Genomic DNA, 72,089 nt, shown 5'->3' on the forward strand with positions numbered 1-72,089 from the left:
GCTGCCCCCATAGTATAATGCCTTATAGTGCCTCCCACAGTATAATGTCTTCACAGTATAAAGATTCTGTAGCTGCCCCCACACATACAGTATGATGCCCACATAGCTGCCACCATACAGTATAATGCCCAATAGATGCACCATAGAGTAAAACGATTATAGCTGCCCCTACACACATACAGTATAATGCCCCCATAGTGCCTAATAAAATACTCCGTATAGAGAAGGGAGGAAACCTCCAGCTCACCGGTTCTGCGTCAACAGATATCTTGCTCGGATCCCTGCCGTGGCGTGTAGTACAAAGAAGAAGGAGAGATGATCCAGCGCTGAATGTAGTTTAAAAGGGAAAGATTGTTCCCACTTTTATTGGCAAAATGATTAAAATTGGAACAGAGACGCAGTCTCAAGGCAGAGAGTGGTGCGGGTGAATACCCGAGCCTACGCGTTTCGAACACTTGCAGTGTTCTTAATCATGGCAAAAGATCTCTAAAAGGCGTCTCTGTTCCAATTTTAATCATTTTGCCAATAAAAGTGGGAACAATCTTTCCTTTTTAAACTACATTCAGCGCTGCATCATCTCTCCTTCAAAATAAATACTCACCTAACGCCGTTCCTACGACTAGTGGAGGGGATCCCTCTGCTCCTCTGGGCTGTGCTATGAGTGGGTGAGTGCAGCGCTCACGGCTAGTTTTACACATTGAATGCTGGAGCAGGGTGCTAACAATTGCTCCAGCATTGGTTTCAAATGTATCTGCGTCCTGAGGACACAGATCCAGTTGAAACTGGGATAGCATCTGGGACTGTCCCGCTGGATCCGGGATGGCAGGGTGGTATGCTATTCAATTAGCCCGTGGATACATTACATGGGACTGATCTGTGAGCTATACCGTGCTACTGTGACAGGGGCCCCATGCATTAGAAATGTATGTGAGCAGAATTTCTAAAACGTATATGTTAGAAAACTGTTTAATCTCTTATTCTATAAATAAATAAAAAGAGGACTGCCCCTTTACATAGTGATAAACCCCTTATATAGCTGGAATGACTAGTTACTCCTAGACTTTCCCAGAACAGTAACGCTATGAAGCTGCAATGGTAACCACAGGCTATATTGTCTTGATACTATATGATAGATACACACAATGTATCAGATAGTGATGCACGATGCATCGAAACTTCGATATTGTTTAGATACTGTGCATCCCCAAACGGTTTGATACCGTTGTTTCATGTATTTCGATACTAAGCTGCGCCGCCGCACAGCTCAGTATAGTAACACATGAATGTATGAGAGAGGGGCTGAGGCTGTGTAATACAGTCATTGCCGCGCTCCTGAGTCCTGACAAGTGCGTGCCGTCAGGATGATGCGATGCGGCCGGCGCTGCACTAATGACTGCCGGCACTGAAGACAGAACATGGCGGGCGCGCTGCTAAACACCCCCATGTTCTGTCTTCAGTGCCTGAACCGCTGCTCATTAGTGCAGCGCCGGCCGCATCTCCACATGCTGACCGCGTGCGCACTTACTGTCAGGAGCGGGGCAATGGCTGTATTACACAGCCGCAGCCCCGCTCTATAACGGCGGAGATCAGAGAAACCTCTTATCTCCGCCGCTATTCTCCTGAATGCTGCGATAACAGCTGACTGCAACATTCAGGGGAAAATGAGAAGGGGGATGCCCCTGGATCGCGTCACAGGGAATTCCTGTGACGCGATCGAGGGCCATAACATATATGGGCAGACAGCCCAGGGTCTATTGAAGGACCCCAGGCCTGTCTTACCATATTTCCTGTTGTTAGGGCATACTTAGGTATGTCCTAACAACTGCCTGTGTACTATCCGTACACAGGCTAATGTACTGGCATATAAAAATATGGCAGTACATTATGTTTTTACTTTATTTTTAAACTTTAAAGTAATATTACATTTTTAAAAATACACATACGCCTTTTTTTATTCTTTTTTTTTTTTTTTACAATAAACATTAAAATAAGTCTCAATACATAAAACATATATAATCAGTATTGGCGCGGCCGTAATAACCTGCACAACTATTTGTTTGCTTCATTTATGATGTGTACGCTGTAAAAAAATAAAATAAAAACCTTTCACTTATTAATGTAAGGCACGAGGTGTGATGAATTTAACCTCTATGTGCCTCACATTAATAGTAATTAACCCCATCATGTACCTCACACATTAACCCATTATGACTGGGAAACATGATGGGGTTAATTACTATTAATGTGAGGCAAATGGAGGTTAAATTCAGAATCACAGCTCGCGCCTCACATCAGAATTTTTTTTTATTATTGCTGTTGGCAAAGTATCGAATTGGTATCGAAATCGCAATACTAACTGAAGTTTCGGTATCTAAGTACAAATTCTGGTATCGTGGCATCCCTGGTATCAGAGCAGTATTGTGTGTATTTTATATGACCAATATGTCATTTATCACAGCCTCACAGAGGTTGTTACCCAGCTTTCCCAGGCAGCAGAATGCCAGATCTGCCTAGTCATGCACTGATAAATCCCCAACTCTTATATCGTAGCATAACTAGTCAGAGTTGTTATTCAGGAGCCTGGAAAAGCTGGGTAAGAAACCATGTGGAGCTGCAATGAACACATCTGTCTACTAGTGCAGTGATACATTTTGCATACTGTAGCATAGCTAGCCAGATTGGCCTTTCAGGATCCCAGGAAAGCTGGGTAACAAACCATGCAAACCATTCAAGTACCGCAAAGAGGGACAACCAGCAAGTTTGTCCCTTTTAAGCCACACCTCTAATCCTGCCAAAATACCCGCTCATACACATCCGTTTCAGCCCACACAGTATCATGCTCCCACGGTGACTCCCACACAGTATAATTCCAAATAGCTGCACCATACAGGAAAATGCTCCATAGCTGCCCCATACAGTATAATTCCCCCATACCGTATAATGCCCAAACAAATTCCCCCATACAGCATAATGTCCCATAGCTATCCCCGCCCAGTATTCTGCTCCTATAGTGCCTCCCACACCGTACAATTCCAAATAGCTGCCCTATACAGTATAATGCCCCCATACAGTATAATGCCCGCACAGTATAAATAATGCCCACACAGATGCCCCCATACAGTGTAATGCCCCATAGCTGCCCCGTACAGCATAATCCCACACAGATGCCCCCTTGCAGTATAATGCCCAAACAAATTCCCCCATACAGCATAATGCCCTGTAGCTGCCCCCATACAGCATAATGCCCCATACATTATAATGCCCCATAGTTGCCCCATACAATATAATTGCCCCATACAGTATAATTACCCCATAGCTGCACCATACAGTTATGATGCCCCGATACAGTATAAGGCCCTTTAGCTGCCACCATACAGTATAATGCCCCCTCAGCTGCCCATACAGTATAATGCTCCTATAGCTGCCACCATACAGTATAATGCCCCCTTAGCTGCCCCCATACAGTATAATGCCCCCTTAGTTGCCCTAGTGCCAGTGCCCACATGGATAGTTACAATGGTGATAGTGCCACACCCCCTTAAAGATAGTGTCGGGGTTCCAGGAAAGCTTGCTAACAAACCATGTAGGGCTGTTATATAAATCTGCTCAATACTAAATATACCTAGATAAATACCACTCCTCAATCACAAATCATCTATCTACTAATGCAGTGATACATTTTGCATATTGAATCATAGATAGCCAGATTTGCCTTTCAGGATCCCAGGAAAGCTGGGTAACGAACCATGTGAAGCTGTAATAGGGACTGATGAACATTAACCCTACCTAAATAAGTCCCACTCTTTGCTAACAAATTGCGTCATAGTTAGGCAGATCTGCCTTTCAAGGTCTTGGGAAACCTGAGTAACAAACCATGTGAAGCTGCTATATAAATCTGCTGAATACTAAATATATCTAGATAAATCCCCCTCCTCACTCACCATAGCAAGGCAAATTTACCTTTCAGGGTTCAGGGAAAGCTGGGTAACAAACCAATGTGGAGCTGTAATAGAGATCTGCTAAATACTAAATCCCCTAAATAAATCCCACTCCTCACTATTAAATTGCTTTATATCCAGGCAGATTTATCTTTCAGGTAAGAGTATGTTCACACGCAAACGTAAAATACGTCTGAAATTACGGAGCTGTTTTCAGGCGAAAACAGCTCCTGAATTTCAGACGTTTTTGCAAGTGCACACGTTTTTCGCGGCGTCCATTACGGATGTAATTGGAGCTGTTTTTCAATGGAGTCAATGAAAAACGGCTCCAATTACGTCCCGAGAAGGGACATGCACTTCTTTGAGGCGGCTGCACAGAACACCGTAAGACCCATTGAATTGAATGGGCAGATGTTTGCCGACGGTTTTGAGCAGTTTTTTCGGCCGTAATTCCAGGCGAAAAACACCTGAATTACGTTCGTATAGAGGGCGTGTGAACATACCCTAACTTGCACACACGCCGTAAGTGCACGTTCAGACGTGGCAGACAATTTTGAAGCAAATTCTTGCAAAATTCACATACTAGACCTTCTCAATGAATTAGAATATCAAAAAGTTAATTTATTTCAGTAATTCAATTCAAAAAGTGAAACTCGTATATTATATAGATTCATTACACACAGAGTGATCTATTGCCAGCATTTTTTTTCTTTTAGCGTATGTGCACACACAAAATAAAAAACGTCTCAAAATACGGAGCTGTTTTCAAGGGAAAAAAGCTCCTTATTTTCAGCCACTTTCGATTTTCGAGGCATTTTTTACGGCCGTTTTTGGAGCTGTTTTTCTATAGAGTCTATGAAAAACGGCTCCAAAAACGGCTGATGAAGTGACATGGACTTCTTTTTCGCAGCCTTTTTTTACAAGGGAATTTTTCAAAGCGTCCGCGTAAAAAACGCCCCGTCGGAACAGAACGCCGTTCTCCCATTGAAATCGATGGCCAGATGTTTGCAGGCGTTCTGTGTGAACATACCCTAAATGTTGATGATTATGGCTAACAGTTGGGGTATGTTCACACGCAAACTCAAAAACGTCTCAAAATACGGAGCTATTTTCAAGGGAAAACAGCTCCTGATTTTCAGACGTTTTTTAAGCCACTCGCGATTTTCGCTGCATTTTTTTTACGGCCGTTTTTGGAGCTTTTTTCGATAGTCAATGAAAAACTGCTCCAAAAATGTCCCAAGAAGTGACCTGCACTTCTTTTTCGTGGCCGTTTTTTTACGCGTAATAAACGCATGCGAAAAACGCTCCGTCAGAACAGAACGCCGTTTTCCCATTGAAATCAATGGGCAGATGTTTGGAGGCGTTCTGATTCCGATTTTTTTTTGTCCGTTTACGCCCCGAAAAACGTCCGAAGATAGGCCGTGTGAACATACCCTGAGGGTATGTTCACACGGCCTATTTTGGGCCGTTTTTCGGCCCGTAAACGCCTGAAAACACGACCGAAAAATTAGAAGTAGAACGCCTCCAAACATCTGTCCATTGATTTCAATAGAAAAAACGGCATTCTGTTCCAACGGGCCGTTTTTTGCGCGGCCGTTTTGAAAAACGGCCGCATTAAAAAGAAGTGCAGGTTTTTGGAGCCGTTTTTCATTCTCTATAGAATACAGCTCCAAAAACGGACGTAAAAAATGCAGCGAAAAACGCGAGTGGCTTAAAAAACGTCTGAGAATCAGGAGCTGTTTTCCCTTGCAAACAGCTCCATATTTTCAGATGTTTTTGAGTTTGCGTGTGAACATACCCTTAAAGAAGACCCAAAATTTAGTGTCTGAGAAAATTAGAATATTCTATAAGCCCAATTTCAAAAATGATTCTTAAAGAGGCTCTGTCACCAGATTTTGCAGCCCCTATCTGCTATTGCAGAGGCTACACTTGATTCTGCAGCAGCATCAGCATTTGCAGGTAAGTAGCTACATCGACTTACCTGCAAACGCCGATGCTGCTGCAGAATCATCTGTAGCCTCTGGTGCCGACACGATGCAGGACCTGTGAGTGACGTCACAGTGCTGCACTGCCAGAAGCTGGGCGTTGTGAAGAGAAGTGGATGATACTTCTATACACAACGCCCAGCTAGTAAAAGTAGTAAACACGCCCCGATGTACGCACATAATACACGCCCAGTTGTACTTTTACTTTTCAACACGCCCAGTTGTACTTTTGCAAGCCTCATTTGCATAAATACGAAAATGGTCATAACTTGGCCAAAAATGCTCGTTTTTTAAAAATAAAAACGTTACTGTAATCTACATTGCAGCGCCTATCTGCTGCAATAGCAGATAGGGGTTGCAAAATCTGGTGACAGAGCCTCTTTAATACTGAAATGTAGGCCTACTGAAAAGTATGTACAATATAGGAACTCAATACTTGGTCGGGGCTCCTTTTGCATGAATTACTGCATCAATGCGGCATGCCATGGAGGCGATCAGCCTGTGGCACTGCTGAGGTGTTATGGAAGCCAAGGTTGCTTTGATAGCGGCCTTCAGCTCGTTTGCATTGTTGGGTCTGGTGTCTCATCTTCTTCTTGACAATACCCCATAGATTTTCTATGGGGTTTAGGTCAGGCGAGTTTGCTGGCCAATCAAGCACAGTGATACTGAGGTTATTAAAGCAGGCATTGGCACTTTTGGCAGCGTGGGCAGGTGCCAAGTCCTGCTGGAAAATTAAATCAGCATCTCCATAAAGTTTGTCAGCAGGGGGAAGCATGAAGTGCTCTAAAATTTCCTGACAGATGGCTGCGCTGACTCTGGACTTGATATACAGAGGTGTAGCTAGGTTCTCCAGTACCCGGGGCAAAGATTCAGTTTACATTAGGTGACTCACCTGTGACGTCTCAGATTCTAGTTATTTTTCTCCACCCGATCCAGACCTCTATGATGACTTCTCCCGGTCACAGCCCATTTCTGGAGTTTGCCGCTCACATGTCTTCAGCTTCTCACTTTTCCAACATTTCTGCACCTATAAATAAATATAAAGTTATCATTATACCACACACTACGGCATTAAATATAATAGCGCCTGTATATAGTGTCCCACAAATAACTCCCCCTATATTGCTCTACAGATAGCCCACCCCTGTATATAGCCCTCTGTAGATATAGCCCAGCCCTGTATATAGTGCTCCACGTATAGCCCAACCCTGTATATAGCCCTCTGTAGATATAGCCCACCCCTGTATATAGTGGTCTACAGATAGCCCACCCCTGTATATAGCCCCCCTTTAGATATAGCCTACCCCTGTATATAGTGCTCCACAGATAGCCCAACCCTTTATGTAGCCCCCCTGTAGATATAGCCCACCCCTGTGTATAGTGCTCCACATATAGTCCACCCCTGTATATAGTGTTTCACAGATAGCCCACCCCTGTATATAGCCCCCCTGTACATATAGTCCACCCCTGTATATAGTGCTCCACAGATAGCCCACCCCTGTATATACTATATACAGGGGTGGGCTATCTGTGGAGCACTATATACAGGGGTGGACTATATGTACAGGGGGGCTATATACAGGGGTGGGCTTTCTGTGGAGCACTATAGGGGGAGCTATTTGTGGGATACTATATACAGGGGTGGGCTATATCTACAGGGGGACTATATACAGGGGGGGGCTATATCTACAGGGGGACTATATACAGTGGTGGGCTATCTACTGGGGGACTGTATCTACTGGGGGACTGTATCTACTGGGGGACTATATCTACAGGGGGACTATATCTACAGGGGGCTATACCTACAGGGGGCTATACCTACAGGGGGACTATATACAGGGGTGGGCTATCTACTGGGGGACTATATCTACAGGGGACTATATCTACAGGGGGGACTAGATCTACAGGGTTGGGCTAGATCTACAGGGATGGGCTCTATCTACAGGGGGACTATACACAGGGGTGCTATATACAGGGGTGGGCTATATCTACAGGGGGCTATATACTATATAGCCCCCCATGTAGCTATAGCCCTACCCTGTATATGGTGCGCCATAGATAGCCCCCCCCTGTGTAGATAAAGTCCCCCCCGTAGATAAAGCCCCCCCCCCGTGTAGATAAAGTCGTCTCCCCCCCCCCCCCCCGTAGATACAGCCACACACTTTTATTGCAATTAAAAAAAAAATAATAATTTTTTAACTCACCTTAATCCCGCTCCCACGCCGTCCGGCAGCCATGGAGACCTGCTCTCTTCTGCGCAGGTCTCCTGGGGGTTGAACACAGCGTCTATGAAAGGCGCTGATTGGCTGGGCAGGATGACTTTCCCTGTCACTCAGCGTCTTTCAAAAAAGGTACCAGTTGCTTCACTCGTGGAAAGGCGTGCCCGGAACGTGCCCGGTCATTCATTGCTTCTAATTGTACCTGTGTCCTATAGACACAGGTATAATTATAGTGCAGGAGGATATGGCGCTGGCGCCCCCCTCTAAGCTGTGCCCGGGGCACATGCCCCGCCTGCCCCCCCCCCCTAGCTACGCCCCTATGATATAACACAGTGGACCAACACCAGCAGATGACATGGCTCCCCAAACCATCACGGACTGTGGAAACTTCACAATGTATGGCAGGCAACTTGGATTAAGTGCCTCTCCACTCTTCTTCCAGACTCTGGGACCTTGATTTCCAAATTAAATGCAAAATTTACTTCCATCTGAAAACAGGACTTTGGACCACTGAGCAACAGTGTTGTCCACTGTGTTATATTAAGGATACATGTGGATGGAAATTTTGAAATCCCCATCCACTTGTATTGTCATGTAAATTGCTGCGGATTTGCGATTTAGAACCTACACGGCAAAACCGCCACATTTGGATGGACCCTAAGGCCCCATTCACACGACCGTAAATGGTCAGTGGTTTTGCGGACCCATTCAGTACTATTGGCCGCAGACACCTTTCCGTAGTGCTACGGATGGGTGTCCGTGCCATAGAACCATGCCGGGAATTATGGAGCATGTCCTATTTTTCGTATTTTACGGGCCGTGCTCTCATACTTTGTATGGGAACACGGCCCAAAAATGTGGCCGGCTGTGGCTGTGATTACGGGCATGGCCGTGTGCATGGGGCCTAAGGCTGGGTTCCCACGTAGCGTAAACTCTGTGAAATTTCTGCAACGGAATTCTGTGTGGACATTCTGCAGCATTTAGGCCGGGTTACCACGGGCCGGATACGCTGCATAAAAACTGGAACCCACTATGCCTTCCGTCCGTTTTTTTTCCAAACTGAATTTCCGCTGCGGAAAAAAGCGCTGGGGAGGAAGAAAAAAATTATTACCCCCCTCCCTCTTCTCTGCGCGTAGTCCAGCCTTGCTGGATGACATTGCAGGCCATGTGATTCTGCAGCCTGTAATTGGATGCAGCGATCACATGGGATGTAACGTCATCCCAGGAGGCCGAACTGCAGGAAGAAGCAGGGAGTTCTGGGTTGAGTTGCGGTGGAATTGCTGCAAAAGTCACAACACATGGCTTTCTGTTGCGGGTTTTGAATCCCCATTGAATTAAATGCGAAAAACATGCAATGAAAAAGCTTTTTTCGAAATCCCATCCACTTTGCTGCTACTGTAAATGCTGCGAAATTTTGACACAGAATTCTATTGTGGAAATTCCGCAGCGTTTATGCTACGTGGGGACCCGGCTTTACCCAGCCAGATTTATGCTGTTGTGGTTTTTACATAGTTTACGCAGCGGTAACACAATAAAAACCGCTAGAAATCCAACGTCTGGCACTAAATCCGCAGGCAAATCCGCTGTGGAAAAAATGCAGCGTTTCCACAGCACTATGAGTTGGAAAAACAGTATTTGGTGCGGATTTCTGCGACCGATTTAGGCTTCGTTCACATCTGCGTCAGGGTTCTGTTCATGGCTTCCGTCAGACCGTTCTGTCAGGGGAACCCATAAACGGAAACCAAATGGAAGCCATTCCATTTGCATTACCATTGATTTCAATTTCAATGTTAACTCTTCCGTTGCTAATGGTTTCCGCTTGTCACCGTTCTGTAGGATTTCTGTTTATTTGGCGGAATCAATAGTGTAGTCGACTACGCTATTGATTCTGCCAAAAAGATGGAAATCTTGTTGGACAGAGACAAACGGAAACCATTAGCAACTGAAGCGTTAACATTGAAATCAATGGTAATGCAAATGTAACCATACAGTTTCCGTTTGGTTTCCGTTCATGGGTTCCCCTGACAGAAGGGTCTGACGGAACCCATGAATAGAACCCCGACGCAGATGTGAACGAAGCCTTGCAGGCGTTTTTCTAGAGATTCTGCTTCAGATTTTTCATACGTTTTAGCCAAAACCAAGAACGGCACTGAAACAGAAGAAATATATGAAGAAAGGCCTTATAGGTCTCCTGTCCTGGATCCAATTCAGATTTTGCCTAAAAAACGCATGCAAAATCTGCACTGTGGGAACCCAACCTTAGGGTGTTCATAAGTGGCTCCCTCTTCCCTGCTTGTTTCTGCAGCTTGCTGTAAGTCTTGCAGGTTTATCTATAGGGGACAATTTTATTTTTTATTTTTATTTTTTATAAGGTTTAGTGTCCCTTTTAACAGGAGACGTGTGGAAGTGATGATTGTTCATGGGAAAACTCCTGAAGGGCGGTATATTATAGCTACAGATCTGCTGAGCTATTATGTTAAAACTGCACAAAAAAATACTATAAACCTAATGCACATGTATTCCCATATATTGTAACTTCTAAGTGCTTATCAAAAGTGAAAGTCTTCTAGCGGGGACATGATGCCTAAAAAAAGCTACACCTTGTCCTGCAAAAAACAAAACAAGGCCTCAAATAGAAAAGTAGACATTAAAATGAAAAAAGTTATGGCTGAGAGGCAAACAATACATTAAAAAAATTGGCAAAAATACTGCAACCTTCATAGGTCCACAATTGTTCCAGTATAAGCCCTTTATAGGTATTGATTTTAACATGCCGGCAACAGTAGTGATTCTGAATCGTATCGCTAACGTGTAAGGCGGTATACAATGTTTTTTTTTTTTTTACTAACCTAACAGAGTTGCATCAAAATGTATTTTGGATTGTAAAACATAATGATCTGGTTTCAGTGCACTATAAATGATGAATTCTTCATGGATATTCATCTATAGCACTCACAGGCTCCTCCCTTCAGCTGATGACAACATTGTCTTCTCCCTTCAATCTATGACATCAGGACTTATGGAATACTAAGGCATAGTGATGTTCAGAGAAGCCCCTTCTGCAGCAGCTCATATGTATAGTCGTCTTCACCCCATCATGTTCCTATAGTTCTCAGACAAGACCATCATTTTCTCCATGATATAAGATCTTCATGTAATAGCCGCAGGCTCGGCAGGAAAGTTCATCGCAGGGAAGCAGGTAAGGACCATTCCAGTTTTGTATGCCTTTCTGTGGCACAGACTGTTACAAGTTACATGTTTCTTGTAGTGTAACTTTCCATTGCTCCAGTACAATGACAACTGTTCTGCAGATTTCTAGAGTTGCAGCAGTTTTCCAAACCATGTCCCTCTTTTTATATCTAATTCTTATATTGCCGCTCAAGCTGCAGGAACGTCCTTCCTCCTGAGCGCTGCAGCAGCTCTCCATATACAATAAGCTAATGTTAATTTCTCTCCATGAATGCTGCTATGTCAGAAACCTCTATTTCCTGGAGGTCATAAGAACTTACTTACCAGCCTGGTGCACCCCTTTGTAGTTCTATGGCTTCATGCATGACAAAAGGAAAAATTTACAATGAAGGAGAAAACCAAATGCAGCATTTTATGGGAAGAGAGCGCATGTATATAGAAAGTTACAATATACCATTGTAAATAACCCAAACAGATGGGAGAAATCATACTCAGAAATATAACCTATAGTTTATAATGTGCAGGAGGAACTATAAGCTTTAGCATAGCTGCCACCATACAGTATAATGCCCAATAGATGCACCATAGAGTAAAACGATTATAGCTGCCCCTACACACATACAGTATAATGCCCCCATAGTGCCTAATAAAATACTCCGTATAGAGAAGGGAGGAAACCTCCAGCTCACCGGTTCTGCGTCAACAGATATCTTGCTCGGATCCCTGCCGTGGCGTGTAGTACAAAGAAGAAGGAGAGATGATCCAGCGCTGAATGTAGTTTAAAAGGGAAAGATTGTTCCCACTTTTATTGGCAAAATGATTAAAATTGGAACAGAGACGCAGTCTCAAGGCAGAGAGTGGTGCGGGTGAATACCCGAGCCTACGCGTTTCGAACACTTGCAGTGTTCTTAATCATGGCAAAAGATCTCTAAAAGGCGTCTCTGTTCCAATTTTAATCATTTTGCCAATAAAAGTGGGAACAATCTTTCCTTTTTAAACTACATTCAGCGCTGCATCATCTCTCCTTCAAAATAAATACTCACCTAACGCCGTTCCTACGACTAGTGGAGGGGATCCCTCTGCTCCTCTGGGCTGTGCTATGAGTGGGTGAGTGCAGCGCTCACGGCTAGTTTTACACATTGAATGCTGGAGCAGGGTGCTAACAATTGCTCCAGCATTGGTTTCAAATGTATCTGCGTCCTGAGGACACAGATCCAGTTGAAACTGGGATAGCATCCGGGACTGTCCCGCTGGATCCGGGATGGCAGGGTGGTATGCTATTCAATTAGCCCGTGGATACATTACATGGGACTGATCTGTGAGCTATACCGTGCTACTGTGACAGGGGCCCCATGCATTAGAAATGTATGTGAGCAGAATTTCTAAAACGTATATGTTAGAAAACTGTTTAATCTCTTATTCTATAAATAAATAAAAAGAGGACTGCCCCTTTACATAGTGATAAACCCCTTATATAGCTGGAATGACTAGTTACTCCTAGACTTTCCCAGAACAGTAACGCTATGAAGCTGCAATGGTAACCACAGGCTATATTGCCTTGATACTATATGATAGATACACACAATGTATCAGATAGTGATGCACGATGCATCGAAACTTCGATATTGTTTAGATACTGTGCATCCCCAAACGGTTTGATACCGTTGTTTCATGTATTTCGATACTAAGCTGCGCCGCCGCACAGCTCAGTATAGTAACACATGAATGTATGAGAGAGGGGCTGAGGCTGTGTAATACAGTCATTGCCGCGCTCCTGAGTCCTGACAAGTGCGTGCCGTCAGGATGATGCGATGCGGCCGGCGCTGCACTAATGACTGCCGGCACTGAAGACAGAACATGGCGGGCGCGCTGCTAAACACCCCCATGTTCTGTCTTCAGTGCCTGAACCGCTGCTCATTAGTGCAGCGCCGGCCGCATCTCCACATGCTGACCGCGTGCGCACTTACTGTCAGGAGCGGGGCAATGGCTGTATTACACAGCCGCAGCCCCGCTCTATAACGGCGGAGATCAGAGAAACCTCTTATCTCCGCCGCTATTCTCCTGAATGCTGCGATAACAGCTGACTGCAACATTCAGGGGAAAATGAGAAGGGGGATGCCCCTGGATCGCGTCACGGGGAATTCCTGTGACGCGATCGAGGGCCATAACATATATGGGCAGACAGCCCAGGGTGGGTCTATTGAAGGACCCCAGGCCTGTCTTACCATATTTCCTGTTGTTAGGGCATACTTAGGTATGTCCTAACAACTGCCTGTGTACTATCCGTACACAGGCTAATGTACTGGCATATAAAAATATGGCAGTACATTAAAGTTTAAAAATAAAGTAAAAACATAAAGTAATATTACATTTTTAAAAATACACATGCCTTTTTTTTTTTTTTACAATAAACATTAAAATAAGTCTCAATACATAAAACATATATAATCAGTATTGGCGCGGCCGTAATAACCTGCACAACTATTTGTTTGCGTCATTTATGATGTGTACGCTGTAAAAAAATAAAATAAAAACCTTTCACTTATTAATGTAAGGCACGAGGTGTGATGAATTTAACCTCTATGTGCCTCACATTAATAGTAATTAACCCCATCATGTACCTCACACATTAACCCATTATGACTGGGAAACATGATGGGGTTAATTACTATTAATGTGAGGCAAATGGAGGTTAAATTCAGAATCACAGCTCGCGCCTCACATCAGAATTTTTTTTTATTATTACTGTTGGCAAAGTATCGAATTGGTATCGAAATCGCAATACTAACTGAAGTTTCGGTATCTAAGTACAAATTCTGGTATCGTGGCATCCCTGGTATCAGAGCAGTATTGTGTGTATTTTATATGACCAATATGTCATTTATCACAGCCTCACAGAGGTTGTTACCCAGCTTTCCCAGGCAGCAGAATGCCAGATCTGCCTAGTCATGCACTGATAAATCCCCAACTCTTATATCGTAGCATAACTAGTCAGAGTTGTTATTCAGGAGCCTGGAAAAGCTGGGTAAGAAACCATGTGGAGCTGCAATGAACACATCTGTCTACTAGTGCAGTGATACATTTTGCATACTGTAGCATAGCTAGCCAGATTGGCCTTTCAGGATCCCAGGAAAGCTGGGTAACAAACCATGCAAACCATTCAAGTACCGCAAAGAGGGACAACCAGCAAGTTTGTCCCTTTTAAGCCACACCTCTAATCCTGCCAAAATACCCGCTCATACACATCCGTTTCAGCCCACACAGTATCATGCTCCCACGGTGACTCCCACACAGTATAATTCCAAATAGCTGCACCATACAGGAAAATGCTCCATAGCTGCCCCATACAGTATAATTCCCCCATACCGTATAATGCCCAAACAAATTCCCCCATACAGCATAATGTCCCATAGCTATCCCCGCCCAGTATTCTGCTCCTATAGTGCCTCCCACACCGTACAATTCCAAATAGCTGCCCTATACAGTATAATGCCCCCATACAGTATAATGCCCGCACAGTATAATGCCCACATAGATGCCCCCATACAGTGTAATGCCCCATAGCTGCCCCGTACAGCATAATCCCACACAGATGCCCCCTTGCAGTATAATGCCCAAACAAATTCCCCCATACAGCATAATGCCCTGTAGCTGCCCCCATACAGCATAATGCCCCATACATTATAATGCCCCATAGTTGCCCCATACAATATAATTGCCCCATACAGTATAATTACCCCATAGCTGCACCATACAGTTATGATGCCCCGATACAGTATAAGGCCCTTTAGCTGCCACCATACAGTATAATGCCCCCTCAGCTGCCCATACAGTATAATGCTCCTATAGCTGCCACCATACAGTATAATGCCCCCTTAGCTGCCCCATACAGTATAATGCCCCCTTAGTTGCCCTAGTGCCAGTGCCCACATGGATAGTTACAATGGTGATAGTGCCACACCCCCTTAAAGATAGTGTCGGGGTTCCAGGAAAGCTTGCTAACAAACCATGTAGGGCTGTTATATAAATCTGCTCAATACTAAATATACCTAGATAAATACCACTCCTCAATCACAAATCATCTATCTACTAATGCAGTGATACATTTTGCATATTGAATCATAGATAGCCAGATTTGCCTTTCAGGATCCCAGGAAAGCTGGGTAACGAACCATGTGAAGCTGTAATAGGGACTGATGAACATTAACCCTACCTAAATAAGTCCCACTCTTTGCTAACAAATTGCGTCATAGTTAGGCAGATCTGCCTTTCAAGGTCTTGGGAAACCTGAGTAACAAACCATGTGAAGCTGCTATATAAATCTGCTGAATACTAAATATATCTAGATAAATCCCCCTCCTCACTCACCATAGCAAGGCAAATTTACCTTTCAGGGTTCAGGGAAAGCTGGGTAACAAACCAATGTGGAGCTGTAATAGAGATCTGCTAAATACTAAATCCCCTAAATAAATCCCACTCCTCACTATTAAATTGCTTTATATCCAGGCAGATTTATCTTTCAGGTAAGAGTATGTTCACACGCAAACGTAAAATACGTCTGAAATTACGGAGCTGTTTTCAGGCGAAAACAGCTCCTGAATTTCAGACGTTTTTGCAAGTGCACACGTTTTTCGCGGCGTCCATTACGGATGTAATTGGAGCTGTTTTTCAATGGAGTCAATGAAAAACGGCTCCAATTACGTCCCGAGAAGGGACATGCACTTCTTTGAGGCGGCTGCACAGAACACCGTAAGACCCATTGAATTGAATGGGCAGATGTTTGCCGACGGTTTTGAGCAGTTTTTTCGGCCGTAATTCCAGGCGAAAAACACCTGAATTACGTTCGTATAGAGGGCGTGTGAACATACCCTAACTTGCACACACGCCGTAAGTGCACGTTCAGACGTGGCAGACAATTTTGAAGCAAATTCTTGCAAAATTCACATACTAGACCTTCTCAATGAATTAGAATATCAAAAAGTTAATTTATTTCAGTAATTCAATTCAAAAAGTGAAACTCGTATATTATATAGATTCATTACACACAGAGTGATCTATTGCCAGCATTTTTTTTCTTTTAGCGTATGTGCACACACAAAATAAAAAACGTCTCAAAAGACGGAGCTGTTTTCAAGGGAAAAAAGCTCCTTATTTTCAGCCACTTTCGATTTTCGAGGCATTTTTTACGGCCGTTTTTGGAGCTGTTTTTCTATAGAGTCTATGAAAAACGGCTCCAAAAACGGCTGATGAAGTGACATGCACTTCTTTTTTGCAGCCTTTTTTTACAAGGGAATTTTTCAAAGCGTCCGCGTAAAAAACGCCCCGTCGGAACAGAACGCCGTTCTCCCATTGAAATCGATGGCCAGATGTTTGGAGGCGTTCTGTGTGAACATACCCTAAATGTTGATGATTATGGCTAACAGTTGGGGTATGTTCACACGCAAACTCAAAAACGTCTCAAAATACGGAGCTATTTTCAAGGGAAAAAAGCTCCTGATTTTCAGACGTTTTTTAAGCCACTCGCGATTTTCGCTGCATTTTTTTTTTACGGCCGTTTTTGGAGCTTTTTTCGATAGTCAATGAAAAACTGCTCCAAAAATGTCCCAAGAAGTGACCTGCACTTCTTTTTCGTGGCCGTTTTTTTACGCATGCGAAAAACGCTCCGTCAGAACAGAACGCCGTTTTCCCATTGAAATCAATGGGCAGATGTTTGGAGGCGTTCTGATTACGATTTTTTTTTTGTCCGTTTACGCCCCGAAAAACGTCCGAAGATAGGCCGTGTGAACATACCCTGAGGGTATGTTCACACGGCCTATTTTGGGCCGTTTTTCGGCCCGTAAACGCCTGAAAACACGGCCGAAAAATTAGAAGTAGAACGCCTCCAAACATCTGTCCATTGATTTCAATAGAAAAAACGGCATTCTGTTCCAACGGGCCGTTTTTTTGCGCGGCCGTTTTTCATTCTCTATAGAATACAGCTCCAAAAACGGACGTAAAAAATGCAGCGAAAAACGCGAGTGGCTTAAAAAACGTCTGAGAATCAGGAGCTGTTTTCCCTTGCAAACAGCTCCATATTTTCAGATGTTTTTGAGTTTGCGTGTGAACATACCCTTAAAGAAAACCCAAAATTTAGTGTCTGAGAAAATTAGAATATTCTATAAGCCCAATTTCAAAAATGATTCTTAATACTGAAATGTAGGCCTACTGAAAAGTATGTACAATATAGGAACTCAATACTTGGTCGGGGCTCCTTTTGCATGAATTACTGCATCAATGCGGCATGCCATGGAGGCGATCAGCCTGTGGCACTGCTGAGGTGTTATGGAAGCCCAGGTTGCTTTGATAGCGGCTTTCTGCTTGTCTGCATTGTTGGGTCTGGTGTCTCATCTTCCTCTTGACAATACCCCATAGATTTTCTATGGGGTTTAGGTCAGGCGAGTTTGCTGGCCAATCAAGCACAGTGATACTGAGGTTATTAAAGCAGGCATTGGCACTTTTGGCAGCGTGGGCAGGTGCCAAGTCCTGCTGGAAAATTAAATCAGCATCTCCATAAAGTTTGTCAGCAGGGGGAAGCATGAAGTGCTCTAAAATTTCCTGACAGATGGCTGCGCTGACTCTGGACTTGATATACAGAGGTGTAGCTAGGTTCTCCAGTACCCGCGGCAAAGATTCAGTTTACATTAGGTGACTCACCTGTGACGTCTCAGATTCTAGTTATTTTTCTTTATCCGATCCAGACCTCTATGATGACTTCTCCCGGTCACAGCCCATTTCTGCAGTTTGCCGCTCACATGTCTTCAGCTTCTCACTTTTCCAACATTTCTGCACCTATAAATAAATATAAAGTTATCATTATACCACACACTACGGCATTAAATATAATAGCGCCATACACTGGACCTCTAATTATAATAGCACCATACACCATGTCGCACGCACGCACGCACGCACGCACGCACGCACGCACGCACGCACGCACGCACGCACGCACGCACGCGCACGCACGCACACACACACACACACACACACACACACACACACACACACTGGCCCCTGTAGATAGTGCCTGCCATAGAGCCCCCTGTAGATAGTGCCCCCATGTAGCCCACCCCTGTATATAGTGTCCCACAAATAACTCCCCCTATATTGCTCTACAGATAGCCCACCCCTGTATATAGCCCTCTGTAGATATATCCCAGCCCTGTATATAGTGCTCCACGTATAGCCCAACCCTGTATATAGCCCTCTGTAGATATAGCCCACCCCTGTATATAGTGGTCTACAGATAGCCCACCCCTGTATATAGCCCCCCTTTAGATATAGCCTACCCCTGTATATAGTGCTCCACAGATAGCCCAACCCTTTATGTAGCCCCCCTGTAGATATAGCCCACACCTGTATATAGTGCTCCACATATAGTCCACCCCTGTATATAGTGTTTCACAGATAGCCCACCCCTGTATATAGCCCCCCTGTACATATAGTCCACCCCTGTATATAGTGCTCCACTAAATAGTCCACCCCTGTATATAGTGCTCCACAGATAGCCCACCCCTGTATATACTATATACAGGGGTGGGCTATCTGTGGAGCACTATATACAGGGGTGGACTATATGTACAGGGGGGCTATATACAGGGGTGGGCTTTCTGTGGAGCACTATAGGGGGAGCTATTTGTGGGATACTATATACAGGGGTGGGCTATATCTACAGGGGGACTATATACAGGGGGGGCTATATCTACAGGGGGACTATATCTACAGGGGGACTATATACAGTGGTGGGCTATCTACTGGGGGACTGTATCTACTGGGGGACTGTATCTACAGGGGGACTATATCTACAGGGGGACTATATCTACAGGGGGACTATATCTACAGGGGGACTATATCTACAGGGGGACTATATCTACAGGGGGGCTATACCTACAGGGGGACTATATACAGGGGTGGGCTATCTACTGGGGGACTATATCTACAGGGGGGACTAGATCTACAGGGGGGACTAGATCTATAGGGTTGGGCTAGATCTACAGGGGTGGGCTCTGTCTACAGGGGGACTATACACAGGGGTGCTATATAAAGGGGTGGGCTATATCTACAGGGGGCTATATACTATATAGCCCCCCCTGTAGCTATAGCCCTACCCTGTATATGGTGCGCCATAGATAGCCCCCCCCCGTGTAGATAAAGTCCCCCCGTAGATAAAGCCCCCCCCCCGTGTAGATAAAGTCCCCCCCCCCGTAGATACAGTCACACACTTTTATTGCAATTAAAAAAAATAAAAAATAATTTTAACTCACCTTAATCCCGCTCCCACGCCGTCCGGCAGCCATGGAGACCTGCTCTCTTCTGCGCAGGTCTCCTGGGGGTTGAACACAGCGTCTATGAAAGGCGCTGATTGGCTGGGCAGGATGACTTTCCCTGTCACTCAGCGTCTTTCATCGACGGAAGCTTCACTGGTACAAAAGGTACCAGTTGCTTCACTCGTGGAAAGGCGCTGAATGACTGGGCACGGAACGTGCCCGGTCATTCATTGCTTCTAATTGTACCTGTGTCCTATAGACACAGGTATAATTATAGTGCAGGAGGATATGGCGCTGGCGCCCCCCTCTAAGCTGTGCCCGGGGCACATGCCCCACCTGCCCCCCCCCCCTCGCTACGCCCCTGTGATATAACACAGTGGACCAACACCAGGAGATGACATGGCTCCCCAAACCATCACGGACTGTGGAAACTTCACAATGTATGGCAGGCAACTTGGATTAAGTGCCTCTCCACTCTTCTTCCAGACTCTGGGACCTTGATTTCCAAATTAAATGCAAAATTTACTTCCATCTGAAAACAGGACTTTGGACCACTGAGCAACAGTGTTGTCCACTGTGTTATATTAAGGATACATGTGGATGGAAATTTTGAAATCCCCATCCACTTGTATTGTCATGTAAATTGCTGCGGATTTGCGATTTAGAACCTACACGGCAAAACCGCCACATTTGGATGGACCCTAAGGCCCCATTCACACGACCGTAAATGGTCAGTGGTTTTGCGGACCCATTCAGTACTATTGGCCGCAGACACCTTTCCGTAGTGCTACGGATGGGTGTCCGTGCCATAGAACCATGCCGGGAATTATGGAGCATGTCCTATTTTTCGTATTTTACGGGCCGTGCTCTCATACTTTGTATGGGAACACGGCCCAAAAATGTGGCCGGCTGTGGCTGTGATTACGGGCATGGCCGTGTGCATGGGGCCTAAGGCTGGGTTCCCACGTAGCGTAAACTCTGAAATTTCTGCAACGGAATTCTGTGTGGACATTCTGCAGCATTTAGGCCGGGTTACCACGGGCCGGATACGCTGCATAAAAACTATGTAGCGTATCCACCCTGGAACCCACTATGCCTTCCGTCCGTTTTTTTTCCAAACTGAATTTCCGCTGCGGAAAAAAGTGCTGGGGAGGAAGAAAAAAATTATTACCCCCCTCCCTCTTCTCTGCGCATAGTCCAGCCTTGCTGGATGACATTGCAGGCCATGTGATTCTGCAGCCTGTAATTGGATGCAGCGATCACATGGGATGTAACGTCATCCCAGGAGGCCGAACTGCAGGAAGAAGCAGGGAGTTCTGGGTTGAGTTGCGGTGGAATTGCTGCAAAAGTCACAACACATGGCTTTCTGTTGCGGGTTTTGAATCCCCATTGAATTAAATGCGAAAAACATGCAATGAAAAAGCTTTTTTCTAAATCCCATCCACTTTGCTGCTACTGTAAATGCTGCGAAATTTTGACACAGAATTCTATTGTGGAAATTCCACAGCGTTTATGCTACGTGGGGACCCGGCTTTACCCAGCCAGATTTATGCTGTTGTGGTTTTTACATAGTTTACGCAGCGGTAACACAATAAAAACCGCTAGAAATCCAACGTCTGGCACTAAATCCGCAGGCAAATCCGCTGTGGAAAAAATGCAGCGTTTCCACAGCACTATGAGTTGGAAAAACAGTATTTGGTGCGGATTTCTGCGACCGATTTAGGCTTCGTTCACATCTGCGTCAGGGTTCTGTTCATGGCTTCCGTCAGACCGTTCTGTCAGGGGAACCCATAAACGGAAACCAAATGGAAGCCATTCCATTTGCATTACCATTGATTTCAATTTCAATGTTAACTCTTCCGTTGCTAATGGTTTCCGCTTGTCACCGTTCTGTAGGATTTCTGTTTATTTGGCGGAATCAATAGTGTAGTCGACTACGCTATTGATTCTGCCAAAAAGATGGAAATCTTGTTGGACAGAGACAAACGGAAACCATTAGCAACTGAAGCGTTAACATTGAAATCAATGGTAATGCAAATGTAACCATACAGTTTCCGTTTGGTTTCCGTTCATGGGTTCCCCTGACAGAAGGGTCTGACGGAACCCATGAATGGAACCCCGACGCAGATGTGAACGAAGCCTTGCAGGCGTTTTTCTAGAGATTCTGCTTCAGATTTTTCATACGTTTTAGCCAAAACCAAGAACGGCACTGAAACAGAAGAAATATATGAAGAAAGGCCTTATAGGTCTCCTGTCCTGGATCCAATTCCGATTTTGCCTAAAAAACGCATGCAAAATCTGCACTGTGGGAACCCAACCTTAGGGTGTTCATAAGTGGCTCCCTCTTCCCTGCTTGTTTCTGCAGCTTGCTGGAAGTCTTGCAGGTTTATCTATAGGGGACAATTTTATTTTTTATTTTTTATAAGGTTTAGTGTCCCTTTTAACAGGAGACGTGTGGAAGTGATGATTGTTCATGGGAAAACTCCTGAAGGGCGGTATATTATAGCTACAGATCTGCTGAGCTATTATGTTAAAACTGCACAAAAAAATACTATAAACCTAATGCACATGTATTCCCATATATTGTAACTTCTAAGTGCTTATCAAAAGTGAAAGTCTTCTAGCGGGGACATGATGCCTAAAAAAAGCTACACCTTGTCCTGCAAAAAACAAAACAAGGCCTCAAATAGAAAAGTAGACATTAAAATGAAAAAAGTTATGGCTGAGAGGCAAACAATACATTAAAAAAATTGGCAAAAATACTGCAACCTTCATAGGTCCACAATTGTTCCAGTATAAGCCCTTTATAGGTATTGATTTTAACATGCCGGCAACAGTAGTGATTCTGAATTGTATCGCTAACGTGTAAGGCGGTATACAATGTTTTTTTTTTTTTTTACTAACCTAACAGAGTTGCATCAAAATGTATTTTGGATTGTAAAACATAATGATCTGGTTTCAGTGCACTATAAATGATGAATTCTTCATGGATATTCATCTATAGCACTCACAGGCTCCTCCCTTCAGCTGATGACAACATTGTCTTCTCCCTTCAATCTATGACATCAGGACTTATGGAATACTAAGGCATAGTGATGTTCAGAGAAGCCCCTTCTGCAGCAGCTCATATGTATAGTCGTCTTCACCCCATCATGTTCCTATAGTTCTCAGACAAGACCATCATTTTCTCCATGATATAAGATCTTCATGTAATAGCCGCAGGCTCGGCAGGAAAGTTCACTGCAGTGAAGCAGGTAAGGACCATTCCAGTTTTGTATGCCTTTCTGTGGCACAGACTGTTACAAGTTACATGTTTCTTGTAGTGTAACTTTCCATTGCTCCAGTACAATGACAACTGTTCTGCAGATTTCTAGAGTTGCAGCAGTTTTCCAAACCATGTCCCTCTTTTTATATCTAATTCTTATATTGCCGCTCAAGCTGCAGGAACGTCCTTCGTCCTGAGCGCTGCAGCAGCTCTCCATATACAATAAGCTAATGTTAATTTCTCTCCATGAATGCTGCTATGTCAGAAACCTCTATTTCCTGGAGGTCATAAGAACTTACTTACCAGCCTGGTGCACCCCTTTGTAGTTCTATGGCTTCATGCATGACAAAAGGAAAAATTTACAATGAAGGAGAAAACCAAATGCAGCATTTTATGGGAAGAGAGCGCATGTATATAGAAAGTTACAATATACCATTGTAAATAACCCAAACAGATGGGAGAAATCATACTCAGAAATATAACCTATAGTTTATAATGTGCAGGAGGAACTATAAGCTTTAGCTTACTGTATATAGAAAGCCACTGCTGCACCCAGGGAAGGATGATATTGTTCCGTTACCACCAGCCAATAGCTGCATAGGCTGCTCAGCTGAGTTTCTGCACCTTAGCTTCAGTAACAGTGGGGGCAGTGGCGTAACTACCGCCGTAGCAGCAGTAGCGGCTGCTACTGGGCCCGCAGCATGAGGGGGCCCGTGTCGCCCGCCGGCACGAGCCCCCACCATGGCCGGAGGCTCCGCTAGCAGCCGCTATGGCTGCTACAGCGGGACGCCACTGAACACTACGGCAGAGCAGGGAGGTATCTCCCCGCTCTGCCATTAACTGGTTCCTGACCACTGGCTGTGTTTTTACGGCCAGCGGTCAGGGTCCTTAAAACCCGAGCCATAGACTTTCTACGGCTCGGGTTTTAACATGCTGCCCGCGCGATCGGGCGGCAGAATGTCGGGTCTCCGGCAGTCAGTGACTGCCGGGGACCCTGAGGAGAGGATAGAAGCAGCTTTCGCTGCTTCTGTCTTCTCTGATCACTTGTACACAGCACTCGATGAACGCTGTGTATAGGAATAGAGACAGCAGCAGCGGCGCTGTCTCTATTCCTCCCGGTGATCATGTGACTGGTCACATGATCGCCAGGTGCCGTTAGTGGCAGGCTGCTGCTGGGTCTTATTAGACCCAGCACAGCCCTATTAGTGACAATAGTCACTATGAGAGGGCTGATTTCCCCTGTAACTGGGGCTGCTGTGCAGCTCCAGTTACAGTGGAAAAACATGGTGTAAAAGAAAGAAAAAATATATATAAAGTTCCCCAAAGGTCTTCTTTGACCTTTGGGGGACAGACCATAGTAATAAAAAAATAATAAAGTAAAGTGCAAAAAAAATTTCAATAATAAATACACATAAAATACCCACCCCAAAAAAAAAAACATCCCCCCCCACCAATCATTGACGTAACGCTAGCGCTGACCCAATTACCCTAATATAGACATGTAATATATAAAAATTTACGGTAGACAATGGCGATCACAAATAAAAGGTCTATTTTAGGGTAAAACTATGTTATTACCAAAAAAAAAATAGCTGAAATGTAAAAAAGCTTATTTTTTTACTATTATTTTCAAACTTTATGAATAAAAATTCTAAAATAGCAAAAAAGGTGTGTATAACAACGATAAAAAATGAAACCTGCATTGTCTACGGAAAAAAGTCGCAAAAATCACGTCGTTAGCCCAACAAATAAAAAAGATAGCCATTTAACTAACGTGTGCTAAAAATGGCTAAACGGTGTCTGGTCCTGAAGGCGCAAAATAGAGCAAAATACATGTATCCCCTCTCCACAGGATCTCCACAGGATAGGGGATACATGTGTGATCGCTGGCAGCGATAGGGGGAACGGGGGACTGAAAGTCCCCTGAAGTTCTCCATCACAAACCTCGGACTTCCGGGGTCTGTGTCGGCAGCTCCGGAGAAATGAATGGAGCGCCGGTCGTGCTTGTGCGCATGCGTGACCAGCGCTCCTTTCATTTTTATTGAGCTGCGCAGACGCCGGAAGTCAGAGGTTTGTCATGGAGAAGTTCAGGGGACTTTCAGTCCCCCGTTCTCCCTATCGCTGCCAGCGATCACTCATGTATCCCTTATCCTGTGGAGATCCTGTGGAGAGGGGATACATGTATTTTGTAGGACACACTGTAGGTCGCATTTTTTTGGGAGGGGGGACGCTGTATGGCGTTCCCTACAGGGGGGGGGGGACGCTGTATGGCGTTCCTTACAGGGGGGGGGGTGGCTGTATGGCGTTCCCTACAGGGGGGGGAGCTGTATGGCGTTCCCTACAGGGGGGGGGGGGGCTGTATGGCGTTCCCTACAGGGGGGGGGGGGCTGTATGGCGTTCTCTACAGGGGGGGGGCTGTATGGCGTTCTCTACAGGGAGGGGGGCTGTATGGGGCGTTCTCTGCAGGGGGGCTGTATGGCGTTATCTACAGGGGGGCTGTATGGCGTTATCTACAGGGGGGCTGTATGGCGTTCTCTACAGGGGGATGTATGGCGCTATCTACAGAGGGGGGGCTGTATGGCGTTATCCACAGGGGGGGGGCTGTAAAAAAGGCACTATCTACAAGGGGGGGTTGTGTGACACCCAGGGGAGGGGGGCCCCAGTCAAAAGTTTGCTATGGGGCCCAGTCTTTCCTAGTTACGCCCCTGAGTGGGGGTCTCTGCACCCGGACCCACACCGATCCAAACTTTTGATATGTCTCTATGACATATAAATAGTTTGCAGAAAGTGCAGTTAGGCTAAGTTCACACTACCGTTATGTTCCGTTTAGCTCTCTTCCATCAGAGGTGGGACCCGCATCTATCTGACATTTATGACATATACTGTGAATATGTCATAAATGTCTCTGATGGAAAACCCCTTTAATCCAGTGAGATTAAAAACATCTTCATTTATTTCAACACATTAACCACTTCCGCACAGCCCATAGACTATAAACGTCTGGGCGGTCCTTAACTCCTTACCGACCTTTGACGTATCCATACGCCAAAGTCGGGTAAGGGTAGTATGGAGCGGGCTGTAACAATGGATCCCGCTCGTTTAACTCGTTAAATGCTACGGTCAATAGCGACCGCAGCATTTAAATTGTTAGAAAGACGGGGGCGACCCCCTCTAACTTATCATCACGGGGGGGGGCGATGGTTGCTATGGCTGCCTGGGGGCCTAATGAAGTCCCCCAGGTCCGCCATCTTTGTGCACCTCCGGCAGGGCTTAATAGATGCCTGTCAGAATCCGGATATACTGCAATACATTAGTATTGCAGTATATCGTGCAAGCGATCGCTGGTTGAAGTCCCCTAGGGGGACTAATAAAAAAAAGTAAAAATGCGTTAAATAAAGTTTTGTTTTGTTTGTATAAAAAAATATTAAAAGTTAAAAAAAAAACATTTTCCCTCTAGAGCATAGTAAAAAAAGAAATAAATAAACATAATTGGTATCGCCACGTCCATAAAAGTCTGAACTATTACAACATATCATTATTTAACCCGCACGGTGAACGCCGTAAAAAAAAAATTGTAAACGCCAGAATCTCTATTTTTTGGTCTCCTAATCTCCCACAAAAAATGAAATAAAAAGTGATCAAACCATCGCATGTACACCAACATGGTATTATTAAAAACTACAGCTTATCCCGCAAAAAATAAGCCCTCATACCACTTAATGGACGGAAAAATAAAAAAGTTATGGCTCTTTGAATTTGGCTACACAAAATAAATTTTCTTTTTTACGCTTAGGTTTTTACTTGTAAAAGTAGTAAAATATAGAAAAAAACAATATATATTTGGTATCGCCATAATCGTATTGACCCACAGAATAAAGTTAACATGTTGTTTTAATTGCACAGTGAATTCCGTAAAAACGGCAAGCAAAAAACCATGGAGGTATCACTGTTTTTTTCATTTTTTACCCCACATATAATTTTTTCCCCTTTAGTACACTATATGGCAAAATAAATGGTGCTACGAAAAACTACAACTCGTCCCGCAAAAATCAAGCCCTCATAGTACTATATCGACGGAAAAATAAAGACGTTATGGCTTTTGGAAGGTGGGGAGGAAAAAACGAAAATGAAAAGCTGAAAAAGGGCTGCGGCGGGAAGGGGTTAATTATCTTTGCAAGGCCGTTCTAGAACGTCCTGCAGAGATAGCCTGTTTGCCGCTCTGTAGCGGCATTTAGCTCCGTGATACAGCTGTCTCTAGACCGCACTTGTCTGTTCGTCCTCCCTCCACAGTCCTTGTTGATGCCAAAATAAAGGATTTTATTGCATCTGGGTGAGTGCCACATGTTTTTCTCTTCTACCTCTGATGTATTTTTCCTTGATGATGTGCTTTGCTGTTGAGCACCACCCGAAGAACAGGAACCACTGTTGTTATAGGTGTTCTGTATATAAGTGGAGATTCTACTAGACTGCTGTCTCTAGACAGCTGACATCACCAAGCTCTGCCTAGAGACCAATCAGTGAGGTCTCTGGCCATCTAATCATTGTGACAACTGTCACAATGATCACTATACTTACTCCAGCCTCACGGCACCCCCCACACCCGTCGCGGTGATCCCCCGCCCCACCTCGCGGCCCAACTCACAGCACCCCCCTCGCGTCACCCCGCCCCTTCTCACACCCCACCTCGCTGCAACCCCCCGCCCCTGTAACTTTTCCCTCTCCTGGCAGGCTGTCAGGAGAGGTAGAATAGTGTAATAATAAAACAATAAATAGATTCCAATATCTATCCATCCATCTATCCATCCATCCCAAATCTAACCATCATATCTATACATCTATCTTGATATATAGTATAGTTTTAGGGTCAATTCACACGATGTGTATTACGTGCGGTTTTGCCGCGCGTATTTGTGTGCGGCAAAACCACAACGTAATACAGTACTAGCATAAACAATGAGATTTGGGAAGTAAATTGACCTACGGTGCGTATTTTCAAAACCGCGGCATGTAAATTTATCTCGTGATTCTGTTTGCGAATTCTATCCCTGTAATTCTTCAAAATTACGCAGCAAAACATAAAAATCGCACCAAAAACTGCACCTTTAAGTGCGTTCTTTTCCTGCGAATTTCTTGCAGTTTTGCAGCATATTTTCCACAGCAAAATACGCAATGTGTGCATGTAGCCTTAGGCTAGGGCTACATGGCGACTTTTGCCGCAACACAAGTTGCACAGCCAAAGATTTCTACGTTTCGTAGCGTACATGGCAGGTAATGACAGTGAATGTCGTCGCAGTCATTTTACTTGCGATGTAGGCTACCGGACAAAACTATTTTTGGCTATGGGACCTGTGTTGTGGCCAAAGTCGTCGTGTAGCCCCGGCCTAGAACTATACTATACATCAATATATATGAGATAGATAGATAGATATATGGCGCCCTGTGCAAAATTATCCTTCAACGGGGCGCCCCCATCATTAAAAATAAAAAAAAATGGCTCATAAAAAAAATTATAATGCCCATTTTGCGACCCCATACAGTATAATAATAGTATTTAATAATATAATATATTACAACCCCTTCAAGGACACAGTATCTTGTCCTCTAATTGTGCCCACAGTATTAAGGCCACCTTAGTACCCCTACACAGTATAATATCTGCTTAGTGGCCCCCACACAGTATGGTGCCCCCTGTAGATTTTGGTATACAGCCTCCCTGTAGACTGTGCCATAAGCCCCCACCTCCTCCTTGTAGATCGTGCTATATAGCACCCCCACCTACCCCTTGTACACAGTGCCATACAGTCCCCTACCTTCCCCTTGTAGACAGTGCCCCCAAACAAAAACAAAAATTGTACTCGCCTTCCCACGATGAACTGAGCTGCTCCATGACGGGATCCTTGCGTAGACCGGCGTGATCCTGTAGCCTAGTAAAGAGTTTCCCAACCTTTTCGGACTCGAGGCAGCACTGGAAAAATAAAATTTCCTCAGGGCACCCCTGCCAAAAATTGTTTGAAGAAAGACAGAAAACTGCTAAAAACAAGCACTACACTCTGTATGTTCACACACGTTTTTTGTAAGGCAAAAAAAATCTGTCTCAAAATTCCTTCAGGAATTTTGAAGCAGATTTTGTATTAACAGCGTTGTCTGACCTTTTTTTTTTTTGCGATTTTTCTTAAGCCATTGAAGCTAATGCAAAAGACGCAGGCAAAAAAGCCCCAGACGGGCGCCGCAGGTATTTTCTGCCTCCTATTAACCCCTTCCCTCTTTAGCCACTTTTGACCTTCCTGACAGAGCCTCATTTTTCAAATCTGACATGTTTCACTTTATGTGGTAATAACTTTGGAATGCTTTAACCTATCCAAGCGATTCTGTGGCTATTTTCTCGTGACACATTGGACTTTAGGTTACTTGAAAAATTTGCTCGATTCATTCAGTATTTAAATTTGAAAAACACAAAAATGTAGCGAAAAATGGCAAAAATTTGCATTTTTCTAAATTTAAATGTATCTGCTTGTAAGACAGGCAGTTATACCACACAAAATAATCGCTAGTTAACATCCCCCATATGTCTTTATTAGATTGACATCATATTTTGAACATGCTTTTATTTTTCTATGACGTTACAAGGCTTAGAACAGGGGTCTCAAACTCGGCCGGGTAAGTGGGCCGCATAAAGAAAAAATGGAAAGTTGACGGGCCGCATTACTTTCAAATTTGATACAATACAAAATTATTATTAATCAATTAGTTATTTGAACTACTATAACACTATACTACATTACTATAATAATACTGCTAGGTTTAAAATTTGAGAGAATTCTCCACGTGCTTATTTCAACAATCCAGCTTTCCTGTTTAAGTGTCGCTAAATGCAGTCCGGCGGCTCAGTTAGCAGCGTTTGGCAGACACACATGTCAAGATTGGGCAGCCCCATTTTAGATAGTGTCACAGTGCCCTCTGTGGATGCTGCCGCAGTGCCCTCGGTGGATGCTGCCGCAGTGCCCTCGGTGGAATGCTGCCGCAGTGCCCTCGGTGGAATGCTGCCGCAGTGCCCTCGGTGGATGCTGCCGCAGTGCCCTCTGTGGATGCTGCCGCAGTGCCCTCTGTGGATGCTGCCGCAGTGCCCTCTGTGGATGCTGCCGCAGTGCCCTCTGTGGATGCTGCCGCAGTGCCCTCTGTGGATGCTGCCGCAGTGCCCTCGGTGGATGCTGCCGCAGTGCCCTCGGTGGATGCTGCCGCTGTGCCCTCGGTGGCTGCTGCCGCTGTGCCCTCGGTGGCTGCTGCCGCTGTGCCCTCGGTGGCTGCTGCCGCTGTGCCCTCGGTGGCTGCTGCCGCTGTGCCCTCGGTGGCTGCTGCCGCTGTGCCCTCGGTGGATGCTGCCGCTGTGCCCTCGGTGGATGCTGCCGCTGTGCCCTCTGTAGATGCTGCCACAGAATCCTCTGTAGATAATGCAACACACCCCTAGATAAGGCCACAGTGCCCTTCACAGATGCTACCACAGTGATGTCAGGGTCTTGCCCAGAGCTGGAGTCCTGGAGCAGAGCCTCTTCTAGCACTCGAACTACAGTAGATTTGTGACTGCAGCTCTGGATTTGTTTGGAGTATGGGACCTGATGTTACAGTACAGTTGTGACTGCAGCACTGGATGTGACTGGAGTATAGGACATGATGTTACAGTAGAGTTATGACTGCAGCTCTGGATGTGGCTGGAGTATAAGACATGATGTTACAGTAGAGTTGTGACTGCAGCTCTGGATGTGACTGGAGTATAGAACATTATATAATAGTAGAGTTGTGACTGGAGCTCTAGATTTGTTTGGAGTATAAGGCATCATTTACACAAGCGTAATATACGCGCGTGCTTTTCATGCGTGTCGTACGCACCTACATTAGGCTATGGGGCAGTGCAGACAGTGCGTGAATTTTGCGGAGTGCGAGTGCGTTGCGTAAAACTCACTACATGTCCTTTCTTTGTGCGCTGTTTGCGCATCACGCACCCATTGAAGTCAATGGGTGCGTGAAAACCATACATGCTGCACGGAAGCACTTCCGTGCGAACTGCGTGATTCGCGCAACAGCTGTCAAACTCTGAATGTAAACAGAAAAGCACTACGTGCTTTTCTGTTTACAAACATCCAAACGGAGTGTCAAAATGATGGCGGCTGCGGGAAAATCACGCAGCCGCACATCATACACTGATGACACACGCAGCTGGGCAGCGATGTCAGGGAATTCCATAGAGTCCCGGAGCAGAGCCTGTACTAGCACTCTGCTCGGGACTCCACTCTGGGGAAGACCCTGACACACTGTCCATATATGGGCAGCGATGTCAGGGAATTCCACAGAGTCCCGGAGCAGAGCCGATACTAGCGCTCTGCCCGGGACTCCGCTCTGGGGAAGACCCTGACACACTGTCCATATATGGGCAGCGATGTCAGGGAATTCCACAGAGTCCCGGAGCAGAGCCTGTACTAGCGCTCTGCCCGGGACTCCGGCTCTGGGGAAGCCCCAGACATCGCTGTTCATATGTGGACAGCGATGTCAGGGAATTCCAGAGTCTCGGAGCAGAGCCGATACTAGCGGCTCTGTGTCCCGCGGGCCGCAGATGACAGCCCCAGGGGCCGCATGCGGCCCGCGGGCCGCGTGTTTGAGACCCCTGGCTTAGAACTTTAGCAGCAATTTCTCACATTTTCAAGAAAATTTCAAAAGGCTATTTTTACAGGGGCCAGTTCAGTTGTGAAGTGGCTTTTAGGGCCTTATATATTAGAAACCTCCAAAAAGTCACCCCATTTTAAAAACTTCACCCCTCAAAGTATTCAAAACAGCATTTAAAAAGTTTCTTAACCCTTTAGACGTTTCACAGGAATTAAACCAAAGTAGAGGTGAAATGTACAAATTCAATTTTTTGTTGTTGCAGAAATTCATTTTTAATCAAATTTTTTTTTTTTGTAACACAAAGCTTTACCAGAGAAACGCAACTCAATATTTATTGCCCAGGTTCTGCACTTTTAGGAAATATCCCACATGTGGCCCTAGTGTGCTAATGGACTGAAGCACCGTCCTCAGAAGCAAAGGAGTACCTAGAGGATTTTGGGCCTCCTATTTAATAGAATAAATTTAGGCACCATGTCAGGTTTGAAGGGCTCTTGCGGTACCAAAACACTGGAAATCCCCCAAAAGTGACCCCATTTGGGAAACTACACACCTTAAGGAAATTATCTAGGGGTATAGTGAGCATTTTGACCCTACAGGTTTATTGCATACATTATTGGAAGTAGGCTGTCAAAATGGAAATCTACATTCTTTCAAAGAAAATGTAGGTTTAGCAAATTTTTTCTCATTTCCACAAGGACTAAAGGAGAAAAAGCACTGCAAAATTTGTAAAGCAATTTCTCCCGAGTAAAACAATACCTCATATGTGGTAATAAACGGCTGTTTGGACACACGGCAGGGCTTAGAAGGGAAAGTGCACCATTTGGCTTTTGGAACTCAAATTTAGCAGGAATGGTTTGTGGAGGCCATGTCACATTTGCAGAGCCCCTGAGGGGACAAAACAATGAATACGCCCAAAAAGTGACTCCATTTAGGAAATTATATTTTCTCAACAAATAAAGGAAAAAAATAACCCCAACATCTGTAAAGCAACTTCGCTGGAGTACGGAAATACCCCATATGTGGTCATAAACTGCTGTTTGGGCACATGGCAAGAAACAGCAGAGAAGGAGTGGCATTTGGCTTTTGGAGCACAGATTTTGCTGGATTGGTTTCACACCATGTTGCTTTTGCAAAGCCCCTAACGTACCAGTACAGTGGAAACTACCCAAAAGGGACTCAATTTGTGATACTACACCCCTTGAGGAATTAATCTAGGGGTGTAGTGAGTATTTTGACCACACAGCTGTTTCATAGAGTTTACTTGAATTGGGCAGTGAAAATAAAAATTCAATTTTTTTCCAATAAGACGTAGCTTTAGTGCAAATTTTTTTTCTCCAAAAATAAAGCAGAAAAAGAACCTCAACATTTGTTAATCAATTTCTCCCGAGTACGGCAATACCCCATATGTGGTTATAAACTCATTTTTAGGCACACGGCATGGCTCAGAAGGGAAGGAGTGCCATTTGGCTATCGGAGTACAGATTTTGCTGGATTGGTTTCTGGTCGCTATGTAGCATTTGAAAAACCCCTGTGAGACCAAAACAGTGGAGACCCCCATTTTGGAAACTACACCCCTCAAGGTATTCACCTAGGGGTGTAGTGAGCATATTAACCCTGCAGGTGTTTTGCATAAATTAGTGTGCACTCGATATTGCAGAGTGAAAATGGGATTTTTCAATAGATATGCCAATATGTGGTGCCCAGCTTATGTCACCATAACAAGACAGCTCTCTAATTATTATGCTGTGTCTCCCGGTTTTAGAATCACCCTACATGGGGCCCTAATCTTTTGCCTGGACATTTGACAGGGCTCAGGAGGGAGAGAATACCATGAGAAATTGAGGCCTAATTTGGCGATTTACACAGAATTAGTTCACAATTGCAGAGGCGCAGATGGGAAATAATAAAAGAAACCCCCCAGAAGTGACCCCATTTTAGAAACTACACCCCTCAAGGCATTTATTAAGTGGTGCAGTGAGCATTTTCACTCCACAGGTCTTTTCCTTAAATAAATGCGCTGCATATAGTGCAAACAGACGAAATGTTCCCCTCTGATCTGCACAACTGCATATTTTTTATTTCCTGACTTATGGAAGCCTTAACTAATTTTATTTTTTCATAGACGTAGTGGTATGAGGGCTGTTTTTTTGCGGGACGAGCTGTAGTTATTATTGGTATCATTTTGGGGTACATGCGACTTTTTGATCATTCTTTATCCTATTTTTTGAGAGGCAAGGTGACCAAAAAACAGCAATTCTGGCATGGTTTTTTTTATACAGAGTTTACCACACATTATAAATTACATGTTAACTTTATTCTGTGGGTCAGTACGATTCCGGCGATACCTAATTTATAGCACTTTTTTATGTTTTACAACTTTTTGCACAATAAAATTACTTTTGTAAAAATAATGTCTTTTTTCTGTCGCCATGTTGTGAGAACCATAACTTTTTAATTGTTTAGTCGACGGAGCTATATGAGTGCTTGTTTTTTGTGAGACAAGCTATAGTGTTTATAGGCACCATTTTTGGATACATGCGACTTTTTGATCTTATTTTATTTCAAATTCTGGCATTATTTTTTATGTGTTTTTTTTACTCCGTTCACCGCGTAGAATAAATAACATAATATTTTTATAGTTTAGGCTGTTACTGTCGCGGTGATACCAAATATGTATGCTTTCGTTTTTTTTTTCAATAATAAAGGACTTGATAAGGGAAAAAGGGTGATTGTGTTTTATTTTATCACTTAAAACTTTTATTATATTTTTTACAACTTTTTTTCAAATTTTGTTTTCACTTTTTAACATACAGCTGATATCCACCGCTGAGGATGCCGGCTCATCTCCTGAGCCGGCGCCATCTTGCCGGCGGCTACGGAAGCCTTTCAGGCCTTGTCTCCGGGCGGGGGCTGGAAGTTTTCTGTGCTAGGCACACCGGGAGGCCGGTATTAGGCCTCTGGTTGCCATTGCAGCCACCGACAACCCGGCGATTTCATTGCTGGGGTGTCGATGAGCTGCAAACACCTTAAATGTAGCGATCGCTTTGACGGCTGCATTTAAGGGGTTAATGGCAGGGATCGAAGCTAACTTCGGTCCCTGCCGTTACAGCAGGATGTGAGCTGTCAGATACAGCTGACATTCGGGGATGATGGCACCGACTCAACTTCTGAGCCGGTACCATGCATTTGTCGTAAGTATACAACATTTTGCGGGAAGCACTGGCTTTCCATGTCGTATACTTACCACAAATGTTGGGAAGGGGTTAATTTCAATTGGACGTCTGAGGTGGAAACCACTTGAAGACCATTAGCCCCCCACTCACAGTAAAATGACCATCAGCCCCCCACTCACAGTAAAATGACCATCAGCCCGCCACTCACAGTAAAATGACCATCAGCCCGCCACTCACAGTAAAATGACCATCAGCCCGCCACTCACAGTAAAATGACCATCAGCCCGCCACTCACAGTAAAATGACCATCAGCCCACCACTCACAGATTCCCCCTGTAGGTAGCGCCACCCAGCCCCTTGTAGGTAGCGCCACACAGCCCCTTTGTAGGTAGCGCCACACAGCCCCTTTGTAGGTAGCGCCACACAGCCCCTTTGTAGGTAGCGCCACACAGCCCCTTTGTAGGTAGCGCCACACAGCCCCTTTGTAGGTAGCGCCACACAGCCCCTTTGTAGGTAGCGCCACACAGCCCCCTGGTAGGGAGCGCCACACAGCCCCCTGGTAGGGAGCGCCACACAGCCCCCTGGTAGGGAGCGCCACACAGCCCCTTGGTAGGGAGCGCCACACAGCCCTCTGGTAGGGAGCGCCACACAGCCCCCTGGTAGGGAGCGCCACACAGCCCCCTGGTAGGGAGCGCCATCCCCCTGGTAGGGAGCGCCATCCCCCTGGTAGGGAGCGCCACACAGGCCCCGGGTAGGGAGCGCCACACAGGCCCCGGGTAGGGAGCGCCACACAGGCCCCGGGTAGGGAGCGCCACACAGGCCCCGGGTAAGGAGCGCCACACAGGCCCCGGGTAGGGAGCGCCACACAGCCCCCTGGTAGGGAGCGCCATCCCCCGGGTAGGGAGCGCCACACAGGCCCCGGGAAGGGAGCACCACACAGGCCCCCGGGTAGGGAGTGCCACACAGGCCCCGGGTAGGGAGCGCCACACAGGCCCCGTGTAGGGAGCGCCACACAGGCCCCGTGTAGGGAGCGCCACACAGGCCCCGGGTAGGGAGCGCCACACAGGCCCCTGTTAGGGAGCGCCACACAGGCCCCTGTTAGGGAGCGCCACACAGGCCCCTGTTAGGGAGCGCCACACAGGCCCCTGTTAGGGAGCGCCACACAGGCCCCTGTTAGGGAGCGCCACACAGGCCCCTGTTAGGGAGCGTCACACAGCCCCCTGGTAGGGAGCGCCACACAGCCAACTGGTAGGGAGCACCACACAGCCTGCTGGTATGTAATGCCACACAGCCCACAGCCCCCTTTTAGGTAGTTCCACACAGCCCACTTGTAGGTAGTGCCACACAGCCCACAGCCCCCTTGTAGACTGCATCCCCCCCTTCCTGTAGATAGCGCCACTCTAGCTCCCTGAAGGAGCGGAATCCCCGTGTGGCCACACGGGGATTCCGCTCTTTCAGGGAGCTACAGTGGCGCTAGTAGATAGCAGAGAAGGGAGATACCTCCCTGCTCTGCTATAGTGCCGTCGCCACCACTGTAGCAGCCGCTATGGCTGCTACAGCGTTAGCGGCGGCACTGAGTGAAGAAGCGCCCGAGCGAAAAGGCGACTGCTGAGTCGCCGGGCCCAGGCACTTCTGAAACAAGCAGGGAAAGGAAGCCAGCGCAGCGCCCTCTTCCACCTGCTGGAGTGATGCGCCCTGTGCGAAGGCACAGGTCGCATGCCCCTAAAGCCGGCCCTGGATAGATAGATAGATAGATAGATAGATAGATAGATAGATAGTTAGAGAGATAGAGAGATATGAGATAGATAGATCATAATAGCGATTTATTTATTTTTTGTGTTATACAAATAAAGATTATTATTATTTCTTTCTACCTATCTCTTTATCTATATATTTCATATCATATATATTAATGTATTGTACCGTCTTAGGCTGGGGCTACACGGCGACTTTGGTCGCGACACTGGTCGACTACACAAAGATCTTTTTGGAACCAGCTTTGGAAAATTTGCTCCCCAAAAGCCAATTTGTGCACTATTCATTGTAAGCGCTGCCTTGCGCCAAGCGGGTAAGACATCGTTAAAGTCAGAAGTTGCAAAATATGTATTTAGGTGTGTGTATCCAGTGGCATGCACCAGAAGTAAAAAAAAAAAACATCACCTAAAATTACATAAGCAATTTCTTTTTAATTTATTTCAATTTTTTCCTTTTCCATTTTTTCAAAATAAAATATATCTATTTTTTTTAGACAAACCCATATGGAAGCCCAACATGTTTTGAGAAAAACAAGACCAAATACATATAGATTGGAAGAGTAATAGAAGAACAATTCACTTTTAAATCGGCACATGGATAAAACTTGAAAATGGGCCTGGTCAGGAAGGGGATAAAGCCTCTGGTCAGGAAGTGGTTAAAAATTTAATTTCCTAGAAATAAATTAATCTTACACGTTTAATTAAATGTAGCTTGGCTCTTACTCATAGTGACTAAGGAATGAATGTAAACATGCTTATTATATACACCTGTAGAACAACACCACCTGAACAAAACACCCAGCAGTGGCGTAACTACCACTGTAGCAGCCATAGCAGCTACTATAGAGCCCACTGCATGAGCGGGCTCCGTGCCGCCAGCCAGCACGGCTTCCCCATGCCCGGAGGCTCCGCTAGCAGCTGCTATGGCTGCTACAGCAGTAGCAACGCACCCTGCTCTGCCATAGGCTACTGTACACAGTGGCGTAGCTCTAGGGGTCGCAATTACGACCGGCCCACTATGCCTGCTGACTGCACTGGTTCCGCTTCCTGATTACTGGAGCAAGGAGCTGACGGCTCCTTGAACCCACATTCACTCTGCCGTGAGCAGCTCGGCGCAAGCAGGCGTAATGTAGTGACGTCATCACGCCTGTCTGTGCTGAGACACTCATAATGTTACTCATACTTATACTGTTGGGGCAGCTATGGGGAGCATTATATTGTGGGAACATTATATTGTGGGGGCAGCTATGGGTGGCATTATACTGTGTGGGACAGCTATAGATGGCATTATACTGTGGGGCAGCTTTGGAGGGCATTATACTGTGTGGGGCATTATACTATGGGGCAGCTGTAAGGGCATTATACTGTGTGGGGCAGCTATGGGGAGCATTATACTGTGAGGGGCATTATACTGAGGGGGCTGCTATGGGGGGGCAATATAGTGTGGGGCCAGCTATGGGAGGCATACTGTGTGGGGGCACCTATGGGGGCATTATACTGTGTGGGACAGCTATGGGGAGCATTATACTGTGGGGCAGCTATGGGGGTATTCTGCTGCATGGGGTCAGCTATGGAGCATTATGCTGTATGTGGGAATTTGTTTTGGCATTGTACTGCATGGGGGCATCTGTGTGGGTATTATATTGTATGGGGCATCTGTGCGGGCATTATACTGTATGGGGCATCTGTGTGGGCATTATACTGTATGGGGCATCTGTGTGGGCATTATACTGTGTGGGGGGCACGATGGGTGCATGATACTTTGTGGGCTGAACTGGGTGTGTATTGGCGGGGATAGGGTTGGATTGGAGGCGTGGCTTAATAGAAAAAAAATTGCTGCTATGCGCTGCATCGATTGTCCCTCTTTGTGATACTTGAAAGTGTAGAAATGTCTACAGAGGGGGCTGTATAAAACTGTATGGGGAGGCTGTATAGCCCTGTCTACAGGGGGCGCTGTATAGCACGGTCTACAGGAGGCGGCTGAATAGGGGGGCACTATCTACAAGGGCGGGCTGTGTGTGGCACCCAGGGGAAAGGGGCCCAGTCAAAAGTTTGCTATGGGGCCCAGTGTTTCTTAGTTATGCCCCTGACATCCAATCACAGGCTGCCGCGGCCTCTGCAGCCAATCACAGGCTGCCGCGGCCACTGTAGCCAATCACAGGCTGCCGCGGCCTCTGCAGCCAGTCACAGGCTGCCGCGGCCTCTGCAGCCAGTCACAGGCTGCCGCGGCCGCTGCAGCCAGTCACAGGCTGCCGCGGCCGCTGCAGCCAGTCACAGGCTGCCGTGGCCTCTGCAGCCAATCACAGGCTGCCCCGGCCGCTGCATCCAATCACAGGCTGCCGCGGCCTCTGCAGCCAATCATAGGCTGCCGCGTCAGGAAAGAAGGTCGGACTGGAGGAAGAAGAGGGACTCGTCACCAAGACAATGACCGGGTACGTATGAAATGCTTTTTATTTTATTTTTAATCAGCAGCCTCTTTTCTCTATCAGTGATTGATAGAGACAAGTGGCTGCCGATTAGTATAATATTTTTGTAATGTTTTTTCTGCCCGCCCGGGTTCGGTCAAAACGTGTTCGGCCGAACCCGGTGAAGTTCGGATTCGCTGCGAACCGAACTTTTCGCGATGTTCGGACTGAAACCGGGTTCGGTTGTCCCGGTTCGCTCATCTCTAATTAGGTGATTTGTTCAATAAAATTTGCATTATACTCCAACGGTTGATGGCTTGAAGATTATACTGACTGTCATTTGCATTGACTATTTAGGAAAATCAGCGAAAAATAACATTTGCATAATAATTTGGAACGCGGTGTAATGTGTGTGAACAAGGTCCGATCAGGATTATGTAATAATAGAATTCTAACTGGTTATAAAATATGAATAGTTTATATCAATTAAACATGCTAGGATATTCAATTTATCTCTGTTTATACATGTTTATAGAAGAGGAAATGTGTACTAATATAGGTACCAGAAGAACACGCCTCCATAGGATGAAGAGGAACGTGGCACGCTACAAACCCCTCGAATCGTAGATTATCACATTAAGGTAGATTTGGACACCATTTGCCTTCGGGTGCGTCAGACTTTATGGGTCATCAGACACTCTCCTAACTTTTAACAACATGATAGGAAATATTGGTGTGGCAGCAATTCTGAAAAATGCACCAATTCTGGAGATGGAAAGGCCGGCTGAAGGGGTAGGAGGAGGCCAGAATTATTTTTTTTAACACCATGTGTGCATGCACTGGAGGCCTACATACATCTTGTTAAATTCAGGTTTTTTTCAGCCTGATAGTCCAGAATATGCACTTTCAGACGACGAATGTCCTCCAGTTAGAATTGGCATTGTGTCCCTAATTCTTTCTCACATTGTGGGCAAAGAATGGGTAATTTGTTTTAGGTAGAAGAGGAATTGTGTACTAATATTGGTACCAGAAGAATGCGCCTCCATAGGATGAAGAGGAACGCGGCGTGCTACAAACCTGTTGGATCGTGAAACATCACATTAAGGTAGATATAGACACCATTTGCGTTCGGGAGATCGGACTTTCTGGGCCATCAAGCACACTCCTATCTTTTACCTACATAATAGGAAATATTGATGTGGCAGCAATTCTGAAAAATGCACCAATTCTGTAGATGGAAAGGCCGGCTGAAGGGATAGGAAGAGGCCGGATGTTTTTTTACTAACACCATGTGTGCATGCACTGGAGGCCTAAATACATGTTGTTAAATTCAGGTTTTTTTCAGCCTGATAGTCCAGAATATTTACAAGCTTGTCGCACATTGAGACGGCGAATGTCCTCCAGTTCGAATTGGCGTTGTGTCCCTAATTCTTTCTCACATTGTGGGTAAAGAATGGATAATTTGTTTTAGGTAGAAGAGGAATTGTGTACTGATATTAGTACCAGAAGAACGCGCCTCCATAGGATGAAGAAGAACGCGGCGCGCTAGAAACCCGTCGGATCGTGAAACATCACATTAAGGTAGATATAGACACCATTTGCGTTCGGGACGATGGTTTTTCTGGGCCATCAGGCATTCTCCTATGTTTTACCAACATGATAGGAAATATTGGTGTGGCAGCAATTCTGAAAAATGCACCAATTCTGGAGATGGAAAGGCCGGCTGAAGTGGTAGGAGGCGAATGTCCTCCAGTTCGTATTGGCGTTGTGTACCTAATTCTTTCTCACATTGTGGGCAAAGAATGGGTAATTTGTTTAAGGTAGAAGAGGAATTGTGTACTAATATTGGTACCAGAAGAATGCGCCTTTATAGGATGAAAAGGAACGCGGCGCGCTACAAACCCATCGGATCGTGAAACATCAAATTAAGGTAGATATAGACACACTTTGCGTTCGGGACGTCAGACTTTCTGGGCCATCAGGCACTCTCTTATCTTTTAACTACATGATAGGAAATATTGGTGTGGCAGCAATTCTGAAAAATGCACCAATTCTGGAGATGGAAAGGCCGGCTGAAGGGGTAGGAGGAGGCCGGATTTTTTTTTTAACACCATGTGTGCATGCACTGGAGGCCTACATACATGTTGTTAAATTCAGTTTTTTTTCAGCCTGATAGTCCAGAATGTTTACAAGCTTGTTGCACTTTGAGACGGCGAATGTCCTCCAGTTCGTGTTGGCGTTGTGTACCTAATTATTTCTCACATTGTGGGCAAAGAATGGGTAATTTGTTTTAGGTAGAAGAGGAATTGTGTACTAATATTGGAACCAGAAGAATGCGCCTTTATAGGATGAAGAGGAACGCGGCGCGCTACAAACCCATTGGATCGTGAAACATCACATTAAGGTAGATATAGACACAATTTGCGTTCGGGACGTCAGACTTTCTGGGCCATCAGGCACTCTCCTATCTTTTAACTACATGATAGGAAATATTGGTGTGGCAGCAATTCTGAAAAAGGCACCAAATCTGGAGATGGAGAGGCCGGCTGAAGGGGTAGGAGGAGGGCGGATTTTTTTTTTAACGCCATGTGTGCATTTACTAGAGGCCTACATACATGTTGTTAAATTCAGGTTTTTTTCAGCCTGATAGTCCAGAACGTTTACAAGCTTGTTGCACATTGAGACGGCGAATGTCCTCCAGTTCGTATTGGCGTTGTGTACATAATTCTTTCTCACATTGAGGGCAAAGAATGGGTAATTTGTTTTAGGTAGAAGAGGAATTGTGTACTAATATTGGTACCAGAAGAATGCGCCTTTATAGGATGAACAGGAACGCGGCGCGCTACAAACCCATCGGATCATGAAACATCACATTAAGGTAGATATAGACACCATTTGCGTTCGGGACGTCAGACTTTCTGGGCCATCAGGCACTCTCCTATCTTTTAACTTCATGATAGGAAATATTGGTGTGGCAGCAATTCTGAAAAATGCACCAATTCTGGAGATGGAAAGGCTGGCTGAAGGGGTAGGAGGAGGCCGGATTTTTTTTTTAACACCATGTGTGCATGCACTGGAGGCCTACATACATGTTGTTAAATTCAGTTTTTTTTCAGCCTGATAGTCCAGAATGTTTACAAGCTTGTTGCACTTTGAGACGGCGAATGTCCTCCAGTTCGTATTGGCGTTGTGTACCTAATTCTTTCTCACATTGAGGGCAAAGAATGGGTAATTTGTTTTAGGTAGAAGAGGAATTGTGTACTAATATTGGTACCTGAAGAATGCGCCTTTATAGAATGAAGAGGAAGGCGGCGCGCTACAAACCCTTCAGATCGTGAAACATCACATTAAGGTAGATATAGACAAAATTTGCGCTCGGGACGTCAGACTTTCTGGGCCATCAGGCACTCTCCTATCTTTTAACTACATGATAGGAAATATTGGTGTGGCAGCAATTCTGAAAAATGCACCAATTCTGGAGATGGAAAGGCTGGCTGAAGGGGTAGGAAGAGGCCGGATTTTTTTTTTTAACACCATGTGTGCATGCACTTGAGGCCTACATACATGTTGTTAAATTCAGTTTTTTTTCAGCCTGATAGTCCAGAATGTTTACAAGCTCGTTGCACTTTGAGACGGCGAATGTCCTCCAGTTCGTATTGGCGTTGTGTCCCTAATTCTTTCTCACATTGTGGGCAAAGAATGGGTTATTTGTTTTAGGTAGAAGAGGAATTGTGTACTAATATTGGTACCAGAAGAATGCGCCTTTATAGGATGAAGAGGAACGTGGCGCGCTACAAACCCATCGGATCGTGAAACATCACATTAAGGTAGATATAGACACTATTTGCGTTCGGGACGTCAGACTTTCTGGGCCATCAGGCACTCCTATCTTTTAACTACATGATAGGAAATATTGGTGTGGCAGCAATTCTGAAAAATGCACCAATTCTGGAGATGGAAAGGCCGGCTGAAGGGGTAGGAGGAGGCCGGATTTTTTTTTTAACACCATGTGTGCATGCACTGGAGGCCTACATACATGTTGTTAAATTCAGTTTTTTTTCAGCCTGATAGTCCAGAATGTTTACAAGCTTGTTGCACTTTGAGACGGCGAATGTCCTCCAGTTCGTGTTGGCGTTGTGTACCTAATTCTTTCTCACATTGTGGGCAAAGAATGGGTAATTTGTTTTAGGTAGAAGAGGAATTGTGTACTAATATTGGTACCAGAAGAATGTGCCTTTATAGAATGAAGAGGAAGGCGGCGCGCTACAAACCCTTCAGATCGTGAAACATCACATTAAGGTAGATATAGACAAAATTTGCGCTCGGGACGTCAGACTTTCTGGGCCATAAGGCACTCTACTATCTTTTAACTACATGATAGGAAATATTGGTGTGGCAGCAATTCTGAAAAATGCACCAATTCTGGAGATGGAAAGGCTGGCTGAAGGGGTAGGAAGAGGCCGGATTTTTTTTTTTAACACCATGTGTGCATGCACTGGAGGCCTACATACATGTTGTTAAATTCAGTTTTTTTTCAGCCTGATAGTCCAGAATGTTTACAAGCGTGTTGCACTTTGAGACGGCGAATGTCCTCCAGTTCGTGTTGGCGTTGTGTACCTAATTCTTTCTCACATTGTGGGAAAAGAATGGGTAATTTGTTTCAGGTAGAAGAGGAATTGTGTACTAATATTGGTACCAGAAGAATGCGCCTTTATAGAATGAAGAGGAAGGCGGCGCGCTACAAACCCTTCAGATCGTGAAACATCACATTAAGGTAGATATAGACACTATTTGCGTTCGGGACGTCAGACTTTCTGGGCCATTAGGCACTCTCCTATCTTTTAACTACATGATAGGAAATATTGGTGTGGCAGCAATTCTGAAAAATGCACCAATTCTGGAGATGGAAAGGCTGGCTGAAGGGGTAGGAGGAGGCCGGATTTTTTTTTTAACACCATGTGTGCATGCACTGGAGGCCTACATACATGTTGTTAAATTCAGTTTTTTTCAGCCTGATAGTCCAGAATGTTTACAAGCTTGTTGCACTTTGAGACGGCGAATGTCCTCCAGTTCGTATTGGCGTTGTGTCCCTAATTCTTTCTCACATTGTGGGCAAAGAATGGGTTATTTGTTTTAGGTAGAAGAGGAATTGTTTACTAATATTGGTACCAGAAGAATGCGCCTTTATAGGATGAAGAGGAACGTGGCGCACTACAAACCCATCGGATCGTGAAACATCACATTAAGGTAGATATAGACACTATTTGCGTTCGGGACGTCAGACTTTCTGGGCCATCAGGCACTCTCCTATCTTTTAACTACATGATAGGAAATATTGGTGTGGCACCAATTCTGGAGATGGAGAGGCCGGCTGAAGGTGTAGGAGGAGGCCGGATTTTTTTTTAACGCCATGTGTGCATTTACTAGAGGCCTACATACATGTTGTTAAATTCAGTTTTTTTTCAGCCTGATAGTCCAGAATATTTACAAGCTTGTCGCACTTTGAGACGGCGAATGTTCTCCAATTCGTATTGGCGTTGTGTCCCTAATTCTTTCTCACATTGTGGGCAAAGAATGGGTAATTTGTTTTAGGTAGAAGAGGAATTGTGTACTGATATTGGAACCAGAAGAACGCGCCTCCACAAGATGAAGAAGAACGCGGCGCCCTACAAACCCATCGGATCGTGAAACATCACATTAAGGTAGATATAGACACTATTTGCGTTCGGTACGTCAGACTTTCTGGGCAATCAGGCACTCTCCTATCTTTTAACTACATGATAGGAAATATTGGTGTGGCAGCAATTCTGAAAAAGGCACCAAATCTGGAGATGGAGAGGCCGGCTGAAGGGGTAGGAGGAGGGCGCATTTTTTTTTAACGCCATGTGTGCATTTACTAGAGGCCTACATACATGTTGTTAAATTCAGGTTTTTTTCAGCCTGATAGTCCAGAATGTTTACAAGCTTGTTGCACATTGAGACGGCGAATGTCCTCCAGTTCGTATTGGCGTTGTGTACATAATTCTTTCTCACATTGAGGGCAAAGAATGGGTAATTTGTTTTAGGTAGAAGAGGAATTGTGTACTAATATTGGTACCAGAAGAATGCGCCTTTATAGGATGAAAAGGAACGCGGCGCGCTACAAACCCATCGGATCGTGAAACATCACATTAAGGTAGATATAGACACTATTTGCGTTCGGGACGTCAGACTTTCTGGGCCATCAGGCACTCTCCTATCTTTTAACTACATGATAGGAAATATTGGTGTGGCAGCAATTCTGAAAAATGCACCAATTCTGGAGATGGAAAGGCTGGCTGAAGGGGTAGGAGGAGGCCGGATTTTTTTTTTTTAACGCCATGTGTGCATGCACTGGAGGCCTACATGCATGTTGTTAAATTCAGTTTTTTTCAGCCTGATAGTCCAGAATATTTACAAGCTTGTCGCACTTTGAGACGGCAAATGTCCTCCAGTTCGTATTGGCGTTGTGTCCCTAATTCTTTCTCACATTGTGGGCAAAGAATGGGTAATTTGTTTTAGGTAGAAGAGGAATTGTGTACTAATATTGGTACCAGAAGAATTCGCCTTTTTAGGATGAAGAGGAACGCGGCGCGCTACAAACCCATCGGATCGTGAAACATCACATTAAGGTAGATATAGACACCATTTGCGTTCGGAACGTCAGACTTTCTGGGCCATCAGGCACTCTCCTATCTTTTAACTACATGATAGGAAATATTGGTGTGGCAGCAATTCTGAAAAATGCACCAATTCTGGAGATGGAAAGGCCGGCTGAAGGGGTAGGAGGATGCCGGATTTTTTTTTTAACACCATGTGTGCATGCACTGGAGGCCTACATACATGTTGTTAAATTCAGGTTTTTTTTCAGCCTGATAGTCCAGAATGTTTACAAGCTTGTTGCACTTTGAGACGGCGAATGTCCTCCAGTTCGTATTGGCGTTGTGTACCTAATTCTTTCTCACATTGTGGGCAAAGAATGGGTAATTTGTTTTAGGTAGAAGAGGAATTGTGTACTAATATTGGTACCAGAAGAATGCGCCTTTATAGGATGAACAGGAACGCGGCGCGCTACAAACCCATCGGATCATGAAACATCACATTAAGGTAGATATAGACACTATTTGCGTTCGGGACGTCAGACTTTCTGGGCAATCAGGCACTCTCCTATCTTTTAACTACATGATAGGAAATATTGGTGTGGCAGCAATTCTGAAAAAGGCACCAATTCTGGAGATGGAGAGGCCGGCTGAAGGGGTAGGAGGAGTACGGATTTTTTTTTTAACGCCATGTGTGCATGCACTGGAGGCCTACATACATGTTGTTAAATTCAGGTTTTTTTCAGCCTGATAGTCCAGAATGTTTACAAGCGTGTCGCACTTTGAGACGGCGAATGTCCTTCAGTTCGTATTGGCGTTGTGTCCCTAATTCTTTCTCACATTGTGGGCAAAGAATGGGTAATTTGTTTTAGGTAGAAGAGGAATTGTGTACTAATATTGGTACCAGAAGAATTCGCCTTTTTAGGATGAAGAGGAACGCGGCGCGCTACAAACCCATCGGATCGTGAAACATCACATTAAGGTAGATATAGACACCATTTGCGTTCGGAACGTCAGACTTTCTGGGCCATCAGGCACTCTACTATCTTTTAACTACATGATAGGAAATATTGGTGTGGCAGCAATTCTGAAAAATGCACCAATTCTGGAGATGGAAAGGCTGGCTGAAGGGGTAGGAAGAGGCCGGATTTTTTTTTTTAACACCATGTGTGCATGTACTTGAGGCCTACATATATGTTGTTAAATTCAGTTTTTTTTCAGCCTGATAGTCCAGAATGTTTACAAGCTCGTTGCACTTTGAGACGGCGAATGTCCTCCAGTTCGTATTGGCGTTGTGTCCCTAATTCTTTCTCACATTGTGGGCAAAGAATGGGTTATTTGTTTTAGGTAGAAGAGGAATTGTGTACTAATATTGGTACCAGAAGAATGCGCCTTTATAGGATGAAGAGGAACGTGGCGCGCTACAAACCCATCGGATCGTGAAACATCACATTAAGGTAGATATAGACACTATTTGCGTTCGGGACGTCAGACTTTCTGGGCCATCAGGCACTCCTATCTTTTAACTACATGATAGGAAATATTGGTGTGGCAGCAATTCTGAAAAATGCACCAATTCTGGAGATGGAAAGGCCGGCTGAAGGGGTAGGAGGAGGCCGGATTTTTTTTTTAACACCATGTGTGCATGCACTGGAGGCCTACATACATGTTGTTAAATTCAGTTTTTTTTCAGCCTGATAGTCCAGAATGTTTACAAGCTTGTTGCACTTTGAGACGGCGAATGTCCTCCAGTTCGTGTTGGCGTTGTGTACCTAATTCTTTCTCACATTGTGGGCAAAGAATGGGTAATTTGTTTTAGGTAGAAGAGGAATTGTGTACTAATATTGGTACCAGAAGAATGCGCCTTTATAGAATGAAGAGGAAGGCGGCGCGCTACAAACCCTTCAGATCGTGAAACATCACATTAAGGTAGATATAGACACTATTTGCGTTCGGGACGTCAGACTTTCTGGGCCATTAGGCACTCTCCTATCTTTTAACTACATGATAGGAAATATTGGTGTGGCAGCAATTCTGAAAAATGCACCAATTCTGGAGATGGAAAGGCTGGCTGAAGGGGTAGGAGGAGGCCGGATTTTTTTTTTTTAACGCCATGTGTGCATGCACTGGAGGCCTACATGCATGTTGTTAAATTCAGTTTTTTTTCAGCCTGATAGTCCAGAATGTTTACAAGCTTGTTGCACTTTGAGACGGCGAATGTCCTCCAGTTCGTGTTGGCGTTGTGTACCTAATTCTTTCTCACATTGTGGGCAAAGAATGGGTAATTTGTTTTAGGTAGAAGAGGAATTGTGTACTAATATTGGTACCAGAAGAATGTGCCTTTATAGAATGAAGAGGAAGGCGGCGCGCTACAAACCCTTCAGATCGTGAAACATCACATTAAGGTAGATATAGACAAAATTTGCGCTCGGGACGTCAGACTTTCTGGGCCATAAGGCACTCTACTATCTTTTAACTACATGATAGGAAATATTGGTGTGGCAGCAATTCTGAAAAATGCACCAATTCTGGAGATGGAAAGGCTGGCTGAAGGGGTAGGAAGAGGCCGGATTTTTTTTTTTAACACCATGTGTGCATGCACTGGAGGCCTACATACATGTTGTTAAATTCAGTTTTTTTTCAGCCTGATAGTCCAGAATGTTTACAAGCGTGTTGCACTTTGAGACGGCGAATGTCCTCCAGTTCGTGTTGGCGTTGTGTACCTAATTCTTTCTCACATTGTGGGAAAAGAATGGGTAATTTGTTTCAGGTAGAAGAGGAATTGTGTACTAATATTGGTACCAGAAGAATGCGCCTTTATAGAATGAAGAGGAAGGCGGCGCGCTACAAACCCTTCAGATCGTGAAACATCACATTAAGGTAGATATAGACACTATTTGCGTTCGGGACGTCAGACTTTCTGGGCCATTAGGCACTCTCCTATCTTTTAACTACATGATAGGAAATATTGGTGTGGCAGCAATTCTGAAAAATGCACCAATTCTGGAGATGGAAAGGCTGGCTGAAGGGGTAGGAGGAGGCCGGATTTTTTTTTTAACACCATGTGTGCATGCACTGGAGGCCTACATACATGTTGTTAAATTCAGTTTTTTTCAGCCTGATAGTCCAGAATGTTTACAAGCTTGTTGCACTTTGAGACGGCGAATGTCCTCCAGTTCGTATTGGCGTTGTGTCCCTAATTCTTTCTCACATTGTGGGCAAAGAATGGGTTATTTGTTTTAGGTAGAAGAGGAATTGTTTACTAATATTGGTACCAGAAGAATGCGCCTTTATAGGATGAAGAGGAACGTGGCGCACTACAAACCCATCGGATCGTGAAACATCACATTAAGGTAGATATAGACACTATTTGCGTTCGGGACGTCAGACTTTCTGGGCCATCAGGCACTCTCCTATCTTTTAACTACATGATAGGAAATATTGGTGTGGCACCAATTCTGGAGATGGAGAGGCCGGCTGAAGGTGTAGGAGGAGGCCGGATTTTTTTTTAACGCCATGTGTGCATTTACTAGAGGCCTACATACATGTTGTTAAATTCAGTTTTTTTTCAGCCTGATAGTCCAGAATATTTACAAGCTTGTCGCACTTTGAGACGGCGAATGTTCTCCAATTCGTATTGGCGTTGTGTCCCTAATTCTTTCTCACATTGTGGGCAAAGAATGGGTAATTTGTTTTAGGTAGAAGAGGAATTGTGTACTGATATTGGAACCAGAAGAACGCGCCTCCACAAGATGAAGAAGAACGCGGCGCCCTACAAACCCATCGGATCGTGAAACATCACATTAAGGTAGATATAGACACTATTTGCGTTCGGTACGTCAGACTTTCTGGGCAATCAGGCACTCTCCTATCTTTTAACTACATGATAGGAAATATTGGTGTGGCAGCAATTCTGAAAAAGGCACCAAATCTGGAGATGGAGAGGCCGGCTGAAGGGGTAGGAGGAGGGCGCATTTTTTTTTAACGCCATGTGTGCATTTACTAGAGGCCTACATACATGTTGTTAAATTCAGGTTTTTTTCAGCCTGATAGTCCAGAATGTTTACAAGCTTGTTGCACATTGAGACGGCGAATGTCCTCCAGTTCGTATTGGCGTTGTGTACATAATTCTTTCTCACATTGAGGGCAAAGAATGGGTAATTTGTTTTAGGTAGAAGAGGAATTGTGTACTAATATTGGTACCAGAAGAATGCGCCTTTATAGGATGAAAAGGAACGCGGCGCGCTACAAACCCATCGGATCGTGAAACATCACATTAAGGTAGATATAGACACTATTTGCGTTCGGGACGTCAGACTTTCTGGGCCATCAGGCACTCTCCTATCTTTTAACTACATGATAGGAAATATTGGTGTGGCAGCAATTCTGAAAAATGCACCAATTCTGGAGATGGAAAGGCTGGCTGAAGGGGTAGGAGGAGGCCGGATTTTTTTTTTTTAACGCCATGTGTGCATGCACTGGAGGCCTACATGCATGTTGTTAAATTCAGTTTTTTTCAGCCTGATAGTCCAGAATATTTACAAGCTTGTCGCACTTTGAGACGGCAAATGTCCTCCAGTTCGTATTGGCGTTGTGTCCCTAATTCTTTCTCACATTGTGGGCAAAGAATGGGTAATTTGTTTTAGGTAGAAGAGGAATTGTGTACTAATATTGGTACCAGAAGAATTCGCCTTTTTAGGATGAAGAGGAACGCGGCGCGCTACAAACCCATCGGATCGTGAAACATCACATTAAGGTAGATATAGACACCATTTGCGTTCGGAACGTCAGACTTTCTGGGCCATCAGGCACTCTCCTATCTTTTAACTACATGATAGGAAATATTGGTGTGGCAGCAATTCTGAAAAATGCACCAATTCTGGAGATGGAAAGGCCGGCTGAAGGGGTAGGAGGATGCCGGATTTTTTTTTTAACACCATGTGTGCATGCACTGGAGGCCTACATACATGTTGTTAAATTCAGGTTTTTTTTCAGCCTGATAGTCCAGAATGTTTACAAGCTTGTTGCACTTTGAGACGGCGAATGTCCTCCAGTTCGTATTGGCGTTGTGTACCTAATTCTTTCTCACATTGTGGGCAAAGAATGGGTAATTTGTTTTAGGTAGAAGAGGAATTGTGTACTAATATTGGTACCAGAAGAATGCGCCTTTATAGGATGAACAGGAACGCGGCGCGCTACAAACCCATCGGATCATGAAACATCACATTAAGGTAGATATAGACACTATTTGCGTTCGGGACGTCAGACTTTCTGGGCAATCAGGCACTCTCCTATCTTTTAACTACATGATAGGAAATATTGGTGTGGCAGCAATTCTGAAAAAGGCACCAATTCTGGAGATGGAGAGGCCGGCTGAAGGGGTAGGAGGAGTACGGATTTTTTTTTTAACGCCATGTGTGCATGCACTGGAGGCCTACATACATGTTGTTAAATTCAGGTTTTTTTCAGCCTGATAGTCCAGAATGTTTACAAGCGTGTCGCACTTTGAGACGGCGAATGTCCTTCAGTTCGTATTGGCGTTGTGTCCCTAATTCTTTCTCACATTGTGGGCAAAGAATGGGTAATTTGTTTTAGGTAGAAGAGGAATTGTGTACTAATATTGGTACCAGAAGAATTCGCCTTTTTAGGATGAAGAGGAACGCGGCGCGCTACAAACCCATCGGATCGTGAAACATCACATTAAGGTAGATATAGACACCATTTGCGTTCGGAACGTCAGACTTTCTGGGCCATCAGGCACTCTACTATCTTTTAACTACATGATAGGAAATATTGGTGTGGCAGCAATTCTGAAAAATGCACCAATTCTGGAGATGGAAAGGCTGGCTGAAGGGGTAGGAAGAGGCCGGATTTTTTTTTTTAACACCATGTGTGCATGTACTTGAGGCCTACATATATGTTGTTAAATTCAGTTTTTTTTCAGCCTGATAGTCCAGAATGTTTACAAGCTCGTTGCACTTTGAGACGGCGAATGTCCTCCAGTTCGTATTGGCGTTGTGTCCCTAATTCTTTCTCACATTGTGGGCAAAGAATGGGTTATTTGTTTTAGGTAGAAGAGGAATTGTGTACTAATATTGGTACCAGAAGAATGCGCCTTTATAGGATGAAGAGGAACGTGGCGCGCTACAAACCCATCGGATCGTGAAACATCACATTAAGGTAGATATAGACACTATTTGCGTTCGGGACGTCAGACTTTCTGGGCCATCAGGCACTCCTATCTTTTAACTACATGATAGGAAATATTGGTGTGGCAGCAATTCTGAAAAATGCACCAATTCTGGAGATGGAAAGGCCGGCTGAAGGGGTAGGAGGAGGCCGGATTTTTTTTTTAACACCATGTGTGCATGCACTGGAGGCCTACATACATGTTGTTAAATTCAGTTTTTTTTCAGCCTGATAGTCCAGAATGTTTACAAGCTTGTTGCACTTTGAGACGGCGAATGTCCTCCAGTTCGTGTTGGCGTTGTGTACCTAATTCTTTCTCACATTGTGGGCAAAGAATGGGTAATTTGTTTTAGGTAGAAGAGGAATTGTGTACTAATATTGGTACCAGAAGAATGCGCCTTTATAGAATGAAGAGGAAGGCGGCGCGCTACAAACCCTTCAGATCGTGAAACATCACATTAAGGTAGATATAGACACTATTTGCGTTCGGGACGTCAGACTTTCTGGGCCATTAGGCACTCTCCTATCTTTTAACTACATGATAGGAAATATTGGTGTGGCAGCAATTCTGAAAAATGCACCAATTCTGGAGATGGAAAGGCTGGCTGAAGGGGTAGGAGGAGGCCGGATTTTTTTTTTAACACCATGTGTGCATGCACTGGTGGCCTACATACATGTTGTTAAATTCAGTTTTTTTCAGCCTGATAGTCCAGAATGTTTACAAGCTTGTTGCACTTTGAGACGGCGAATGTCCTCCAGTTCGTATTGGCGTTGTGTCCCTAATTCTTTCTCACATTGTGGGCAAAGAATGGGTTATTTGTTTTAGGTAGAAGAGGAATTGTTTACTAATATTGGTACCAGAAGAATGCGCCTTTATAGGATGAAGAGGAACGTGGCGCACTACAAACCCATCGGATCGTGAAACATCACATTAAGGTAGATATAGACACTATTTGCGTTCGGGACGTCAGACTTTCTGGGCCATCAGGCACTCTCCTATCTTTTAACTACATGATAGGAAATATTGGTGTGGCAGCAATTCTGAAAAATGCACCAATTCTGGAGATGGAGAGGCCGGCTGAAGGTGTAGGAGGAGGCCGGATTTTTTTTTAACGCCATGTGTGCATGCACTGGAGGCCTACATACATGTTGTTAAATTCAGTTTTTTTTCAGCCTGATAGTCCAGAATATTTACAAGCTTGTCGCACTTTGAGACGGCGAATGTCCTCCAGTTCGTATTGGCGTTGTGTCCCTAATTCTTTCTCACATTGTGGGCAAAGAATGGGTAATTTGTTTTAGGTAGAAGAGGAATTGTGTACTGATATTGGAACCAGAAGAACGCGCCTCCACAAGATGAAGAAGAACGCGGCGCCCTACAAACCCATCGGATCGTGAAACATCACATTAAGGTAGATATAGACACTATTTGCGTTTGGGACATCAGACTTTCTGGGCAATCAGGCACTCTCCTATCTTTTAACTACATGATAGGAAATATTGGTGTGGCAGCAATTCTGAAAAATGCACCAATTCTGGAGATGGAGAGGCCGGCTGAAGGTGTAGGAGGAGGCCGGATTTTTTTTTAACGCCATGTGTGCATGCACTGGAGGCCTACATACATGTTGTTAAATTCAGTTTTTTTTCAGCCTGATAGTCCAGAATATTTACAAGCTTGTCGCACTTTGAGACGGCGAATGTCCTCCAATTCGTATTGGCGTTGTGTCCCTAATTCTTTCTCACATTGTGGGCAAAGAATGGGTAATTTGTTTTAGGTAGAAGAGGAATTGTGTACTGATATTGGAACCAGAAGAACGCGCCTCCACAAGATGAAGAAGAACGCGGCGCCCTACAAACCCATCGGATCGTGAAACATCACATTAAGGTAGATATAGACACTATTTGCGTTCGGTACGTCAGACTTTCTGGGCAATCAGGCACTCTCCTATCTTTTAACTACATGATAGGAAATATTGGTGTGGCAGCAATTCTGAAAAAGGCACCAAATCTGGAGATGGAGAGGCCGGCTGAAGGGGTAGGAGGAGGGCGCATTTTTTTTTTAACGCCATGTGTGCATTTACTAGAGGCCTACATACATGTTGTTAAATTCAGGTTTTTTTCAGCCTGATAGTCCAGAATGTTTACAAGCTTGTTGCACATTGAGACGGCGAATGTCCTCCAGTTCGTATTGGCGTTGTGTACTTAATTCTTTCTCACATTGAGGGCAAAGAATGGGTAATTTGTTTTAGGTAGAAGAGGAATTGTGTACTAATATTGGTACCAGAAGAATGCGCCTTTATAGGATGAAAAGGAACGCGGCGCGCTACAAACCCATCGGATCGTGAAACATCACATTAAGGTAGATATAGACACTATTTGCGTTCGGGACGTCAGACTTTCTGGGCCATCAGGCACTCTCCTATCTTTTAACTACATGATAGGAAATATTGGTGTGGCAGCAATTCTGAAAAATGCACCAATTCTGGAGATGGAAAGGCTGGCTGAAGGGGTAGGAGGAGGCCGGATTTTTTTTTTAACGCCATGTGTGCGTGCACTGCAGGCTTACATACATGTTGTTAAATTCAGTGTTTTTTCAGCCTGATAGTCCAGAATGTTTACAGGCTTGTCGCAATTTGAGACGGCGAATGTCCTCCAGTTCGAATTGGCGTTGTGTCCCTAATTCTTTCTCACATTGTGGGCAAAGAATGGGTAATTTGTTTTAGGTAGAAGAGGAATTGTGTACTAATATTGGTACCAGAAGAATGCGCCTTTATAGGATTAAGAGGAAGGCGGCGCGCTACAAACTCATCAGATCGTAAAACATCACATTAAGGTAGATATAGACACAATTTGCGCTCGGGACGTCAGACTTTCTGGGCCATAAGGCACTCTCCTATCTTTTAACTACATGATAGGAAATATTGGTGTGGCAGCAATTCTGAAAAATGCACCAATTCTGGAGATGGAAAGGCCGGCTGAAGGGGTAGGAGGAGGCCGGATTTTTTTTTTAACGCCATGTGTGCATGCACTGCAGGCCTACATACATGTTGTTAAATTCAGTGTTTTTTCAGCCTGATAGTCCAGAATGTTTACAAGCTTGTCGCACTTTGAGACGGCGAATGTCCTCCAGTTCGTATTGGCGTTGTGTCCCTAATTCTTTCTCACATTGTGGGCAAAGAATGGGTAATTTGTTTTAGGTAGAAGAGGAATTGTGTACTAATATTGGTACCAGAAGAATGCGCCTTTATAGGATGTAGAGGAAGGCGGCGCGCTACAGACCCATCAGATCGTAAAACATCACATTAAGGTAGATATAGACACAATTTGCGCTCGGGACGTCAGACTTTCTGGGCCATAAGGCACTCTCCTATCTTTTAACTACATGATAGGAAATATTGGTGTGGCAGCAATTCTGAAAAATGCACCAATTCTGGAGATGGAAAGGCTGGCTGAAGGGGTAGGAGGAGGCCGGATATTTTTTTTAAAACCATGTGTGCATGCACTGGAGGCCTACATACATGTTGTTAAATTCAGTTTTTTTTCAGCCTGATAGTCCAGAATGTTTACAAGCTTGTTGCACTTTGAGACGGCGAATGTCCTCCAGTTCGTATTGGCGTTGTGTACCTAATTCTTTCTCACATTGTGGGCAAAGAATGGGTAATTTGTTTTAGGTAGAAGAGGAATTGTGTACTAATATTGGTACCAGAAGAATGCGCCTTTATAGGATGAACAGGAACGCGGCGCGCTACAAACCCATCGGATCATGAAACATCACATTAAGATAGATATAGACACTATTTGCGTTCGGGACGTCAGACTTTCTGGGCAATCAGGCACTCTCCTATCTTTTAACTACATGACAGGAAATATTGGTGTGGCAGCAATTCTGAAAAAGGCACCAATTCTGGAGATGGAGAGGCCGGCTGAAGGGGTAGGAGGAGGCCGGATTTTTTTTTAACGCCATGTGTGCATGCACTGGAGGCCTACATACATGTTGTTAAATTCAGGTTTGTTTTTTTAGCCTGAAAGTCCAGAATGTTTACAAGCTTGTCGCACTTTGAGACGGCGAATGTCCTCCAGTTCGTATTGCCGTTGTGTCCCTAATTCTTTCTCACATTGTGGGCAAAGAATGGGTAATTTGTTTTAGGTAGAAGAGGAATTGTGTACTAATATTGGTACCAGAAGAATTCACCTTTTTAGGATGAAGAGGAACGCGGCGTGCTACAAACCCATCGGATCGTGAAACATCACATTAAGGTAGATATAGACACAATTTGCGTTCGGGACGTCAGACTTTCTGGGCCATAAGGCACTCTCCTATCTTTTAACTACATGATAGGAAATATTGGTGTGGGAGCAATTCTGAAAAATGCACCAATTCTGGAGATGGAAAGGCCGGCTGAAGGGGTAGGAGGAGGCCGGATTTTTTTTTTAACGCCATGTGTGCATGCACTGCAGGCCTACATACATGTTGTTAAATTCAGTGTTTTTTCAGCCTGATAGTCCAGAATGTTTACAAGCTTGTCGCACTTTGAGACGGCGAATGTCCTCCAGTTCGTATTGGCGTTGTGTCCCTAATTCTTTCTCACATTGTGGGCAAAGAATGGGTAATTTGTTTTAGGTAGAAGAGGAATTGTGTACTAATATTGGTACCAGAAGAATGCGCCTTTATAGGATGAAGAAGAAGGCGGCGCGCTACAAACCCATCAGATCGTAAAACATCACATTAAGGTAGATATAGACACAATTTGCGCTCGGGACGTCAGACTTTCTGGGCCATAAGGCACTCTCCTATCTTTTAACTACATGATAGGAAATATTGGTGTGGCAGCAATTCTGAAAAATGCACCAATTCTGGAGATGGAAAGGCCGGCTGAAGGGGTAGGAGGAGGCCGGATTTTTTTTTTAACGCCATGTGTGCATGCACTGCAGGCCTACATACATGTTGTTAAATTCAGTGTTTTTTCAGCCTGATAGTCCAGAATGTTTACAAGCTTGTCGCACTTTGAGACGGCGAATGTCCTCCAGTTCGTATTGGCGTTGTGTCCCTAATTCTTTCTCACATTGTGGGCAAAGAATGGGTAATTTGTTTTAGGTAGAAGAGGAATTGTGTACTAATATTGGTACCAGAAGAATGCGCCTTTATAGAATGAAGAGGAAGGCGGCGCGCTACAAACCCTTCAGATCGTGAAACATCACATTAAGGTAGATATAGACAAAATTTGCGCTCGGGACGTCAGACTTTCTGGGCCATAAGGCACTCTACTATCTTTTAACTACATGATAGGAAATATTGGTGTGGCAGCAATTCTGAAAAATGCACCAATTCTGGAGATGGAAAGGCTGGCTGAAGGGGTAGGAAGAGGCCGGATTTTTTTTTTTAACACCATGTGTGCATGCACTGGAGGCCTACATACATGTTGTTAAATTCAGTTTTTTTTCAGCCTGATAGTCCAGAATGTTTACAAGCGTGTTGCACTTTGAGACGGCGAATGTCCTCCAGTTCGTGTTGGCGTTGTGTACCTAATTCTTTCTCACATTGTGGGAAAAGAATGGGTAATTTGTTTCAGGTAGAAGAGGAATTGTGTACTAATATTGGTACCAGAAGAATGCGCCTTTATAGAATGAAGAGGAAGGCGGCGCGCTACAAACCCTTCAGATCGTGAAACATCACATTAAGGTAGATATAGACACTATTTGCGTTCGGGACGTCAGACTTTCTGGGCCATTAGGCACTCTCCTATCTTTTAACTACATGATAGGAAATATTGGTGTGGCAGCAATTCTGAAAAATGCACCAATTCTGGAGATGGAAAGGCTAGCTGAAGGGGTAGGAGGAGGCCGGATTTTTTTTTTAACACCATGTGTGCATGCACTGGAGGCCTACATACATGTTGTTAAATTCAGTTTTTTTCAGCCTGATAGTCCAGAATGTTTACAAGCTTGTTGCACTTTGAGACGGCGAATGTCCTCCAGTTCGTATTGGCGTTGTGTCCCTAATTCTTTCTCACATTGTGGGCAAAGAATGGGTTATTTGTTTTAGGTAGAAGAGGAATTGTTTACTAATATTGGTACCAGAAGAATGCGCCTTTATAGGATGAAGAGGAACGTGGCGCACTACAAACCCATCGGATCGTGAAACATCACATTAAGGTAGATATAGACACTATTTGCGTTCGGGACGTCAGACTTTCTGGGCCATCAGGCACTCTCCTATCTTTTAACTACATGATAGGAAATATTGGTGTGGCAGCAATTCTGAAAAATGCACCAATTCTGGAGATGGAGAGGCCGGCTGAAGGTGTAGGAGGAGGCCGGATTTTTTTTTAACGCCATGTGTGCATTTACTAGAGGCCTACATACATGTTGTTAAATTCAGTTTTTTTTCAGCCTGATAGTCCAGAATATTTACAAGCTTGTCGCACTTTGAGACGGCGAATGTTCTCCAATTCGTATTGGCGTTGTGTCCCTAATTCTTTCTCACATTGTGGGCAAAGAATGGGTAATTTGTTTTAGGTAGAAGAGGAATTGTGTACTGATATTGGAACCAGAAGAACGCGCCTCCACAAGATGAAGAAGAACGCGGCGCCCTACAAACCCATCGGATCGTGAAACATCACATTAAGGTAGATATAGACACTATTTGCGTTCGGTACGTCAGACTTTCTGGGCAATCAGGCACTCTCCTATCTTTTAACTACATGATAGGAAATATTGGTGTGGCAGCAATTCTGAAAAAGGCACCAAATCTGGAGATGGAGAGGCCGGCTGAAGGGGTAGGAGGAGGGCGCATTTCTTTTTTAACGCCATGTGTGCATTTACTAGAGGCCTACATACATGTTGTTAAATTCAGGTTTTTTTCAGCCTGATAGTCCAGAATGTTTACAGGCTTGTCGCACTTTGAGACGGCGAATGTCCTCCAGTTCGAATTGGCGTTGTGTCCCTAATTCTTTCTCACATTGTGGGCAAAGAATGAGTAATTTGTTTTAGGTAGAAGAGGAATTGTGTACTAATATTGGTACCAGAAGAATGCGCCTTTATAGGATGAAAAGGAACGCGGCGCGCTACAAACCCATCGGATCGTGAAACATCACATTAAGGTAGATATAGACACTATTTGCGTTCGGGACGTCAGACTTTCTGGGCCATCAGGCACTCTCCTATCTTTTAACTACATGATAGGAAATATTGGTGTGGCAGCAATTCTGAAAAATGCACCAATTCTGGAGATGGAAAGGCTGGCTGAAGGGGTAGGAGGAGGCCGGATTTTTTTTTTTTAACGCCATGTGTGCATGCACTGGAGGCCTACATGCATGTTGTTAAATTCAGTTTTTTTCAGCCTGATAGTCCAGAATATTTACAAGCTTGTCGCACTTTGAGACGGCAAATGTCCTCCAGTTCGTATTGGCGTTGTGTCCCTAATTCTTTCTCACATTGTGGGCAAAGAATGGGTAATTTGTTTTAGGTAGAAGAGGAATTGTGTACTAATATTGGTACCAGAAGAATTCGCCTTTTTAGGATGAAGAGGAACGCGGCGCGCTACAAACCCATCGGATCGTGAAACATCACATTAAGGTAGATATAGACACCATTTGCGTTCGGAACGTCAGACTTTCTGGGCCATCAGGCACTCTCCTATCTTTTAACTACATGATAGGAAATATTGGTGTGGCAGCAATTCTGAAAAATGCACCAATTCTGGAGATGGAAAGGCCGGCTGAAGGGGTAGGAGGATGCCGGATTTTTTTTTTAACACCATGTGTGCATGCACTGGAGGCCTACATACATGTTGTTAAATTCAGGTTTTTTTTCAGCCTGATAGTCCAGAATGTTTACAAGCTTGTTGCACTTTGAGACGGCGAATGTCCTCCAGTTCGTATTGGCGTTGTGTACCTAATTCTTTCTCACATTGTGGGCAAAGAATGGGTAATTTGTTTTAGGTAGAAGAGGAATTGTGTACTAATATTGGTACCAGAAGAATGCGCCTTTATAGGATGAACAGGAACGCGGCGCGCTACAAACCCATCGGATCATGAAACATCACATTAAGGTAGATATAGACACTATTTGCGTTCGGGACGTCAGACTTTCTGGGCAATCAGGCACTCTCCTATCTTTTAACTACATGATAGGAAATATTGGTGTGGCAGCAATTCTGAAAAAGGCACCAATTCTGGAGATGGAGAGGCCGGCTGAAGGGGTAGGAGGAGTCCGGATTTTTTTTTTAACGCCATGTGTGCATGCACTGGAGGCCTACATACATGTTGTTAAATTCAGGTTTTTTTCAGCCTGATAGTCCAGAATGTTTACAAGCGTGTCGCACTTTGAGACGGCGAATGTCCTTCAGTTCGTATTGGCGTTGTGTCCCTAATTCTTTCTCACATTGTGGGCAAAGAATGGGTAATTTGTTTTAGGTAGAAGAGGAATTGTGTACTAATATTGGTACCAGAAGAATTCGCCTTTTTAGGATGAAGAGGAACGCGGCGCGCTACAAACCCATCGGATCGTGAAACATCACATTAAGGTAGATATAGACACCATTTGCGTTCGGAACGTCAGACTTTCTGGGCCATCAGGCACTCTCCTATCTTTTAACTACATGATAGGAAATATTGGTGTGGCAGCAATTCTGAAAAATGCACCAATTCTGGAGATGGAAAGGCCGGCTGAAGGGGTAGGAGGAGGAGGCCGGATTTTTTTTTTAACACCATGTGTGCATGCACTGGAGGCCTACATACATGTTGTTAAATTCAGGTTTTTTTTCAGCCTGATAGTCCAGAATGTTTACAAGCTTGTTGCACTTTGAGACGGCGAATGTCCTCCAGTTCGTGTTGGCGTTGTGTACCTAATTCTTTCTCACATTGTGGGCAAAGAATGGGTAATTTGTTTTAGGTAGAAGAGAAATTGTGTACTAATATTGGTACCAGAAGAATTCGCCTTTATAGAATGAAGAGGAAGGCGGCGCGCTACAAACCCTTCAGATTGTGAAACATCACATTAAGGTAGATATAGACACAATTTGCGCTCGGGACGTCAGACGTTCTGGGCCATAAGGCACTCTACTATCTTTTAACTTCATGATAGGAAATATTGGTGTGGCAGCAATTCTGAAAAATGCACCAATTCTGGAGATGGAAAGGCTGGCTGAAGGGGTAGGAGGAGGCCGGATTTTTTTTTTAACACCATGTGTGCATGCACTGGAGGCCTACATACATGTTGTTAAATTCAGTTTTTTTTCAGCCTGATAGTCCAGAATGTTTACAAGCTTGTTGCACTTTGAGACGGCGAATGTCCTCCAGTTCGTATTGGCGTTGTGTACCTAATTCTTTCTCACATTGAGGGCAAAGAATGGGTAATTTGTTTTAGGTAGAAGAGGAATTGTGTACTAATATTGGTACCAGAAGAATGCGCCTTTATAGAATGAAGAGGAAGGCGGCGCGCTACAAACCCTTCAGATCGTGAAACATCACATTAAGGTAGATATAGACAAAATTTGCGCTCGGGACGTCAGACTTTCTGGGCCATCAGGCACTCTCCTATCTTTTAACTACATGATAGGAAATATTGGTGTGGCAGCAATTCTGAAAAATGCACCAATTCTGGAGATGGAAAGGCTGGCTGAAGGGGTAGGAAGAGGCCGGATTTTTTTTTTTAACACCATGTGTGCATGCACTTGAGGCCTACATACATGTTGTTAAATTCAGTTTTTTTTCAGCCTGATAGTCCAGAATGTTTACAAGCTCGTTGCACTTTGAGACGGCGAATGTCCTCCAGTTCGTATTGGCGTTGTGTCCCTAATTCTTTCTCACATTGTGGGCAAAGAATGGGTTATTTGTTTTAGGTAGAAGAGGAATTGTGTACTAATATTGGTACCAGAAGAATGCGCCTTTATAGGATGAAGAGGAACGTGGCGCGCTACAAACCCATCGGATCGTGAAACATCACATTAAGGTAGATATAGACACTATTTGCGTTCGGGACGTCAGACTTTCTGGGCCATCAGGCACTCCTATCTTTTAACTACATGATAGGAAATATTGGTGTGGCAGCAATTCTGAAAAATGCACCAATTCTGGAGATGGAAAGGCCGGCTGAAGGGGTAGGAGGAGGCCGGATTTTTTTTTTAACACCATGTGTGCATGCACTGGAGGCCTACATACATGTTGTTAAATTCAGTTTTTTTTCAGCCTGATAGTCCAGAATGTTTTCAAGCTTGTTGCACTTTGAGACGGCGAATGTCCTCCAGTTCGTGTTGGCGTTGTGTACCTAATTCTTTCTCACATTGTGGGCAAAGAATGGGTAATTTGTTTTAGGTAGAAGAGGAATTGTGTACTAATATTGGTACCAGAAGAATGCGCCTTTATAGAATGAAGAGGAAGGCGGCGCGCTACAAACCCTTCAGATCGTGAAACATCACATTAAGGTAGATATAGACACTATTTGCGTTCGGGACGTCAGACTTTCTGGGCCATTAGGCACTCTCCTATCTTTTAACTACATGATAGGAAATATTGGTGTGGCAGCAATTCTGAAAAATGCACCAATTCTGGAGATGGAAAGGCTGGCTGAAGGGGTAGGAGGAGGCCGGATTTTTTTTTTAACACCATGTGTGCATGCACTGGAGGCCTACATACATGTTGTTAAATTCAGTTTTTTTCAGCCTGATAGTCCAGAATGTTTACAAGCTTGTTGCACTTTGAGACGGCGAATGTCCTCCAGTTCGTATTGGCGTTGTGTCCCTAATTCTTTCTCACATTGTGGGCAAAGAATGGGTAATTTGTTTTAGGTAGAAGAGGAATTGTGTACTGATATTGGAACCAGAAGAACGCGCCTCCACAAGATGAAGAAGAACGCGGCGCCCTACAAACCCATCGGATCGTGAAACATCACATTAAGGTAGATATAGACACTATTTGCGTTTGGGACGTCAGACTTTCTGGGCAATCAGGCACTCTCCTATCTTTTAACTACATGATAGGAAATATTGGTGTGGCAGCAATTCTGAAAAATGCACCAATTCTGGAGATGGAGAGGCCGGCTGAAGGTGTAGGAGGAGGCCGGATTTTTTTTTAACGCCATGTGTGCATGCACTGGAGGCCTACATACATGTTGTTAAATTCAGTTTTTTTTCAGCCTGATAGTCCAGAATATTTACAAGCTTGTCGCACTTTGAGACGGCGAATGTCCTCCAGTTCGTATTGGCGTTGTGTCCCTAATTCTTTCTCACATTGTGGGCAAAGAATGGGTAATTTGTTTTAGGTAGAAGAGGAATTGTGTACTGATATTGGAACCAGAAGAACGCGCCTCCACAAGATGAAGAAGAACGCGGCGCCCTACATACCCATCGGATCGTGAAACATCACATTAAGGTAGATATAGACACTATTTGCGTTTGGGACGTCAGACTTTCTGGGCAATCAGGCACTCTCCTATCTTTTAACTACATGATAGGAAATATTGGTGTGGCAGCAATTCTGAAAAAGGCACCAAATCTGGAGATGGAGAGGCCGGCTGAAGGGGTAGAAGGAGGCCAGATTTTTTTTTTAACGCCATGTGTGCATTTACTAGAGGCCTACATACATGTTGTTAAATTCAGGTTTTTTTCAGCCTGATAGTCCAGAATATTTACAAGCTTGTCGCACTTTGAGACGGCGAATGTCCTCCAATTCGTATTGGCGTTGTGTCCCTAATTCTTTCTCACATTGTGGGCAAAGAATGGGTAATTTGTTTTAGGTAGAAGAGGAATTGTGTACTGATATTGGAACCAGAAGAACGCGCCTCCACAAGATGAAGAAGAACGCGGCGCCCTACAAACCCATCGGATCGTGAAACATCACATTAAGGTAGATATAGACACTATTTGCGTTCGGTACGTCAGACTTTCTGGGCAATCAGGCACTCTCCTATCTTTTAACTACATGATAGGAAATATTGGTGTGGCAGCAATTCTGAAAAAGGCACCAAATCTGGAGATGGAGAGGCCGGCTGAAGAAGTAGGAGGAGGGCGCATTTTTTTTTTAACGCCATGTGTGCATTTACTAGAGGCCTACATACATGTTGTTAAATTCAGGTTTTTTTCAGCCTGATAGTCCAGAATGTTTACAAGCTTGTTGCACATTGAGACGGCGAATGTCCTCCAGTTCGTATTGGCGTTGTGTACATAATTCTTTCTCACATTGAGGGCAAAGAATGGGTAATTTGTTTTAGGTAGAAGAGGAATTGTGTACTAATATTGGTACCAGAAGAATGCGCCTTTATAGGATGAAAAGGAACGCGGCGCGCTACAAACCCATCGGATCGTGAAACATCACATTAAGGTAGATATAGACACTATTTGCGTTCGGGACGTCAGACTTTCTGGGCCATCAGGCACTCTCCTATCTTTTAACTACATGATAGGAAATATTGGTGTGGCAGCAATTCTGAAAAATGCACCAATTCTGGAGATGGAAAGGCTGGCTGAAGGGGTAGGAGGAGGCCGGATTTTTTTTTTTAACGCCATGTGTGCATGCACTGGAGGCCTACATGCATGTTGTTAAATTCAGTTTTTTTCAGCCTGATAGTCCAGAATATTTACAAGCTTGTCGCACTTTGAGACGGCAAATGTCCTCCAGTTCGTATTGGCGTTGTGTCCCTAATTCTTTCTCACATTGTGGGCAAAGAATGGGTAATTTGTTTTAGGTAGAAGAGGAATTGTGTACTAATATTGGTACCAGAAGAATTCGCCTTTTTAGGATGAAGAGGAACGCGGCGCGCTACAAACCCATCGGATCGTGAAACATCACATTAAGGTAGATATAGACACCATTTGCGTTCGGAACGTCAGACTTTCTGGGCCATCAGGCACTCTCCTATCTTTTAACTACATGATAGGAAATATTGGTGTGGCAGCAATTCTGAAAAATGCACCAATTCTGGAGATGGAAAGGCCGGCTGAAGGGGTAGGAGGATGCCGGATTTTTTTTTTAACACCATGTGTGCATGCACTGGAGGCCTACATACATGTTGTTAAATTCAGGTTTTTTTTCAGCCTGATAGTCCAGAATGTTTACAAGCTTGTTGCACTTTGAGACGGCGAATGTCCTCCAGTTCGTATTGGCGTTGTGTACCAAATTCTTTCTCACATTGTGGGCAAAGAATGGGTAATTTGTTTTAGGTAGAAGAGGAATTGTGTACTAATATTGGTACCAGAAGAATGCGCCTTTATAGGATGAACAGGAACGCGGCGCGCTACAAACCCATCGGATCATGAAACATCACATTAAGGTAGATATAGACACTATTTGCGTTCGGGACGTCAGACTTTCTGGGCAATCAGGCACTCTCCTATCTTTTAACTACATGATAGGAAATATTGGTGTGGCAGCAATTCTGAAAAAGGCACCAATTCTGGAGATGGAGAGGCCGGCTGAAGGGGTAGGAGGAGGCCGGATTTTTTTTTTAACGCCATGTGTGCATGCACTGGAGGCCTACATACATGTTGTTAAATTCAGGTTTTTTTCAGCCTGATAGTCCAGAATGTTTACAAGCGTGTCGCACTTTGAGACGGCGAATGTCCTTCAGTTCGTATTGGCGTTGTGTCCCTAATTCTTTCTCACATTGTGGGCAAAGAATGGGTAATTTGTTTTAGGTAGAAGAGGAATTGTGTACTAATATTGGTACCAGAAGAATTCGCCTTTTTAGGATGAAGAGGAACGCGGCGCGCTACAAACCCATCGGATCGTGAAACATCACATTAAGGTAGATATAGACACCATTTGCGTTCGGAACGTCAGACTTTCTGGGCCATCAGGCACTCTCCTATCTTTTAACTACATGATAGGAAATATTGGTGTGGCAGCAATTCTGAAAAATGCACCAATTCTGGAGATGGAAAGGCCGGCTGAAGGGGTAGGAGGAGGAGGCCGGATTTTTTTTTTAACACCATGTGTGCATGCACTGGAGGCCTACATACATGTTGTTAAATTCAGGTTTTTTTTCAGCCTGATAGTCCAGAATGTTTACAAGCTTGTTGCACTTTGAGACGGCGAATGTCCTCCAGTTCGTGTTGGCGTTGTGTACCTAATTCTTTCTCACATTGTGGGCAAAGAATGGGTAATTTGTTTTAGGTAGAAGAGAAATTGTGTACTAATATTGGTACCAGAAGAATTCGCCTTTATAGAATGAAGAGGAAGGCGGCGCGCTACAAACCCTTCAGATTGTGAAACATCACATTAAGGTAGATATAGACACAATTTGCGCTCGGGACGTCAGACGTTCTGGGCCATAAGGCACTCTACTATCTTTTAACTTCATGATAGGAAATATTGGTGTGGCAGCAATTCTGAAAAATGCACCAATTCTGGAGATGGAAAGGCTGGCTGAAGGGGTAGGAGGAGGCCGGATTTTTTTTTTAACACCATGTGTGCATGCACTGGAGGCCTACATACATGTTGTTAAATTCAGTTTTTTTTCAGCCTGATAGTCCAGAATGTTTACAAGCTTGTTGCACTTTGAGACGGCGAATGTCCTCCAGTTCGTATTGGCGTTGTGTACCTAATTCTTTCTCACATTGAGGGCAAAGAATGGGTAATTTGTTTTAGGTAGAAGAGGAATTGTGTACTAATATTGGTACCAGAAGAATGCGCCTTTATAGAATGAAGAGGAAGGCGGCGCGCTACAAACCCTTCAGATCGTGAAACATCACATTAAGGTAGATATAGACAAAATTTGCGCTCGGGACGTCAGACTTTCTGGGCCATCAGGCACTCTCCTATCTTTTAACTACATGATAGGAAATATTGGTGTGGCAGCAATTCTGAAAAATGCACCAATTCTGGAGATGGAAAGGCTGGCTGAAGGGGTAGGAAGAGGCCGGATTTTTTTTTTTAACACCATGTGTGCATGCACTTGAGGCCTACATACATGTTGTTAAATTCAGTTTTTTTTCAGCCTGATAGTCCAGAATGTTTACAAGCTCGTTGCACTTTGAGACGGCGAATGTCCTCCAGTTCGTATTGGCGTTGTGTCCCTAATTCTTTCTCACATTGTGGGCAAAGAATGGGTTATTTGTTTTAGGTAGAAGAGGAATTGTGTACTAATATTGGTACCAGAAGAATGCGCCTTTATAGGATGAAGAGGAACGTGGCGCGCTACAAACCCATCGGATCGTGAAACATCACATTAAGGTAGATATAGACACTATTTGCGTTCGGGACGTCAGACTTTCTGGGCCATCAGGCACTCCTATCTTTTAACTACATGATAGGAAATATTGGTGTGGCAGCAATTCTGAAAAATGCACCAATTCTGGAGATGGAAAGGCCGGCTGAAGGGGTAGGAGGAGGCCGGATTTTTTTTTTAACACCATGTGTGCATGCACTGGAGGCCTACATACATGTTGTTAAATTCAGTTTTTTTTCAGCCTGATAGTCCAGAATGTTTTCAAGCTTGTTGCACTTTGAGACGGCGAATGTCCTCCAGTTCGTGTTGGCGTTGTGTACCTAATTCTTTCTCACATTGTGGGCAAAGAATGGGTAATTTGTTTTAGGTAGAAGAGGAATTGTGTACTAATATTGGTACCAGAAGAATGCGCCTTTATAGAATGAAGAGGAAGGCGGCGCGCTACAAACCCTTCAGATCGTGAAACATCACATTAAGGTAGATATAGACACTATTTGCGTTCGGGACGTCAGACTTTCTGGGCCATTAGGCACTCTCCTATCTTTTAACTACATGATAGGAAATATTGGTGTGGCAGCAATTCTGAAAAATGCACCAATTCTGGAGATGGAAAGGCTGGCTGAAGGGGTAGGAGGAGGCCGGATTTTTTTTTTAACACCATGTGTGCATGCACTGGAGGCCTACATACATGTTGTTAAATTCAGTTTTTTTCAGCCTGATAGTCCAGAATGTTTACAAGCTTGTTGCACTTTGAGACGGCGAATGTCCTCCAGTTCGTATTGGCGTTGTGTCCCTAATTCTTTCTCACATTGTGGGCAAAGAATGGGTAATTTGTTTTAGGTAGAAGAGGAATTGTGTACTGATATTGGAACCAGAAGAACGCGCCTCCACAAGATGAAGAAGAACGCGGCGCCCTACAAACCCATCGGATCGTGAAACATCACATTAAGGTAGATATAGACACTATTTGCGTTTGGGACGTCAGACTTTCTGGGCAATCAGGCACTCTCCTATCTTTTAACTACATGATAGGAAATATTGGTGTGGCAGCAATTCTGAAAAATGCACCAATTCTGGAGATGGAGAGGCCGGCTGAAGGTGTAGGAGGAGGCCGGATTTTTTTTTAACGCCATGTGTGCATGCACTGGAGGCCTACATACATGTTGTTAAATTCAGTTTTTTTTCAGCCTGATAGTCCAGAATATTTACAAGCTTGTCGCACTTTGAGACGGCGAATGTCCTCCAGTTCGTATTGGCGTTGTGTCCCTAATTCTTTCTCACATTGTGGGCAAAGAATGGGTAATTTGTTTTAGGTAGAAGAGGAATTGTGTACTGATATTGGAACCAGAAGAACGCGCCTCCACAAGATGAAGAAGAACGCGGCGCCCTACATACCCATCGGATCGTGAAACATCACATTAAGGTAGATATAGACACTATTTGCGTTTGGGACGTCAGACTTTCTGGGCAATCAGGCACTCTCCTATCTTTTAACTACATGATAGGAAATATTGGTGTGGCAGCAATTCTGAAAAAGGCACCAAATCTGGAGATGGAGAGGCCGGCTGAAGGGGTAGAAGGAGGCCGGATTTTTTTTTTAACGCCATGTGTGCATTTACTAGAGGCCTACATACATGTTGTTAAATTCAGGTTTTTTTCAGCCTGATAGTCCAGAATATTTACAAGCTTGTCGCACTTTGAGACGGCGAATGTCCTCCAATTCGTATTGGCTTTGTGTCCCTAATTCTTTCTCACATTGTGGGCAAAGAATGGGTAATTTGTTTTAGGTAGAAGAGGAATTGTGTACTGATATTGGAACCAGAAGAACGCGCCTCCACAAGATGAAGAAGAACGCGGCGCCCTACAAACCCATCGGATCGTGAAACATCACATTAAGGTAGATATAGACACTATTTGCGTTCGGGACGTCAGACTTTCTGGGCAATCAGGCACTCTCCTATCTTTTAACTACATGATAGGAAATATTGGTGTGGCAGCAATTCTGAAAAAGGCACCAAATCTGGAGATGGAGAGGCCGGCTGAAGGGGTAGGAGGAGGCCGGATTTTTTTTTTAACGCCATGTGTGCATTTACTAGAGGCCTACATACATGTTGTTAAATTCAGGTTTTTTTCAGCCTGATAGTCCAGAATGTTTACAAGCTTGTTGCACATTGAGACGGCGAATGTCCTCCAGTTCGTATTGGCGTTGTGTACATAATTCTTTCTCACATTGAGGGCAAAGAATGGGTAATTTGTTTTAGGTAGAAGAGGAATTGTGTACTAATATTGGTACCAGAAGAATGCGCCTTTATAGGATGAAAAGGAACGCGGCGCGCTACAAACCCATCGGATCGTGAAACATCACATTAAGGTAGATATAGACACTATTTGCGTTCGGGACGTCAGACTTTCTGGGCCATCAGGCACTCTCCTATCTTTTAACTACATGATAGGAAATATTGGTGTGGCAGCAATTCTGAAAAATGCACCAATTCTGGAGATGGAAAGGCTGGCTGAAGGGGTAGGAGGAGGCCGGATTTTTTTTTTTTAATGCCATGTGTGCATGCACTGGAGGCCTACATGCATGTTGTTAAATTCAGTTTTTTTCAGCCTGATAGTCCAGAATATTTACAAGCTTGTCGCACTTTGAGACGGCAAATGTCCTCCAGTTCGTATTGGCGTTGTGTCCCTAATTCTTTCTCACATTGTGGGCAAAGAATGGGTAATTTGTTTTAGGTAGAAGAGGAATTGTGTACTAATATTGGTACCAGAAGAATGCGCCTTTATAGAATGAAGAGGAAGGCGGCGCGCTACAAACCCTTCAAATCGTGAAACATCACATTAAGGTAGATATAGACACAATTTGCGCTCGGGACGTCAGACTTTCTGGGCCATAAGGCACTCTCCTATCTTTTAACTACATGATAGGAAATATTGGTGTGGCAGCAATTCTGAAAAATGCAACAATTCTGGAGATGGAAAGGCTGGCTGAAGGGGTAGGAGGAGGCCGGATTTTTTTTTTTTAATACCATGTGTGCATGCACTGGAGGCCTACATACATGTTGTTAAATTCAGTTTTTTTTCAGCCTGATAGTCCAGAATGTTTACAAGCTTGTTGCACTTTGAGACCGCGAATGTCCTCCAGTTCGTATTGGCGTTGTGTACCTAATTCTTTCTCACATTGTGGGCAAAGAATGGGTAATTTGTTTTAGGTAGAAGAGGAATTGTGTACTAATATTGGTACCAGAAGAATGCGCCTTTATAGGATGAACAGGAACGCGGCGCGCTACAAACCCATCGGATCATGAAACATCACATTAAGGTAGATATAGACACTATTTGCGTTCGGGACGTCAGACTTTCTGGGCAATCAGGCACTCTCCTATCTTTTAACTACATGATAGGAAATATTGGTGTGGCAGCAATTCTGAAAAAGGCACCAATTCTGGAGATGGAGAGGCCGGCTGAAGGGGTAGGAGGAGGCCGGATTTTTTTTGTAACGCCATGTGTGCATGCACTGGAGGCCTACATACATGTTGTTAAATTCAGTTTTTTTTCAGCCTGATAGTCCAGAATGTTTACAAGCTTGTCGCTCTTTGAGACGGCAAATGTCCTCCAGTTCGTATTGGCGTTGTGTCCCTAATTCTTTCTCACATTGTGGGCAAAGAATGGGTAATTTGTTTTAGGTAGAAGAGGAATTGTGTACTAATATTGGTACCAGAAGAATGCGCCTTTATAGAATGAAGAGGAAGGCGGCGCGCTACAAACCCTTCAAATCGTGAAACATCACATTAAGGTAGATATAGACACAATTTGCGCTCGGGACGTCAGACTTTCTGGGCCATAAGGCACTCTCCTATCTTTTAACTACATGATAGGAAATATTGGTGTGGCAGCAATTCTGAAAAATGCAACAATTCTGGAGATGGAAAGGCTGGCTGAAGGGGTAGGAGGAGGCCGGATTTTTTTTTTTTAATACCATGTGTGCATGCACTGGAGGCCTACATACATGTTGTTAAATTCAGTTGTTTTTCAGCCTGATAGTCCAGAATGTTTACAAGCTTGTTGCACTTTGAGACGGCGAATGTCCTCCAGTTCGTATTGGCGTTGTGTACCTAATTCTTTCTCACATTGTGGGCAAAGAATGGGTAATTTGTTTTAGGTAGAAGAGGAATTGTGTACTAATATTGGTACCAGAAGAATGCGCCTTTATAGAATGAAGAGGAAGGCGGCGCGCTACAAACCCTTCAAATCGTGAAACATCACATTAAGGTAGATATAGACACAATTTGCGCTCGGGACGTCAGACTTTCTGGGCCATAAGGCACTCTCCTATCTTTTAACTACATGATAGGAAATATTGGTGTGGCAGCAATTCTGAAAAATGCAACAATTCTGGAGATGGAAAGGCTGGCTGAAGGGGTAGGAGGAGGCCGGATTTTTTTTTTTTAATACCATGTGTGCATGCACTGGAGGCCTACATACATGTTGTTAAATTCAGTTGTTTTTCAGCCTGATAGTCCAGAATGTTTACAAGCTTGTTGCACTTTGAGACGGCGAATGTCCTCCAGTTCGTATTGGCGTTGTGTACCTAATTCTTTCTCACATTGTGGGCAAAGAATGGGTAATTTGTTTTAGGTAGAAGAGGAATTGTGTACTAATATTGGTACCAGAAGAATGCGCCTTTATAGGATGAACAGGAACGCTGCGCGCTACAAACCCATCGGATCATGAAACATCACATTAAGGTAGATATAGACACTATTTGCGTTCGGGACGTCAGACTTTCTGGGCAATCAGGCACTCTCCTATCTTTTAACTACATGATAGGAAATATTGGTGTGGCAGCAATTCTGAAAAAGGCACCAATTCTGGAGATGGAGAGGCCGGCTGAAGGGGTAGGAGGAGGCCGGATTTTTTTTGTAACGCCATGTGTGCATGCACTGGAGGCCTACATACATGTTGTTAAATTCAGTTTTTTTTCAGCCTGATAGTCCAGAATGTTTACAAGCTTGTTGCACTTTGAGACGGCGAATGTCCTCCAGTTCGTATTGGCGTTGTGTACCTAATTCTTTCTCACATTGTGGGCAAAGAATGGGTAATTTGTTTTAGGTAGAAGAGGAATTGTGTACTAATATTGGTACCAGAAGAATGCGCCTTTATAGGATGAAGAGGAACGCGGCGCGCTACAAACCCATCGGATCGTGAAACATCACATTAAGGTAGATATAGACA

At 44.4% G+C, this 72,089-nt stretch overlaps 1 long non-coding RNA gene across 1 annotated transcript; it reads left to right on the forward strand.

Annotated features, from left to right (window-relative positions):
- Positions 1-11,103: 11,103 nt before the first annotated feature.
- LOC142740974 (uncharacterized) lies at positions 11,104-37,110 on the forward strand. Its single transcript, XR_012880944.1, has 4 exons — positions 11,104-11,341; positions 22,707-22,891; positions 36,662-36,798; positions 36,979-37,110. It is a non-coding gene; the product is annotated as an uncharacterized LOC142740974 (long non-coding RNA).
- The last annotated feature ends 34,979 nt before the right edge of the window (positions 37,111-72,089 follow it).

The sequence above is a fragment of the Rhinoderma darwinii genome, chromosome 2 (assembly GCF_050947455.1).
Source record: "Rhinoderma darwinii isolate aRhiDar2 chromosome 2, aRhiDar2.hap1, whole genome shotgun sequence".
NCBI lineage: Eukaryota > Metazoa > Chordata > Amphibia > Anura > Rhinodermatidae > Rhinoderma > Rhinoderma darwinii.